The sequence below is a fragment of the Rhopilema esculentum genome, chromosome 4 (genome assembly GCF_057945365.1).
Source record: "Rhopilema esculentum isolate cy_ngs chromosome 4, ASM5794536v1, whole genome shotgun sequence".
Lineage (NCBI taxonomy): Eukaryota > Metazoa > Cnidaria > Scyphozoa > Rhizostomeae > Rhizostomatidae > Rhopilema > Rhopilema esculentum.
Window position 1 is genome coordinate 13,785,433 of NC_142818.1, and position 66,468 is coordinate 13,851,900.

General features: G+C 40.0%; 3 protein-coding genes across 5 annotated transcripts in view; 2 read left to right on the forward strand and 1 right to left on the reverse strand.

Annotated features, from left to right (window-relative positions):
- Nucleotides 1-1,080, forward strand: part of LOC135691099 (sodium- and chloride-dependent GABA transporter 1) — a 33,998-nt gene extending 32,918 nt beyond the window's left edge. For all 3 annotated transcript variants that reach the window (XM_065208855.2, XM_065208857.2, XM_065208856.2), the window contains exons 8-9: nt 49-305; nt 752-1,080. In XM_065208855.2, coding sequence (XP_065064927.2) covers nt 49-305; nt 752-953 — 459 coding nt within the window. In that variant the 3' untranslated portion in view covers nt 954-1,080. The remainder of the gene's footprint in view (nt 1-48; nt 306-751) is intronic.
- A 17,866-nt stretch (nt 1,081-18,946) lies between these two features.
- On the forward strand, nt 18,947-49,643 carry LOC135690686 (mitochondrial inner membrane m-AAA protease component paraplegin). The gene is made up of 22 exons (XM_065208312.2): nt 18,947-19,293; nt 23,145-23,202; nt 27,101-27,187; nt 27,536-27,696; nt 28,014-28,094; nt 28,600-28,742; nt 29,372-29,486; nt 29,654-29,712; nt 29,819-29,927; nt 30,060-30,180; nt 31,485-31,593; nt 31,904-31,968; nt 33,314-33,378; nt 33,759-33,921; nt 34,900-35,010; nt 35,156-35,271; nt 35,396-35,479; nt 35,813-35,885; nt 36,385-36,431; nt 44,150-44,263; nt 47,758-47,835; nt 49,251-49,643. The coding sequence occupies exons 1-22, from the start codon at nt 19,075-19,077 to the stop codon at nt 49,380-49,382; spliced, it is 2,310 nt and encodes a 769-aa protein (XP_065064384.1). The 5' UTR covers nt 18,947-19,074; the 3' UTR covers nt 49,383-49,643.
- A 3,319-nt stretch (nt 49,644-52,962) lies between these two features.
- LOC135690687 (uncharacterized) lies at nt 52,963-53,668 on the reverse strand. Its single transcript, XM_065208313.2, has 2 exons — nt 53,287-53,668; nt 52,963-53,096 (listed from the first exon to the last, which is right to left on the reverse strand). Exons 1-2 carry the CDS (start codon nt 53,666-53,668, stop codon nt 52,987-52,989), a joined length of 492 nt encoding a protein of 163 aa, XP_065064385.2. The 3' UTR covers nt 52,963-52,986.
- Between the last annotated feature and the right edge of the window lie 12,800 nt (nt 53,669-66,468).

Here is a 66,468-nt window from a genome sequence, read left to right on the forward strand (position 1 = left end):
CTTTTTGTGCTATCTAAACAGCTACACCAAAAAATTCGCTTTTTGCAGGGAGGAATGTTTGTGCTAAATTTGTTCAACTGGCAAGCAGGAGGTGTTTCTCTGCTCTTCGTTGCCCTATGTGAAGTTCTAACTCTGTCCTATGGCTATGGGGCTGGCAGATTTATTGACGACATGGAATTCATGCTCGGTAAAAGGCCCAGTGTTTGGTGGAAGTTTTGTTGGAAGTTTGCGTCTCCTCTTCTTATCGGAGGCCTACTTATATTCAGTCTGGCCACGTGGACAGGGATTAATTATGGAACATATAAGTATGTACCTTTCCAAAATAATGTTTTGTGAATTGCAAATGTATTAGATCATTAGTGTTAAGAGCAAGAATTTAATTAACATTATACATTTTTTATTTCTTTGGTTGGATTTTTTTTCATGTGGTTATATCGCTCTTTTCAGAAAAACGCCGGGAAATTAGCAAACGTTTAACCTTTCTTGTTGCCCTTAAGATTTTCCTTGTTATAAACAAACGTAATTTTAATATTTGATAAAACTTTATTCTGTAATGGAGATTCTATTTTATTCGATTCTGTCATGAAGACGTTTTTATGCAAACGAACGATGAAATTTTGTTGAATTTTCATGGAACATCTTTGATACTCCAACATTTTTTATACTAACATGAGATGAAGGTTTTTGATCATGTTAAGAACAGTTTTAGTGTTAACTCAAAGCAATTATGAAGTTGTGTTATTTTTAACAGATATCCTGACTGGGCCGAAGTCATTGGCTGGTGTCTGGCTGCCGCTTCGATTTTGTGGGTTCCTGGTGTGGCCATTTACCGTATTCTGACGACACCTGGCTCTCTTATTGAGAGAATACGTTATTTAATCAAACCAGACCAAAATATCCAAGACAGAGTCGATCGTGTCCACAACATCAAAAGATGTCAGGCGGTGTGCTAACTCAGTTGCCTAAATTATATGCTCGTTGTGTAAATAGTGTGCGCCTGGCTGCAATACTTTACTCTTCTTTAGCCAATCTTTAATTTCTTGTGTGTCTCAAATCTTAGAGTTTCTTCATCAAAAATAATTTCTATGGTTTGTTCTTTGAACTTATCTCTACAAGGTGTGCCATTGTGTAATTGAAGCACTTTCACTGTCTTGAATACCAGTTCAAATTGATCCCAAAACTAGTTCAATGTTGTGCTTTCAGATTGAAAACTCATTTTTACTGAAAGCTTGGGTGCAGAGAAGCATTGGGAGGCAATATAACAGAGTATTTAGTTGACAGAGTATTCTTACCATGGTCTTTTCGAACCAGTACGTGTCAGTAGTGTAGAGCTTGGAAAGACGGGCCAAAGATCTCGGTCGTGCATGACAGGGGTATCTCGGTCGTGCATGACAGGGGTATCTCGGTCGTGCATGACAGGGGTATCTCGGTCGTGCATGACAGGGGTATCTCGGTCGTGCATGACATGGGTATCTCGGTCGTGCATGACAGGGGTATCTCGGTTGTGCATGACAGGGGTATCTCGGTCGTGCATGACAGGGGTATCTCGGTCGTGCATGACAGGGGTATCTCGGTCGTGCATGACAGGGGTATCTCGGTCGTGCATGACATAGGTATCCCGGTCGTGCATGACAGGGGTATCCCGGTCGTGCATGACAGGGGTATCTCGGTCGTGCATGACAGGGGTATCTCGGTCGTGCATGACAGGGGTATCTCGGTCGTACATGGCAGGGGTATCTCGGTCATACATGACAGGGGTATCTCGGTCGTGCATGACAGGGGTATCTCGGTCGTGCATGACAGGGGTATCTCGGTCGTACATGACAGGGGTATCTCGGTCGTGCATGACATGGGTATCTTGGTCGTGCATGACAGGGGTATCTCGGTCGTGCATGACAGGGGTATCTCGGTCGTACATGACATGGGTATCTCGGTCGTGCATGACAGGGGTATCTCGGTTGTGCATGACAGGGGTATCTCGATCGTGCATGACAGGGGTATCTCGGTCGTGCATGACAGGGGTATCTTGGTCGTGCATGACATGGGTATCTCGGTCGTGCATGACAGGGGTATCTCGGTCGTGCATGACAGGGGTATCTCGGTCGTACATGACAGGGGTATCTCGGTCGTGCATGACATGGGTATCTTGGTCGTGCATGACAGGGGTATCTCGGTCGTGCATGACATGGGTATCCCGGTCGTGCATGACAGGGGTATCTCGGTCGTACATGACATGGGTATCCCGGTCGTGCATGACATGGGTATCCCGGTCGTAAATGACAGGGGTATCTCGGTCGTGCATGACAGGGGTATCTCGGTCGTGCATGACATGGGTATCCCGGTCGTGCATGACATGGGTATCCCGGTCGTACATGACAGGGGTATCTTGGTCGTGCATGACAGGGGTATCCCGGTCGTACATGACAGGGGTATCTCGGTCGTGCATGACATGGGTATCCCGGTCGTGCATGACAGGGGTATCTCGGTCGTACATGACATGGGTATCTCGGTCGTGCATGACAGGGGTATCTCGGTCGTGCATGACAGGGGTATCTCGGTCGTACATGACAGGGGTATCCCGGTCGTGCATGACAGGGGTATCTCGGTCGTGCATGACATGGGTATCTCGTCTCACTGATAAATTATCTCGGTCGTGCATGAAATGGATTACTCTGACTGTAAACCGTCTGATGTAGTCTAAAAGTCTGTCAACAAATGTTACAGTTTTTTCTTCAGTTAGTCTCCATGTTGTCACGTGGTCAGCAATTTGTACAACTCACCGTTCCTCAATAAAGATACTCTTCTATGTATTTGACAAGTGACTAACAGAAAAAATCATATTTCCTGGAAACAACTGCTCTAAAGAATATATTTATCTTGTTTTAAATTTTCTGATAATTTTTCCAAGTAAATTTATCATCAAAATTTTCATGTAAATTATTTTTTGACACGGGATCATCAAAAATTTGTTTTAACCATAAATCTCTGATCGTTGTTTCAATTTGATTTTTTTTAAATTGATCCACAGATTCTAATTTTCCTTGTCAACTAGATGTCTTATTTGATAAATATACTAAACTTAGATATTTTGATTGTATTTCAAATTTATTCTAGGCTTATTTTTTGGTAAAATGTGTAAATGTAGATTATTTAGATTGTGTAAATATCATAATTTTAGCCTGGAGATGTCATTTATGTTTGTCAGCAAAGGGAGGATTAAAATGGAGTAAACAAACAAAAATCAGAGTTTTTGAGTCCTTTTTCTAATTGTAACCCACCGCTTTTTCTAACTGCTTCTCTCTTCAAAAGAGAAAACACGAAGTTAAAAATACTAAGCAGTGGAATTTACAGTTGTTTATATCAAGTGCACCTGAAACATTTTATTTTCAAATATTCTTTAACTAAAATCACAAACCTCACTATGTCAAAGGTCACTATGTCTTTCATCACAAAGGTATTTGCAATTTGCCAGCCTGGTTTTATAAGAAATACACTTTCAAAAGCGACTAAAATCACCAAGAAGCAACTCACAACGAATAAACATTTTGAAATGTTGGTTAAAATTGCCAATAGCGCATATGGAAGGTCTAGCAGCATAAATGAACTTGACTTCAACAATTTCTATCTGTGATGAGAGGGGCATGTTTACGTCGTTTCCTTTCAATGTCGAACATGAGATTGGTTTCAAATCTCACAATAAGCTTTAGCACAAATTGTCTTGATGGCAATGGCAAGATAACTAACTTAAGGGCAAATTGACTGTGATAATAGCCTTAGAAACCTTGACTCGTAGAGTGCAGGTGACCATTTGAATTTTGCCCAACAACACTAAAAAAAGAAACGATCACATCCAAGAAGGAACTTATACACAGCTAATTAATTATCATAAAAATTCTAAACCAAAATTATTGTTGCTGGATTAGATAATTTGAATATCTCCTGTTATCGTCTGTCCAATGATATAGAAGTACTTCTCTATCACTGAGTCTGTCATTTATTCTCTGAAATGAGGTTAACCAAACTAAGATAAGACCGGTCGAATTCCATTTTGCCCTTATTCAACACGGTAGACCTAGCCGTTTAAAATTGTATTTAGGTTACCTATATGTTATCAAATATCATATACTTTCGAATGTTGTCTATGTTTTTGAAAAAACTCATTCTTGAAAAGGTAAGTAACGGTAAAGTGCCAAGTAACTAAAAGAAGTTTAGAATGGCAAAGAAGAATGTTTATTCTGAGAAAAGAAGAAGCGATTTGTCAATGTCTGCCAGAGAGCAGAGAAGAAAAACGGTTTTCGTAGAGAACACAAGTAGGAGTATTTCCTGATACCAAATGCTATTAACGTGTCACAATGTTCCCCAGTTGCATTGGAACACAAGCTAGTGTCTGCCAGGGAGCAGAGAACAAAAACGGTCTTCAGGGAGAACTCAAGTGGGAATATTTTCTGATACCAAATGCTATTAACGTGTCACCATGTTCCCCAGTTGCATTGGAACACAAGCTAGTGTCTGCCAGGGAGCAGAGAACAAAAACGGTCTTCAGGGAGAACTCAAGTGGGAGTATTTTCTGATACCAAATGCAATTAACGTGTCACCATGTTCCCCAGTTGCATTGGAACACAAGCTAGTGTCTGCCAGGGAGCAGAGAACAAAAACGGTCTTCAGGGAGAACTCAAGTGGGAGTATTTTCTGATACCAAATGCAATTAACGTGTCACCATGTTCCCCAGTTGCATTGGAACACAAGCTAGTGTCTGCCAGGGAGCAGAGAAGGACAACGGTCTTCAGGGAGAACTCAAGTGGGAATATTTTCTGATACCAAATGCAATTAACGTGTCACCATGTTCCCCAGTTGCATTGGAACACAAGCTAGTGTCTGCCAGGGAGCAGAGAACAAAAACGGTCTTCAGGGAGAACTCAAGTGGGAGTATTTTCTGATACCAAATGCAATTAACGTGTCACCATATTCCCCAGTTGCATTGGAACACAAGCTAGTGTCTGCCAGGGAGCAGAGAAGGACAACGGTCTTCAGGGAGAACTCAAGTGGGAATATTTTCTGATACCAAATGCAATTAACGTGTCACCATGTTCCCCAGTTGCATTGGAACACAAGCTAGTGTCTGCCAGGGAGCAGAGAACAAAAACGGTCTTCAGGGAGAACTCAAGTGGGAGTATTTTCTGATACCAAATGCAATTAACGTGTCACCATGTTCCCCAGTTGCATTGGAACACAAGCTAGTGTCTGCCAGGGAGCAGAGAAGGACAACGGTCTTCAGGGAGAACTCAAGTGGGAATATTTTCTGATACCAAATGCTATTAACGTGTCACCATGTTCCCCAGTTGCATTGGAACACAAGCTAGTGTCTGCCAGGGAGCAGAGAACAAAAATGGTCTTCAGGGAGAACTCAAGTGGGAATATTTTCTGATACCAAATGCAATTAACGTGTCACCATGTTCCCCAGTTGCATTGGAACACAAGCTAGTGTCTGCCAGGGAGCAGAGAACAAAAACGGTCTTCAGGGAGAACTCAAGTGGGAGTATTTTCTGATACCAAATGCAATTAACGTGTCACCATGTTCCCCAGTTGCATTGGAACACAAGCTAGTGTCTGCCAGGGAGCAGAGAAAGACAACGGTCTTCAGGGAGAACTCAAGTGGGAATATTTTCTGATACCAAATGCTATTAACGTGTCACCATGTTCCCCAGTTGCATTGGAACACAAGCTAGTGTCTGCCAGGGACCAGAGAACAAAACCGGTCTTCAGGGAGAACTCAAGTGGGAGTATTTTCTGATACCAAATGTTATTAACGTGTCACCATGTTCCCCAGTTGCATTGGAACACAAGCTAGTGTCTGCCAGGGAGCAGAGAAGGACAGCAGTCTTCAGGGAGAACTCAAGTGGGAATATTTTCCGATACCAAATGTTATTAACGTGTCACCATGTTCCCCAGTTGCATTGGAACACAAGCTAGTGCCTGCCAGGGAGCAGAGAAGGACAACAGTCTTCAGAGAGAACTCAAGTGGGAATATTTTCTGATACCAAATGTTATTAACGTGTCACCATGCTCTCCAGTTGCATTGGAACACAGGCTAGTGCCTGCCAGGGAGCAGAGAAGGACAACGGTCTTCAGGGAGAACTCAAGTGGGAGTATATTCTGATACCAAATGCTATTAACGTGTCACAATGTTCCCCAGTTGCATTGGAACACAAGCTAGTGTCTGCCAGGGAGCAGAGAAGGACAACGGTCTTCAGGGAGAACTCAAGTGGGAATATTTTCTGATACCAAATGCTATTAACGTGTCACAATGTTCCCCAGTTGCATTGGAACACAAGCTAGTGTCTGCCAGGGAGCAGAGAAGGACAACGGTCTTCAGGGAGAACTCAAGTGGGAATATTTTCTTATACCAAATGTTATTAACGTGTCACCATGCTCCCCAGTTGCATTGGAACACAGGCTAGTGCCTGCCAGGGAGCAGAGAACAAAAACGGTCTTCAGGGAGAACTCAAGTGGGAACATTTTCTGATACCAAATGCTATTAACGTGTCACCATGTTCCCCAGTTGCATTGGAACACAAGCTAGTGTCTGCCAGGGACCAGAGAACAAAACCGGTCTTCAGGGAGAACTCAAGTGGGAGTATTTTCTGATACCAAATGCTATTAACGTGTCACAATGTTCCCCAGTTGCGTTGGAACACAAGCTAGTGTCTGCCAGGGAGCAGAGAAGGACAACGGTCTTCAGGGAGAACTCAAGTGGGAATATTTTCTGATACCAAATGCTATTAACGTGTCACAATGTTCCCCAGTTGCATTGGAACACAAGCTAGTGTCTGCCAGGGAGCAGAGAAGGACAACGGTCTTCAGGGAGAACTCAAGTGGGAATATTTTCTTATACCAAACGCTATTAACGTGTCACAATGTTCCCCAGTTGCATTGGAACACAAGCTAGTGTCTGCCAGGGAGCAGAGAAGGACAACGGTCTTCAGGGAGAACTCAAGTGGGAATATTTTCTTAAACCAAACGCTATTAACGTGTCACAATGTTCCCCAGTTGCATTGGAACACAAGCTAGTGTCTGCCAGGGAGCAGAGAAGGACAACGGTCTTCAGGGAGAACTCAAGTGGGAATATTTTCTGATACCAAATGCTATTAACGTGTCGCCATGTTCCCCAGTTGCATTGGAACACAAGCTAGTGTCTGCCAGGGAGCAGAGAAGGACAACGGTCTTCAGGGAGAACTCAAGTGGGAGTATTTTCTGATACCAAATGCTATTAACGTGTCACAATGTTCCCCAGTTGCATTGGAACACAAGCTAGTGTCTGCCAGGGAGCAGAGAAGGACAACGGTCTTCAGGGAGAACTTAAGTGGGAGTATTTTCTGATACCAAATGCTATTAACGTGTCACAATGTTCCCCAGTTGCATTGGAACACAAGCTAGTGTCTGCCAGGGAGCAGAGAAGGACAACGGTCTTCAGGGAGAACTCAAGTGGGAATATTTTCTTATACCAAACGCTATTAACGTGTCACAATGTTCCCCAGTTGCATTGGAACACAAGCTAGTGTCTGCCAGGGAGCAGAGAAGGACAACGGTCTTCAGGGAGAACTTAAGTGGGAGTATTTTCTGATACCAAATGCTATTAACGTGTCACAATGTTCCCCAGTTGCATTGGAACACAAGCTAGTGTCTGCCAGGGAGCAGAGAAGGACAACGGTCTTCAGGGAGAACACAAGTGGGAATATTTTCTGATACCAAATGCTATTAACGTGTCACCATGTTCCCCAGTTGCATTGGAACACAAGCTAGTGTCTTCCAGGGAGCAGAGAAGGACAACGGTCTTCAGGGAGAACTTAAGTGGGAGTATTTTCTGATACCAAATGCTATTAACGTGTCACAATGTTCCCCAGTTGCATTGGAACACAAGCTAGTGTCTGCCAGGGAGCAGAGAAGGACAACGGTCTTCAGGGAGAACTCAAGTGGGAATATTTTCTTATACCAAACGCTATTAACGTGTCACAATGTTCCCCAGTTGCATTGGAACACAAGCTAGTGTCTGCCAGGGAGCAGAGAAGGACAACGGTCTTCAGGGAGAACTCAAGTGGGAATATTTTCTGATACCAAATGCTATTAACGTGTCACAATGTTCCCCAGTTGCATTGGAACACAAGCTAGTGTCTGCCAGGGAGCAGAGAAGGACAACGGTCTTCAGGGAGAACTCAAGTGGGAATATTTTCTGATACCAAATGCTATTAACGTGTCACAATGTTCCCCAGTTGCATTGGAACACAAGCTAGTGTCTGCCAGGGAGCAGAGAAGGACAACGGTCTTCAGGGAGAACTCAAGTGGGAATATTTTCTTATACCAAATGCAATTAACGTGTCACCATGCTCCCCAGTTGCATTGGAACACAGGCTAGTGCCTGCCAGGGAGCAGAGAACAAAAACGGTCTTCAGGGAGAACTCAAGTGGGAACATTTTCTGATACCAAATGCTATTAACGTGTCACCATGTTCCCCAGTTGCATTGGAACACAAGCTAGTGTCTGCCAGGGACCAGAGAACAAAACCGGTCTTCAGGGAGAACTCAAGTGGGAGTATTTTCTGATACCAAATGCTATTAACGTGTCACAATGTTCCCCAGTTGCGTTGGAACACAAGCTAGTGTCTGCCAGGGAGCAGAGAAGGACAACGGTCTTCAGGGAGAACTCAAGTGGGAATATTTTCTGATACCAAATGCTATTAACGTGTCACAATGTTCCCCAGTTGCATTGGAACACAAGCTAGTGTCTGCCAGGGAGCAGAGAAGGACAACGGTCTTCAGGGAGAACTCAAGTGGGAATATTTTCTGATACCAAATGCTATTAACGTGTCACAATGTTCCCCAGTTGCATTGGAACACAAGCTAGTGTCTGCCAGGGAGCAGAGAAGGACAACGGTCTTCAGGGAGAACTCAAGTGGGAATATTTTCTTATACCAAACGCTATTAACGTGTCACAATGTTCCCCAGTTGCATTGGAACACAAGCTAGTGTCTGCCAGGGAGCAGAGAAGGACAACGGTCTTCAGGGAGAACTCAAGTGGGAATATTTTCTTATACCAAACGCTATTAACGTGTCACAATGTTCCCCAGTTGCATTGGAACACAAGCTAGTGTCTGCCAGGGAGCAGAGAAGGACAACGGTCTTCAGGGAGAACTCAAGTGGGAATATTTTCTGATACCAAATGCTATTAACGTGTCGCCATGTTCCCCAGTTGCATTGGAACACAAGCTAGTGTCTGCCAGGGAGCAGAGAAGGACAACGGTCTTCAGGGAGAACTCAAGTGGGAGTATTTTCTGATACCAAATGCTATTAACGTGTCACAATGTTCCCCAGTTGCATTGGAACACAAGCTAGTGTCTGCCAGGGAGCAGAGAAGGACAACGGTCTTCAGGGAGAACTTAAGTGGGAGTATTTTCTGATACCAAATGCTATTAACGTGTCACAATGTTCCCCAGTTGCATTGGAACACAAGCTAGTGTCTGCCAGGGAGCAGAGAAGGACAACGGTCTTCAGGGAGAACTCAAGTGGGAATATTTTCTTATACCAAACGCTATTAACGTGTCACAATGTTCCCCAGTTGCATTGGAACACAAGCTAGTGTCTGCCAGGGAGCAGAGAAGGACAACGGTCTTCAGGGAGAACTTAAGTGGGAGTATTTTCTGATACCAAATGCTATTAACGTGTCACAATGTTCCCCAGTTGCATTGGAACACAAGCTAGTGTCTGCCAGGGAGCAGAGAAGGACAACGGTCTTCAGGGAGAACACAAGTGGGAATATTTTCTGATACCAAATGCTATTAACGTGTCACCATGTTCCCCAGTTGCATTGGAACACAAGCTAGTGTCTTCCAGGGAGCAGAGAAGGACAACGGTCTTCAGGGAGAACTTAAGTGGGAGTATTTTCTGATACCAAATGCTATTAACGTGTCACAATGTTCCCCAGTTGCATTGGAACACAAGCTAGTGTCTGCCAGGGAGCAGAGAAGGACAACGGTCTTCAGGGAGAACTCAAGTGGGAATATTTTCTTATACCAAACGCTATTAACGTGTCACAATGTTCCCCAGTTGCATTGGAACACAAGCTAGTGTCTGCCAGGGAGCAGAGAAGGACAACGGTCTTCAGGGAGAACTCAAGTGGGAATATTTTCTGATACCAAATGCTATTAACGTGTCGCCATGTTCCCCAGTTGCATTGGAACACAAGCTAGTGTCTGCCAGGGAGCAGAGAAGGACAACGGTCTTCAGGGAGAACTCAAGTGGGAGTATTTTCTGATACCAAATGCTATTAACGTGTCACAATGTTCCCCAGTTGCATTGGAACACAAGCTAGTGTCTGCCAGGGAGCAGAGAAGGACAACGGTCTTCAGGGAGAACTCAAGTGGGAATATTTTCTGATACCAAATGCTATTAACGTGTCGCCATGTTCCCCAGTTGCATTGGAACACAAGCTAGTTTCTGCCAGGGAGCAGAGAAGGACAACGGTCTTCAGGGAGAACTCAAGTGGGAATATTTTCTTATACCAAACGCTATTAACGTGTCACAATGTTCCCCAGTTGCATTGGAACACAAGCTAGTGTCTGCCAGGGAGCAGAGAAGGACAACGGTCTTCAGGGAGAACTCAAGTGGGAATATTTTCTTATACCAAATGTTATTAACGTGTCACCATGCTCCCCAGTTGCATTGGAACACAGGCTAGTGCCTGCCAGGGAGCAGAGAACAAAAACGGTCTTCAGGGAGAACTCAAGTGGGAACATTTTCTGATACCAAATGCTATTAACGTGTCACCATGTTCCCCAGTTGCATTGGAACACAAGCTAGTGTCTGCCAGGGACCAGAGAACAAAACCGGTCTTCAGGGAGAACTCAAGTGGGAGTATTTTCTGATACCAAATGCTATTAACGTGTCACAATGTTCCCCAGTTGCGTTGGAACACAAGCTAGTGTCTGCCAGGGAGCAGAGAAGGACAACGGTCTTCAGGGAGAACTCAAGTGGGAATATTTTCTGATACCAAATGCTATTAACGTGTCACAATGTTCCCCAGTTGCATTGGAACACAAGCTAGTGTCTGCCAGGGAGCAGAGAAGGACAACGGTCTTCAGGGAGAACTCAAGTGGGAATATTTTCTTATACCAAACGCTATTAACGTGTCACAATGTTCCCCAGTTGCATTGGAACACAAGCTAGTGTCTGCCAGGGAGCAGAGAAGGACAACGGTCTTCAGGGAGAACTCAAGTGGGAATATTTTCTTAAACCAAACGCTATTAACGTGTCACAATGTTCCCCAGTTGCATTGGAACACAAGCTAGTGTCTGCCAGGGAGCAGAGAAGGACAACGGTCTTCAGGGAGAACTCAAGTGGGAATATTTTCTGATACCAAATGCTATTAACGTGTCGCCATGTTCCCCAGTTGCATTGGAACACAAGCTAGTGTCTGCCAGGGAGCAGAGAAGGACAACGGTCTTCAGGGAGAACTCAAGTGGGAGTATTTTCTGATACCAAATGCTATTAACGTGTCACAATGTTCCCCAGTTGCATTGGAACACAAGCTAGTGTCTGCCAGGGAGCAGAGAAGGACAACGGTCTTCAGGGAGAACTTAAGTGGGAGTATTTTCTGATACCAAATGCTATTAACGTGTCACAATGTTCCCCAGTTGCATTGGAACACAAGCTAGTGTCTGCCAGGGAGCAGAGAAGGACAACGGTCTTCAGGGAGAACTCAAGTGGGAATATTTTCTTATACCAAACGCTATTAACGTGTCACAATGTTCCCCAGTTGCATTGGAACACAAGCTAGTGTCTGCCAGGGAGCAGAGAAGGACAACGGTCTTCAGGGAGAACTTAAGTGGGAGTATTTTCTGATACCAAATGCTATTAACGTGTCACAATGTTCCCCAGTTGCATTGGAACACAAGCTAGTGTCTGCCAGGGAGCAGAGAAGGACAACGGTCTTCAGGGAGAACACAAGTGGGAATATTTTCTGATACCAAATGCTATTAACGTGTCACCATGTTCCCCAGTTGCATTGGAACACAAGCTAGTGTCTTCCAGGGAGCAGAGAAGGACAACGGTCTTCAGGGAGAACTTAAGTGGGAGTATTTTCTGATACCAAATGCTATTAACGTGTCACAATGTTCCCCAGTTGCATTGGAACACAAGCTAGTGTCTGCCAGGGAGCAGAGAAGGACAACGGTCTTCAGGGAGAACTCAAGTGGGAATATTTTCTTATACCAAACGCTATTAACGTGTCACAATGTTCCCCAGTTGCATTGGAACACAAGCTAGTGTCTGCCAGGGAGCAGAGAAGGACAACGGTCTTCAGGGAGAACTCAAGTGGGAATATTTTCTGATACCAAATGCTATTAACGTGTCACAATGTTCCCCAGTTGCATTGGAACACAAGCTAGTGTCTGCCAGGGAGCAGAGAAGGACAACGGTCTTCAGGGAGAACTCAAGTGGGAATATTTTCTGATACCAAATGCTATTAACGTGTCACAATGTTCCCCAGTTGCATTGGAACACAAGCTAGTGTCTGCCAGGGAGCAGAGAAGGACAACGGTCTTCAGGGAGAACTCAAGTGGGAATATTTTCTTATACCAAATGCAATTAACGTGTCACCATGCTCCCCAGTTGCATTGGAACACAGGCTAGTGCCTGCCAGGGAGCAGAGAACAAAAACGGTCTTCAGGGAGAACTCAAGTGGGAACATTTTCTGATACCAAATGCTATTAACGTGTCACCATGTTCCCCAGTTGCATTGGAACACAAGCTAGTGTCTGCCAGGGACCAGAGAACAAAACCGGTCTTCAGGGAGAACTCAAGTGGGAGTATTTTCTGATACCAAATGCTATTAACGTGTCACAATGTTCCCCAGTTGCGTTGGAACACAAGCTAGTGTCTGCCAGGGAGCAGAGAAGGACAACGGTCTTCAGGGAGAACTCAAGTGGGAATATTTTCTGATACCAAATGCTATTAACGTGTCACAATGTTCCCCAGTTGCATTGGAACACAAGCTAGTGTCTGCCAGGGAGCAGAGAAGGACAACGGTCTTCAGGGAGAACTCAAGTGGGAATATTTTCTGATACCAAATGCTATTAACGTGTCACAATGTTCCCCAGTTGCATTGGAACACAAGCTAGTGTCTGCCAGGGAGCAGAGAAGGACAACGGTCTTCAGGGAGAACTCAAGTGGGAATATTTTCTTATACCAAACGCTATTAACGTGTCACAATGTTCCCCAGTTGCATTGGAACACAAGCTAGTGTCTGCCAGGGAGCAGAGAAGGACAACGGTCTTCAGGGAGAACTCAAGTGGGAATATTTTCTTATACCAAACGCTATTAACGTGTCACAATGTTCCCCAGTTGCATTGGAACACAAGCTAGTGTCTGCCAGGGAGCAGAGAAGGACAACGGTCTTCAGGGAGAACTCAAGTGGGAATATTTTCTGATACCAAATGCTATTAACGTGTCGCCATGTTCCCCAGTTGCATTGGAACACAAGCTAGTGTCTGCCAGGGAGCAGAGAAGGACAACGGTCTTCAGGGAGAACTCAAGTGGGAGTATTTTCTGATACCAAATGCTATTAACGTGTCACAATGTTCCCCAGTTGCATTGGAACACAAGCTAGTGTCTGCCAGGGAGCAGAGAAGGACAACGGTCTTCAGGGAGAACTTAAGTGGGAGTATTTTCTGATACCAAATGCTATTAACGTGTCACAATGTTCCCCAGTTGCATTGGAACACAAGCTAGTGTCTGCCAGGGAGCAGAGAAGGACAACGGTCTTCAGGGAGAACTCAAGTGGGAATATTTTCTTATACCAAACGCTATTAACGTGTCACAATGTTCCCCAGTTGCATTGGAACACAAGCTAGTGTCTGCCAGGGAGCAGAGAAGGACAACGGTCTTCAGGGAGAACTTAAGTGGGAGTATTTTCTGATACCAAATGCTATTAACGTGTCACAATGTTCCCCAGTTGCATTGGAACACAAGCTAGTGTCTGCCAGGGAGCAGAGAAGGACAACGGTCTTCAGGGAGAACACAAGTGGGAATATTTTCTGATACCAAATGCTATTAACGTGTCACCATGTTCCCCAGTTGCATTGGAACACAAGCTAGTGTCTTCCAGGGAGCAGAGAAGGACAACGGTCTTCAGGGAGAACTTAAGTGGGAGTATTTTCTGATACCAAATGCTATTAACGTGTCACAATGTTCCCCAGTTGCATTGGAACACAAGCTAGTGTCTGCCAGGGAGCAGAGAAGGACAACGGTCTTCAGGGAGAACTCAAGTGGGAATATTTTCTTATACCAAACGCTATTAACGTGTCACAATGTTCCCCAGTTGCATTGGAACACAAGCTAGTGTCTGCCAGGGAGCAGAGAAGGACAACGGTCTTCAGGGAGAACTCAAGTGGGAATATTTTCTGATACCAAATGCTATTAACGTGTCGCCATGTTCCCCAGTTGCATTGGAACACAAGCTAGTGTCTGCCAGGGAGCAGAGAAGGACAACGGTCTTCAGGGAGAACTCAAGTGGGAGTATTTTCTGATACCAAATGCTATTAACGTGTCACAATGTTCCCCAGTTGCATTGGAACACAAGCTAGTGTCTGCCAGGGAGCAGAGAAGGACAACGGTCTTCAGGGAGAACTCAAGTGGGAATATTTTCTGATACCAAATGCTATTAACGTGTCGCCATGTTCCCCAGTTGCATTGGAACACAAGCTAGTTTCTGCCAGGGAGCAGAGAAGGACAACGGTCTTCAGGGAGAACTCAAGTGGGAATATTTTCTTATACCAAACGCTATTAACGTGTCACAATGTTCCCCAGTTGCATTGGAACACAAGCTAGTGTCTGCCAGGGAGCAGAGAAGGACAACGGTCTTCAGGGAGAACTCAAGTGGGAATATTTTCTTATACCAAACGCTATTAACGTGTCACAATGTTCCCCAGTTGCATTGGAACACAAGCTAGTGTCTGCCAGGGAGCAGAGAAGGACAACGGTCTTCAGGGAGAACTCAAGTGGGAATATTTTCTGATACCAAATGCTATTAACGTGTCGCCATGTTCCCCAGTTGCATTGGAACACAAGCTAGTGTCTGCCAGGGAGCAGAGAAGGACAACGGTCTTCAGGGAGAACTCAAGTGGGAGTATTTTCTGATACCAAATGCTATTAACGTGTCACCATGTTCCCCAGTTGCATTGGAACACAAGCTAGTGTCTGCCAGGGAGCAGAGAACAAAAACGGTCTTCAGGGAGAACTCAAGTGGGAGTATTTTCTGATACCAAATGCTATTAGCGTGTCACCATGTTCCCCAGTTGCATTGGAACACAAGCTAATGTCTGCCAGAAAGCAGAGAAGGACAACAGTCTTCAGGGAGAACTCAAGTGGGAATATTTTCTGATACCAAATGCTATTAACGTGTCACCATGTTCCCCAGTTGCATTGGAACACAAGCTAGTGTCTGCCAGGGAGCAGAGAAGGACAACGGTCTTCAGGGAGAACTCAAGTGGGAATATTTTCTGATACCAAATGCTATTAACGTGTCACAATGTTCCCCAGTTGCATTGGAACACAAGCTAGTGTCTGCCAGGGAGCAGAGAAGGACAACGGTCTTCAGGGAGAACTCAAGTGGGAATATTTTCTTATACCAAACGCTATTAACGTGTCACAATGTTCCCCAGTTGCATTGGAACACAAGCTAGTGTCTGCCAGGGAGCAGAGAAGGACAACGGTCTTCAGGGAGAACTCAAGTGGGAATATTTTCTGATACCAAATGCTATTAACGTGTCGCCATGTTCCCCAGTTGCATTGGAACACAAGCTAGTGTCTGCCAGGGAGCAGAGAAGGACAACGGTCTTCAGGGAGAACTCAAGTGGGAATATTTTCTGATACCAAATGCTATTAACGTGTCGCCATGTTCCCCAGTTGCATTGGAACACAAGCTAGTGTCTGCCAGGGAGCAGAGAAGGACAACGGTCTTCAGGGAGAACTCAAGTGGGAATATTTTCTGATACCAAATGCTATTAACGTGTCACCATGTTCCCCAGTTGCATTGGAACACAAGCTAGTGTCTGCCAGGGAGCAGAGAAGTACAACGGTCTTCAGGAAGAACTTAAGTGGGAGTATTTTCTGATACCAAATGCTATTAACGTGTCACAATGTTCCCCAGTTGCATTGGAACACAAGCTAGTGTCTGCCAGGGAGCAGAGAAGGACAACGGTCTTCAGGGAGAACTCAAGTGGAAATATTTTCTTATACCAAACGCTATTAACGTGTCACAATGTTCCCCAGTTGCATTGGAACACAAGCTAGTGTCTGCCAGGGAGCAGAGAAGGACAACGGTCTTCAGGGAGAACTCAAGTGGGAAAATTTTCTGATACCAAATGCTATTAACGTGTCACCATGTTCCCCAGTTGCATTGGAACACAAGCTAGTGCCTGCCAGGGAGCAGAGAACAAAAACGGTCTTCAGGGAGAACTCAAGTGGGAATATTTTCTGATACCAAATGCTATTAACGTGTCACCATGTTCCCCAGTTGCATTGGAACACAAGCTAGTGTCTGCCAGGGAGCAGAGAAGGACAACGGTCTTCAGGGAGAACTCAAGTGGGAATATTTTCTGATACCAAATGCTATTAACGTGTCACCATGTTCCCCAGTTGCATTGGAACACAAGCTAGTGTCTGCCAGGGAGCAGAGAAGGACAACGGTCTTCAGGGAGAACTCAAGTGGGAATATTTTCTGATACCAAATGCTATTAACGTGTCGCCATGTTCCCCAGTTGCATTGGAACACAAGCTAGTGTCTGCCAGGGAGCAGAGAAGGACAACGGTCTTCAGGGAGAACTCAAGTGGGAATATTTTCTGATACCAAATGCTATTAACGTGTCACCATGTTCCCCAGTTGCATTGGAACACAAGCTAGTGTCTGCCAGGGAGCAGAGAACAAAAACAGTCTTCAGGGAGAACTCAAGTACACTACTAGGACGAAAGTATTGCAACACCCAAACGAAAACGGCATCCAAGAAATTGATTTTCTGTAAACTGATATATCTATTCTGAAATATTTCCCTTAAAAGAGATAATAATAATGCTTAACCAGCAGTCAAATTCTTTGAAATTTATAGAGGATTTCAAAATACTCAGAATTACAATATTAACCTAAAAAATCTCACAGTTATAAGAAAAAATATCTGCAATGGCGAAATCAAATTATCGAGAGGATAAGCAGCTAGTAGTTGTGATAAAATTTCGTGTAACTGGTCTTTTACTTCTAAAGATTGCGAACCTTGTTACAGAAAATGAAAGCAAAATAGTCAAAGATCAGGAAACAAGAAATTAAGTCAATATTCACGACTTCTTTAGCCCCGAAATTTTCCATTTCACCTTGAGTATTTCTTTGGGTACAGTTAGGCCCATATCAGGCCCGTCGGAACCGGGGGGGGGGGGGGGCTTGGGGGCTGGTGCCCCCCAATTATTGTCAAACTGTAGTATGTTTCCTTTATAACAGTGTACTGAATGAGAAGGAAAACAATGGGCAGCCCCCTCCAATATGAATTTTGTTCCGACGGCACTGCATATAAATCAGTAAATCATAAACTAGCGACGTGCGAGTTAATGCAGTGAAACATGTCAAACTAATGCAAAACAGTTTCTTTGGTGGAATCAAATCAATGCTATGAGAATGGGGAAGGCAGTTTTTATCATAAGAAGCAATACACCCCCCTTACAAGGCCGTTTTTACTCAAAATTTCCTGAAAATCTGCAAACTCTGTGTCCTTCCTCGGCCATCACAAAGACCTAACCTCAAAATAAGCTAATATTTCTTGTTCCCAATGAAAATGATCTGTTTTGAAATCCACAAGGTTCTGTAAAGTCCAAACAAAAACTGACTTAGAGACTTTAATGAGAATGAAACAGAATCCCAGTGCATTTCATCAACAAATTTTGTGCATCAGTTCCAAAGCAATTTCCGCACTTATCAGAGCCAGAAGCACCTCCACAAATTGTCTATTTGATTAAAAGTTACTTGAATTGCTGATTTTAAATTTTGAAAAATGAAAATTGAATATTCGAATTAGCGCATCATTGAATTTGCAATTTTATTTGCGCGCCATTGGCTGATTAAACAATAGCTTAATCAGACAACGACAAAAGTTATTGCATGATCTGCCATTAATCGCCTTCGCAGGTGTTGCAATACTTTTGTCCTGGTAGTGTAGGAGTATTTCTTGATACCAAATGCTATCAATGTGTCACCAAACATATCAATGTGTCACCAGAGGGCTTTGAGAAAAAGGAAACTGTTCATTCACGGAAAATCTAAAGAAATGATCAATAATAAATTGATCATGATAAATGGTTGCCAACACAGAATTCGTCCAACCAAGTATGTGCTTGCTTGTCCTGTGTGAGGCTCCTCAAAAGCCGTCCGAATTTTTAACAAGGTGTACAGGTTAATATTACAGTATTCCTGATAAGCCCCCATTCAAAAAACACCCGAAATAAAATTAGTCGAAAATACAAATATAATCGCCTTTCCATGAAGGATATCGGTGAAAATCACTTTATTTTGCTAGGGAGAGTCATGTTCTCCCAGCGCCGTAATATGGTGCAGTCGATGATTCGAGAATTTTCTCAAAAATCACATTATTAGAAATTAAGGACTTCATTTTCCCCACTGATCTACATACAATATAATCAGAGGTTAGTCACAACTTTATTTTCGGAATGTTATAGAACTACGAAAAAATTCAAAGTTTCAAAAAAAGTTTTTGATGTTGATATTAAAAGTATATTCTTTAAATTTAATTTATTTTGAAAATTTTATTTCGTGACATTGGATTCTCGTCGTCGTATTGCTTTGTTCCTGTATATCTTTCATAACAACACTCATTGCAAGATTCACAGAATCTGGCGGACAGCCTATCCTGCGGTTCTTCTTACTCTACGTTCATCAAAGCGAGGCGCATTAAACATGTCGTGCAATAAAGATGGTAGATAAATGTTATGAAATGCAGCTTACTGTTGATTGATCGAGAACATTAACATGAATTTACTGTTAAAGAAGCCGAGTAGTTTGGTTGTGCATTTGAAATGGATAAGTGATCCTTATCGCTATCACTTTTTAGCAAAAAATTGCTTGTATAACTTGCTACTTAGTCGATCATGTCGTCGGAAGACCCATGGATGGAAATTGGCTCAAAAATTTAACGACTTGTCAGAAAGTAGAAAACCGTTTCTCAACTGTGCCAGGACTTGCAGAATGGTAATTTTAACACGAAATATATTATCGTAGTGATATATTATTGTATTGTGATAGTAGCTCTTCAGACGAGAAACGGCAGACACCATTCCTTTTACTTATGTTGTGTATAATGAGAATCAGGGTTTTCTAAGCTTTCTACAATGATCCTGACAGTTCTTATATAATACAGCTATGTCAAGAGAGGTCCGTGGATTTTTAGGTACAGAGACTGTACTAAGTAAAGCACGATAAACTTTACATGTGATGTTTTTTATTGTACCATAAATGTCTTATCAGGAAGAGTGGTCTTTGATTGAATAATGAACACATAATTAACAAAGATACTTGGTCAAAGGTGGACAGAACATTAGTAAAATATGCTATGCAGATGACACGGTGTTTATAGCAGATTCAGAAAAAAAATCAAAGAATTATTAGGCAAGGTAGTTGAGGAAAGCAAATAGGGCTAACTATGAACTATCAATTGCAAAAAGACAGAATGCATGGTCGTGAGTAGAAAAGATAGCCCAAAGTGTGAATTCAAAATTGGTGACATCAAAATCAAGCAGGTATAAACGTTAAGCTATCTGGGAAGCATGTTGATTGAGAAGAGAAAATGTGACACAGAAATCCAGAGACACATTGGTATAGCAAAAGGTGTTTCCAAAAATTAAGTAAGGTAATGACAAATCGAAAGATGACAATTAAAACAAGGTAAAGAGTGCTGAACTGCTAAGTAATGACCAATCTTCTATATGCGAGTGAATGCTGGATATTTTCAGCACATAATCTAGTGTCTCTATTAGAAAGGGGGGGAGGTAATAGAAGGGGGTCGCTCATTCCCACCAATTTTCAAAAGAAGAGGAGGGAGGGGTGCTAATAGAAGGGGAGTGTTCATGTCTCAACTAGTTTTTAATAGAAGGGGGTGCTAATAGAAGGAGAGTGTTCATATCGGCAATCCTTCTTTGAAATAAAAGTACCTTTTGGAATATAGTGTCAAAATTTGGTTTCAGTTACTTGCATAGTTTTAGAAAAAATTGCAATCATACAAAGGTAAATCAAATTTACAGCTTTCAACTTCAAGGCAAAAATCATCGGTTTCCTTTGTACGGTTAAGATTTTACAAAAAACTATGAAAATCAACGAATAATGAGAATCAAATGAATTGATTTGTAAAATTTAATAGAGGGGGGATACTGATAAGCAATGGGGGAGGGCGTCTATTAGAGACACTAGAGTATGAGGAGCAAACTTGAAGCAGCGTAAATGTGGTTTTACCGGGGCATGTTAAAGATTCCATGGACAGACCATGTGACAAATGAAGAAGTTCTAAAGAAAATAGGAACTGAAAGAAAACTGCTGCCAATAGTTAATAAAGCCTGGCATTCTAACAATATTCTCACTGACTTTTTAGTGAAATTAACTGTTATCTCACTGGTGTGAGCACATGAATCTTTCTCACTGGAGCATTTTCAGTAAGATACTAAGTGAGAATAATATCAAAGAGTTTTGATATTTATCTCACTGACTTTCTCACTGAACAAAGAAGAATGCTAATCTCTGTGGCGCCAACACATTTTATGACGTCTGAATTATCATCGTTCACATTGCATCATTCTGGACAATGGAATTTTTCTCCTTGTTTTCAAACAATGTTACGTCACTTCCTATAAATTTCCAAGAGGGTTTAATCCTGAAGTAGTGAGATAGCAGCTATAGGAAAACAAATAAATGCGACATTTGTTCTCAAAGCACATTTTTTTCAGTAACTTATGGAACTGGCCATGCTGCTTTCGAACACTAAAAATATCCCAGACCCAAATCTTCCATTTTGTTTACGTAAAAGAGATCTTCAAGATCTTTGAACTAAAACAAGAGCAAAGGCCGCAACTTCAAAATCATCGACAAAATCAACAAGAGCATAAGCACATGGATTGCAGAACATGTACCTGAAGGACAGAGGGGGAGGGAAAGAACAAGAACTGTTAAGGGTATTATAACTCCTTAAGGCCCAATTTCCATTGCCGTTTTTGTATGTCTGTTTTATCATTCCATTTGGTGCATATTAGGTTCCATTTTTGTGCGTATTTAACAAACTCAAAATCTAAAGCAGATTCATTCCAATCTGTTCTCATATGAAAATGGAGTAATGGTGACAGGGCCTAAAAAACTTGTATCCTCTTGTAAGATTATTTTCTTTTCAAGAAACTTCTTCGAAAATTCTGTTAAAACTATTCGGTTTTATGAAAACCTTGTATGCTTTTTCAAACAGTAATAGACACCTTCTTATACATTTATGACTTTTAAAAGGCTATCAAGTGTTCATAAAAACTGCAAGGTTTTCATTTTATGGATCACACATTACCAGCATGATGACAAATTTCATATTACCAGGATTGCTTTGTCGGTTTAGAGAATGGCTTAAAAACAAAATTTTTAAAATGTTAAAATTCCAGGTGTTGTATATGATAAAATCTTTTAAACCGCAAGTAACATCCCTATAGAAATTGGCTAACCAAAAGCTACCTGCCTTATCCCGTATTGCAAACTATATTGCTCAAGTAAATATGAAACAAATGATTACGGCCTTCATTCCTTCCCAGTTCACTTTCTGTCCTTATGTATGGATGTTCTGCAAAAGAAACTTTGATATTTAGATAAATCATCAAGAAAGCATCGGGAATTGCTAATACAGGTGGCATTTCTGTTTTTTTGACACTGTTAGAAAACACAATGCTGTGAAAGTCCACATAAAAAACGTACAGCTGCTCATGACTGAGGTATATAAGACAAATAACAACCTTAATCAAACATTTATCATGGCCATATTTATTGCTACAAGACACCTATACAGTCTAAAAAATGGAAGCCAGATGCAGCTGCCATGAATCATTAGATCTTGTCCCATTTAAACCACATAAAGAAAAACGCAGGGGGGGTCAACATGCACCATGGAGCAGGGGGGTCAACTTTTTGCCAAAAATGCACAATATCAAGAGAAGAACCATCAGTGAAGCCTCTTTTTATTTGGTTTTAGACCCCCCCCACATTTTTAGACCCCCACTGATTGAATGAACATATGTTACACAGTTCTATTAGTTTTCCATTAACTGATAATTTTATACTTTAATTTTTAATTTTTATTCATTTCTTATAAAGTAGGTCTAAATCAGCTTTTGTATTTGGCTTTACCCCTTCAACCTACTGTAAAAAAATTGATTCTATTCTATATAATAGTATTATCGATATGTTATAAGAATATGTCATAAGAACATCTTCTCTATCAGCTCAATTTTTGATTGATGTTCTCCTGTAAACAAATATCTCCAAACCAAAATCATCCTCTGAATATAATTTTTAGTTATTTTGTTCTTTTTTGCCATTTTTTATTGTTTATATGTTTATATGTCCAAAATTCCGCTAACCAAGTCTGCAGAGAATGGGTGTTCACAACAAGGTCTTGTGTATGCCTGAGCATAATTGGTTTTGCTGGAGTGAATGCTGTGCTCGGATTGGGTTACAATGGATGTGTTTCCAGTCATTTGTTAACTGCTAGATTGGAAAGTTGGAAATTCACAGATTAATCACCAGCTAACTTTTTTCCATTAGTGGACTATTTTATAACCCCAATGCACTTTTCAGACCTTCCAATTTGGCTTCCAGTTTGTTCATAGCTCGTGAGCCAAATGCCCAGTAACCAATTAGCAAGAATTGAAAGTAATTTAAAATCAGCCCATTTGCCTTGATAAAAGCAGCTTTGATTTGATAAAAGTTTGTGGATATGGTTATACTGCCTGATTTAACACCCAAATAACTTGAACGAAATGAACACAAATGATTTTAGAAAATGATTAATTATAATTCTTTTGTAGGGTACAAATCTAGAGTTCAAAACCGTTAGAGGCAGATCAAAAAGATATCATAGAAATGGTATGTTTGGTAACCAATATGATTGATATGCATTTTGTTGTGATTTATCTAACCTTTTCTTTATTCCCTTTTCCATAAATACCAGTAAGTTTTCTTCAAAAGCAAGGTTTTGCTTCTTGTTTTGACTTTTGAAATATTGAGTTAGCTTGTTGAATGATAGGTTTGATTGTCATTTGTTCGTTCATTTGTCACAGTTCATAATACTAAACAAGCCTGTCATTTTGGAAAGCACTTTTTCTGTGGTATATAGAAGAGAAATGATGCTTAAAAATAATAATTTACAATTGATTATACAAGTGTTTCAGAAAAAAATGTCTTTTGTTAATGTGCTGCTTGACTTGGAGAGAGAAAAATATCAAAATTTGTAAATGTGCCTCAAATTTCAGCATGTCTATTTTTTCGTTTTTTAGAATGGCTTTGAAAACAGGAAACATTTTTGAACATACAAAAATTATCTGATTATCTGAAACATGTCGTCGCTATAAAGTTTTGCACAATCTGGGTTGTCTAAAAGGTGTCCTCCGATGGCAGAATCAGTAGTTTTTTCCTGTGTTTCTAGAACTACAGGATCGATGAGGCTGTTTATTTTGAGGGGCAGTTTTGTTTCTTATGTTGAAGAGGACATGTTGTTTTCTCCTATCCTCCAATCTTTTGGTTGTGCGTCCTACGTAGCAAGAATCACACGCAAGTTCATAAATAACTGAACTTTTTGGGATGGTAAGAACGCAATCTTTTTGAATGGATGGAAGGGCTCTCCTAGTGCTGTAAGCAATGTGAGAATTGATAACAAAGAAACAATTTTTGATAACTTGTTTAATCTGGCTTTCAAATCGCGAGGAAGAGTTACCAATCCCTGGTGGTTTAAGATGAACCTGGCACTTTGGTGGACCATACTTTAAGACAGCAAAAACTTGCGTTCCTTGTCCTAGTGTAAGAACAAATGACATCTTTTGGATAGACATTGTCCAAAAGAATCATTTTAAGTTGGTCCGATTCTGCGTTCTGTTTAGATTTCGAGCAGATCATGAGTGCCCTGAGTAACTAAAGTTTTGACGAGGTTGAATTTGCGTTGTTTAGGGCAAAAGGAATTCCAGCGTATGTACTGACCGATAAATGTTGGCTTGCGATATACACTGGTGACAATTCAAGTGTCAGAATTTTTCTTGTTGGTACATTTCATTGTAACTAAAATCAACTGAACGTATCACAGTTTCCATCAGTTCAATGAAAACTAACTCTGGAAAGGAAAGCATCTGCACATATTTTTAAGGTTTTGCTCAGAGGAAAATTTGTGAGTCGTACTACTGCTACTAAGACGTCACACGCAGTTAATACTGCACGACGCATCTCACAATGCCACACCAGTTCTTTCTATCCTGTGTCAGTTCAGAGAATCTATTCAATGTTTGTGCTTCTTTTGAGAGATCCAGTTTAATTCCGATGCTGGCCAGATCTTGCCTTACTGTCTGCATCCAGGTCGTCTTTGGTCTTCCTTGTGGCCGTTTTACCTTCCTGAGATATTCTTTGAGGGTTTTCCTTGCTGTTTTTCTGAGTGCAAACGCATGAGATGTCCTAGCCAGGTTAGTCTCCTTTCTCTTATTATTTCACTCCATGGTTCACATTTCGTTCTGGCATAGAGCTCGTTGTTGGTAGTATTTCTTTGCCAGTTAATTCGTAGGGTCTTTCTTAGGTGTCTACGTTGGAAGGTGTCGATGGTGTTTTCTAGCTTCTTCGTTAGTGTCCACAGTTCGTTATTATACAAAAATACACTTGTTACATAGGCATTCAAAGTTCTCAGTTGGATCTTGATGGAGTTTTTCTTGCTGCTGAAAATGCTGTTGAGCGTTTTGTAGGCATCGATTGCTAATATCTTTCTTCTGTTGATGTCTTTTTCTGTACCGAGTAGACTTCCAAGAACTTTGCATTCTTTCCATGCTTCATTTCTCTTTTGCTCGATGCTATTTTCTTCATTCGCAGGTTTCTTTCTTCAAGTTTACCAGGAATGGTCTCTTTAATATGATCTATTCGATGTTTCGCAGTAGATGCTCATGTGATGTCATCAGCATACTGAGGGTTTATTTCAAAGTAGTTGTTCTTTCTGGATGGGTCTGCTGCTGCGTTCTCGGTATTCCTGGATCTGGCAAGGTAGAAGATGAAAAGTACTGCACTTAGACAGTCACCCGGTGCAATCCCTATTTCTGTTTTGATGTTTTCACCTTTCTCTTTTCCAACTTTGACTCGCAAGTTTACATCCTTTACCAAAAGTAACATCATGTGTAGTTCGTCGGGTTGAAGTATTTCTTGCAGGTCTTTTAATAATCTTCCGCGGCGTACCGTGTCGAAGGCCTTACTCATGTCTAGCAGTAAAAGGTAGATGTTGTAGTTGCTGGATGTTTTAGCTTTCTCTGCTAGCATCTTGATTGCAAAAACCTGTTCAGTCGTGCTTCGCCCAGCTTGGTAGGCAGCTTGTCCGATTGGGATTTTAGTGCTGATGCGGACCCAACATCTTCTAATCATACAGATGGCAAGCAATTTTCTTAGTACAGATAACAGTATGATTTGTCGTAGATTTGAGGGCGGCCCTGGCTTTTTTCCTGGTTTTTGGAGAGGTTTTAGGATGCCCTGTTAGATCTGTTCTGGGTTATGTCCTGTGCTTGCCATGTTGTTTAGCAGTTTGGCCACGCCTCCATGTATTTCCGGTGGTCCGTACTTTACATATTCTGCATTTAGGTTATCATCTCCTACGCTTTTCCTGTTCTTTAAACTTTCTGCTGCATTTTGTATTTTTACGCCAGTAAAGGGTGTTTTCATTTCACAAGGCGGTATCGTTGGGAGTAATTCTTTCTTTCCGTGAAATGTTCCGTGATTAAAGTTATCTGTTTTTTCTCAGAGCCAGCAATGCTGCCATCTTCGTGAGTCGTAAGAACACATAAATGATGTTTCGCTTTGATGTTCAAGTTTTGAATGAACACGGCAAGCGTAAAATAATCCTTGCTGCAAGGTTTTTAATATTTTTGAAGAACAGGATCCAAAACTTCAGAAAGCCACTTAGCCATTTCATGTTGTGATGAGCCAATCATAGACAAAGAAGTTAAACATTAAGCTTGTGTCTTTTAGGGAAACCATCCTTTTATGTTCGTTTCAAAAAAATTCTGTGGTCAACACTTTTGAGTTGACTAGTTCCAACAGAGGTTTTTGGAGTTTCCGCTCTAGTTTAGCCGTTTTATTCCAAATTGTATAATTTTTCTTTGTGGTAGAGAATTTCTTTTCTATTTTTGATTTAGTCTATTTTGTTAAAAAAAACCACCCCGGGCCCTTTATCAGGTTGTTTAATAAAGATGTCATTATTAGCCCATAGAGATTTTAAAGCTTGAAAATGTTCTCTGTGCTATAAAAAATCAGAGTGGTCGATTGGAGGGCCGCTATAAGCAAATGCCAAATTGCCGGGCTCGTAAGTTTTGCACATTGAGCGTGTAAAATTTCAAATTCAGCAAAGATTTTTTCTCTGTTTGTTGTTTGGGGTGTAATAAGAAACACAAGACCATAACCTAAAACAAATGTTTCAGTAACAGAGAGGTGTTTCAGTATCAGAGAGGAAATAACCTCTCGACCCTTATTCTGACGTTTTATACTCTGAAGAGTGTCAGACAAAAAAACTTTTCGTATGTTGTAAAATGTTTGTTTTTTTAAAGCCATTTTCAAATTTTGCACCGCTGAAAAGTGTTAGTTTCGCTCTACCCTGGGTTCCAGAGCGTCAGTGTCGAAGAAAAAGGGCGTCGAGGAAATAGGGGGTTGCGGGAGAGTGCGGAGAAGGAGAGAAGAGAGTCAATTATTTCTGTGCTTCATCCCTGTGCCTAATTGTTTTATTTTCTTATTTTGCATATTGATTTGCATGCAGAGGTTAGATTTTCATCACAGATGGTATTAGCAAGTTCTCCAAAGGGAGAAGAGGAAGAACAATCTTCTCACAACAGTCAAAGCAAAGGTTTGCTTTTTGTCTAAACCATCTTTTTTTGGTGAAATGGTCATTTTTCATGTGTTTATCTTGCAAAATAAACAAGTCAGTTGCCTCTACTTTGCTTAAAAATTTGTAAGAATGGTTGGAAAAAGGGTTTGGAGGAAAAGGGTTGCATCAATACAACTACTTTTTGTTCCCCTTCTTCAAAAAACTTGGTTAGTAAGTTGGACGTTTTGCCCCTTCCAGAATTTTATTTCCACTATGTCTCTTTCTATTATCTGAATATTCAAACTATGAAAAATGTTGTTCGTCTTCTGCTGACGATTTCTTGACTCAGAGTGCTTCTTTTAAGGTTAATATTAGGTTTGTTTTTAGACCAGCAGCGCTCTCCAGATGAAGACCCCAGTCCATTCAATTGGGGACGACTGCTGATTTTAGGTGGAGTTGTGGCCCTTTACATATTTACAGCATCAATAGATCCAGTACCAGAAAGCTCTTGGTCAGTGTTTTATAGAGAAATGCTTTCAACTGGAGAGGTTCGTTGTTATTTGCAATTTGCACTGTTCACTTGACCCATCAGCATGATGAGTTTTCTAGGTTTTGCATCGTTACCTTGTTTCAGCTTTTTTATTCAATTTCATCTCTTGTTACCGCTCTATAGCAGTGATGATATTACAGCTTTGAAAACCCTATTCATCAACTCACTTGCATTTGACGAGCTCTCGAGTAATTTTATAAATAGCTATAGACTATAGACGCAGTTGTTCTTTTCTCAATGGAGATCCAGATCATTTCAGGTTTTCATGATTAAGCAACATATTTTTTTAGCGAATTATGTAAAAAACAATTTTAGGTCCAAAAACTTGAAGTTGCCTCATCTGGAGAGAAGGTGTTTGTTTACTTGCAAAATGGTGCCATTGTATCAGGGAGAGAGGCAAGTAGATCTTTGAACTATTTTATGCAATCATACCTCTCAACATTCTAAATAGAGTTTACATTATGTAATTGCTGCAAAACGACCAAAAATTCAGAACATAAAGCTGAATATGAAGTTTACACTGGTTTTTGGTAATTATTAAATCATTGGTTAACATTTTATCTAACTCTTGTTTTGGTAGCTTTGGTAGCTTGGTGTTTTGGTGCAGTAATCAAATGTGAACAAGAAAATTATGAGAAATGGCTGCCAGGTCGATTCAAGCCGATACGTCTCTGTATGGCTGATTAGTTTATGAGAATTAGCATGTAGTGAGGTTAATTTGAACGAGCTTTATTTCTTTCAATATTTCATTCATATATTTTACAAAAGCCTTTTTGAAATGTCAACTGTGAAGAGTCTTGAGTTATAATAAGATAAATTCCTTTTTTAATCTCACTGCATATTATCAAGCAACGTATTCAATACTCTATTTTTTAGCTATTATTTCTTATTCATTTTCTAGATATTTGGGCCGGGGCCGCATTATTCATTCAGCGTTTCTAGCACTGATAGTTTTGAAGAAAAATTTGAAGATGTACAGAAGGAGCTTGGAATTGATCCAAAAGATTACATTCCAGTTGTGTATCAGAGAGAAAACGAATTGTTGTTAGTCCATGTTTTTATTCTTTTGTACATGTTTGCTTGCCAAATTTTCTCTCGACTAATAATGATTTCACAGGCTTTCAGGGTTTGGAAACCACAATGAATCGGGTAAAACTGGATTTTCTTCTTGATAAGGCAAACGAATACAGCTCTTGTTTGTGCGAAAAGCCCTTTAAACCATCTGGTTTCTCGAACCCTTTGAACCGTTTGGCTTCTCAAACCCTTTAAACCGTTTTGCTTCTCAGACCCTTAAAACCGTTTGGCTTCTGGAACCCTTTAAACAGTTTGGCTTTTCAAACCCTTAAAACCATCTGGCTTCTCGAACCCTTTAAACGATCTGGCTTCTCGAACCCTTTGAACCGTTTGGCCTCTCAAACCCTTAAAACCATTTGGCTTTTCAAACCCTTTAAACCGTTTTGCTTGTCAGACCCTTAAACCGTTTGGCTTCTCAAACCCTTAAACCATCTGGCTTCTCGAACCCTTTAAACCGTTTGGCATCTCAAACCCTTAAAACCGTTTGGCTTCTCATACCCTTGAAACCATCTGGCTTCTCCAAACCCTTAAACAGCCATATGGCTGCTTAAGGACTCTATTCAAAATATGCGATGAACTTAATGTTGGTTTTCTTTCAGCAATACGGTGTTGGTTACTGCGGCAACTTTGGCAATTATGGGAGGGCTCCTCTATTTCCTTCTTGGAAGAGGATCAGCTTCAGCTGGAAGATCCGGTATCTCTGGCAACCCGTTTGTATGTATTCACTTATTTTTGAGTTTTTTGTCGACGTAACAATCGCAGCATCACCACGTTCAGTGAAGCTGCATCCATGAGAAGAATCGAAAGTATCGAGTTTGTGTCCTTTATTTTTTATAAAATTCCCTATTTGATAGAAATATTTCCTATCCATTATTTTCCAGGGATCTTATATAAAAGCAAAAGCAACTGTGATCGAGCCTGGAACAAAAAAGGATCTTGGGTAAAGTTTCTTTCCATTCAGATTGTGATGCATTTTCTTTTGATTATTTCCTCGATCATTTTTCATATTACTTGCTATAACATAAAGTTGAAATCTTTAATCTTAGATTCAAAGATGTAGCAGGAATGAATGAAGCGAAGGAAGAAATTATGGAGTTTGTCGACTACCTCAAAAATCCAAAAAGATTCACTGATCTAGGCGCGAAAATTCCTAAGGTAAAACTATTTATGCAAGAGACTGCATTTTTCTGAAGCATATACGTTATATGAAAACAAGCCTTTAGATTTTACCATGATTTTTTTAAAGATGAGCTTTTTATGTCTATTAAATGTGAATTATCTGTTTAGGGAGCTCTACTTGTTGGTCCGCCTGGAACGGGTAAAACTTTGCTTGCAAAGGCCGTTGCGACGGAAGCCGCCGTTCCATTTATTACAATGGCGGGGTCAGATTTTGTGGAGATGTTTGCAGGTATAGATTTTGTTTTCTCTCCTTGTCTTTTGCATCCAATCAAATAATGCAAAGATGTTGCTTTCATCTCATTCGGAAGAGACTGTTTGCAAATCTAGGGAGTTATTTGATGCAAGAAACAGATAAGACTTCTGAGCTTTTCATGCTCGGTCATTAGTGAACTAGTCCCTTATTTTGTCTTGGTTTATTCGAATATAAACCGCCCTTGTTTACAAGCCGCCCTCGATTTTACCCCGCGCCCACAAAACCATGCAGAGATTCTTGGTCTGAAATGACGGACACAACAACCAATAAAACCCTGATTGTGTACTTACCTATCTACTGTACTGTATCAAACTAAAAATAGACATTTAAGTTCAACCAACAACCGTATCGTCCAGCACGGGATCATTAATCAGTTATCAGTGGTGACAACATTCAAAGTCCAGATAAAGTGTAGCGAACAAAATTCACCATTAGCGCATTAAACAATATTTTTCTTTTCCTTTTTTCTTTGTCGCTTAGGATATTCGACCTTGACGAGACATTACACATGAAAAACAGTTCTTAGAATAAAAAGCTTACCGAAGCAGCGAAAGGTGCAATTAAAAGCCAGATGTTTGGTGCTGCAAAATATAATTTGTTGTTATTTTAAGCCAATCCGGTGGCTGTGGTAGCAAAAAACCTTTTCGAGGTGTAACCCCAGAACCAGTATCCTATCCCCTCTTTAAAATTTTCCCTATTCTCTCACATATCTCCGATATCCCTATTTGTTATTAGACCCCGAATTATCAAAGGTTTTGAACAACTAAATTCAAATTCCATTGATTAATTTTGGTCCCTCTATTTGCATATTTGCGATGTGTACTCTTCCATTGTTCACATAGTTTACCATCTGAAACTGCTTTTTTGCTCATTTATCATTCAATCTTTATTTACATTAAGTATTTCTTTCGCTGATTTCTTAATTTTTGCCTTGATTTTGGAAAGAATGTCATAATGCAGGGGTCCCCAAGCAGTGTATTCGTAAGGGCCTCGAAATGTTCCATTATACCACTGTCCGGACATGACTATCTACAGGAATTCCATTAAAAGTAAGATACAAAATAAGAAACACGTTAGGCTGAATTAATGCGAAAAAATAAGAAATGCCAGGCTGAAACTGGAGCAAAGCGTTCTTATATTAATAGCGTGTAGCAGATGCGGTAGAATAAGCAGTAGTGTGATTGACATTGTTGTGGCCACTTTTGATAAAAAAATCGTTTTCTGCCCCGAAATTGGTTGATGCAAAGTAATGAACATTGATGACACCAATACCTTTACAGGGGTAGGATCAGCGAGAGTCAGGGACCTGTTCGCCCAGGCGAGAAAACGACCAGCATGCATTGTATATATTGATGAAATTGATGCGATTGGCAAATCAAGAAGATCAACGTACGACTTATACCCTATTTGCCGCTCACAACACCGCTTGCCGCTTTCTTTCTTTCTTTCTTTCTTTCTTTCTTTCTTTCTTTCTTTCTTTCTTTCTTTCTTTCTTTCTTTCTTTCTTTCTTTCTTTCTTTCTTTCTTTCTTTCTTTCTTTCTTTCTTTCTTTCTTTCTTTCTTTCTTTCTTTCTTTCTATCTTTACGACGTATTAGAGTCTTTCTTGTTTTCCTTACCGTTTATCCATCAGCAAGCGTTTGGATCTCTAAGTGGTTACATTTCGTGCATGTTGTCATATGTTTCGCCTTTCTTTTTCAGGATCAATACCGGAGGCAACAGCGAACAAGAGAATACATTAAACCAGTTGCTTGTTGAAATGGATGGTAAATTAAAGCTTTCACATCCTAATATGAATTGTTTAATGCGATCAAAGAATTGTTTGAACTGTTGAATAAATTGTTGTTATAATCAGTCCTTTGTTTTAGGCAGTCATCACCAGGTGCCATATCCAACAAAAAGGAGTTTATAGACTCCCACCAATCTCTTTTTTTCACCAACAAGGTTACCCCTGTATCATTTACACCCCTTTCTCTAAATTCGTGTTGTTTACAGTACTAGGAGAGCCCTTCCATCCATTCAAAAGGATTTCACCCAAAATGAGTTCCATCGCTTTTGAATTTACATGACAGTGTGATTTTGGCAATGTAGGTTGCACAAAGCTTGGGGAATAGGGTATGATAATATGCAAACAATCTTTTGGTGGTACAAAACTTGAAAATGGCTTTGAAAAAGCAAACATTTGAGTAAACTAAAACTTTTTATATGACATTCTTCAGAATTTAAAACGTCAGAACATAGACCGAAAACTCTACGTTAGCAAATATATATACCCAGTTGTGGATCGAAAAAGGACAATCGGAAACGTGAGCACATGACTGTTAAGGTTGACCAATCAGACGAAAAGCTTTAGTTTACTCAAATGTTTGCTTTTTTTAAAGCGAATGTAAAATAATATATTCATTCCAACATTAGAAACAGAACTGCCCCTCCAAGAGAACAGCCTTCTCAATCTTGTTAGTATAAAACACTGTTAAAACAAGTGATTCTGCCATCGGTCAACATCTTTTAGGCAACCCAAATTTTGCAAAACTCTATAATGACGACATGTTTTAGATAGTTGACAGAGCCCAATCGTCTTTGCATCTAGCAGTTTTGGAATCGATCTACATACAAACGGCAAAGCCGCCTTTGTAGGCAGAAGGAGTTCGTTTGGATTCCAGTGGTAATTTTTCTTTAGGCACGCGGCACTGATTGGACGACTATAACGGCCATTTGCTTGTGTTTTTTCTGATTGGCCTATTTCGATCCAGAAATAAAGACACATTTTTACATTTTGTGCCTTCGGAACTTATTGTGACGTTCCATCCTCTAAGGAGTGTCAGACTCAAAAGCTTTTAGTACCTTATAAAAAGTTTGCTTTTTTAAAGCCATTTTCAAATTTTGTACCGCCAAAAAATTTTTCCAAGCATCCATTTAACCTCCAATCCATGGTTAAACTAGCCATGCTGTTTTTCCTTCAATTTTATCGGTCAATGCCAGGTCCTCCAAACCATTGTTCCCTACAACGTGGCCTAAAGCTCCTATTTGGCATCCATTCTGAGAAGGCTACCATTTAGTAAGGTCTGCTACCAGTCTTTGTCCTGTTAATGAGTTTTGTTTTCCTCTTAGGTATCAACACAACGGAGGGCGTTGTCATACTAGCTTCTACAAACCGACCTGATATCCTCGACCAGGTATTCTTTTACAATCTAATAACAATCTAATAACTGTTGATTCCACTTAGCTATAAATAATTCTAAGCAATTGCATGTATTATCGCATAAACTTTCCCGTCCTATGGCCTTTTGCAGCAATTTTATGTCCGGAAAAAGACAAAGTTCTTTGAAGAATGCATGTCTTATTCATACCGTGAAATAAGGTCTAGCCTGGCGAGCCTGGCACTTTGAAGCTTTTTGTTTCAGCTTTGTTTCAGCTTTGTTTCAGCTTTGTTTCAGCTTTGTTTCAGCTTTGTTTCAGCTTTGTTTCAGCTTTTGTTTCAGCTTAATGTCTCGCTGTGTAACCATTACGGTGTAACGATGTTTGCTTTCCTATTGAAGACTTGTGTGTGTTTTAGGCACTGCTTCGGCCGGGAAGATTTGATCGACTCATAAATATTGATTTACCAACATTGCCAGAAAGGAAAGACATTTTCAAATTATACTTAAAAAAGCTAAGATTGGAGAAGCCAACTTCATGTTATGCCAAACGCCTTGCCGAGCTCACGCCTGGCAAAAGTGGTAGGTCCACTTATAATTTCTGCCACCGATAAATTTTCTTTTCATCAGTCTTTATCCTCAAGTTAACTTGGCTGGAAGTCTGTAGATTTGCGTTGCCATCCAGGTCATTCTTTTTTTAGTGTTCTGATTGGATTCAATGATTTTTTTATGTGAAATAACACATTAAGTACCAACAAATCCGGTGCCAAAGATTTCAGTGGATTAATTTTTGGTGGAAAATTTTCCGGTCATATTTTTGAAGTTTCTGTGTAAATGTCTGTAAGAACTTGTAAAATTTTGATCGAAAAAAAAATTTCGATGAGTAATGAAATGAAGAACTTTCTGTAAGTTATGTCTTCCTTCAACATAAAATTATCTGGAACGCAATCGTAAAGGTTTTGAAATTGATTATTTTTAAACTGAAATTAAATTGAAAATGATGTTAGCCCAATAAATGGAACTGAAGAGTAGGCAAGAACGTCAACTCAAATTTCTTTAAATGTAGAGGGCAAAAGAGAATAAAGTGAAAATGGGCTGAATATTTTATTAGTTGATGACAAAGGAAAACCAGAAACCGAAAATTGATGTTTTCACGTAGGGTAATACTCGAAAAATAACATGGAATTTTTCTTGCTTTTTTAAAGGTGCATCGCTATAAAACGAGATTTTTCTAGCGTTTTCTATCGAGTTGTTGGTAAGACGAAATTTCGGTTTTAAAAAAATTCGGTGGGATTAATTTTCGGTTGCCCTGCTTCAACGAAAATAAAACCCAGCGAAATTTTGGTACTTAATTTTGTCCTATGTCATGTTGTTAAGTAAAAAGGGTATAAAAACATTGTTGCTGCTTCTCATTGCTATCCTATCCTTTCTTTGCAGTTCTCATTTCTTCACTGTTCTTGCCTTTTATCTAATTTATCTGTATATGTATCAATGTACAAATTTTGTTAGTGCATTTGCCAGTTGCTCTCCTCAAACTGCAAGCAACTTATCTGGTTTCAGGTGCAGACATTGCTAACATTTGCAACGAGGCTGCCCTTCACGCTGCGAGATTTAATAAGAAAAACATTTCACAAACAAACTTTGATTATGCAGTTGAGAGAATAATAGCAGGTATTATTTTAGAAATTTCCTTTTCTGGAAGTAAAGTTTAAGTGAAATATTTCAAGATATGATCTAATGCCTTGAAATTACTTGTTAGTGAATGATAGAAGAAAGGCTAAATGATAAGAAGTGGCATCACTCTCGTTGTTTTCAGGAATGGAAAAAAAGAGTAACCCAGTATCACCTGAAGAGAGGAAAATAATTGCGTATCATGAAGCAGGACACGCTGTTGTTGGCTGGATGCTGAAACACACAGAGCCAATTTTAAAGGTTTCTGCCAGCTTCAAATGTTTCTCTGTATTCTAATAAGTTCAACCTGAATCAATTCAGTCGTTTGAATTACGTTGAAATTCCGAGCCAATTGTAGTTAAGGTCGATCTTTCCTTTGTCTCAGGTATCAGTCGCTCCAAGGACTAACTCAGTGCTTGGATATACGCAGCACCTACCCCTTGACATCAAGCTATTCACAACTGAACAGGTAAATGTCTAATCTCTTTTTTGGCTCTGCCCCGCACGCCGGGGCGAGATATTAGCATTTATTGATTTACGTGTATTGCTGTTCATTCTGGTCGCATTGCGGTGTTTCTTATTTGCTACAAATGTCCCCGTTTACAAGTACCCGTTTACAAAAGAAAGAGAACGCTATCTCTGTGCGAGCCCCGGGATTTGTTGCATTTGTATAGGACTGGTAGGATTTTTGCGGCTCTTTTCTAATAATGCTTTAACCTGTAGTAAAGTGAAGATTTTAATCTTGATGAGAGCTGTAATTTTTCTCATTTTCTTCTCTGATAGCCTCGTTTTAATTTTGTAGCTTTTTGATCGCATGTGCATGGCTTTGGGAGGGCGCGTCGCTGAAGCATTGACCTTTCAAAGAATTACTACTGGTTAGTTTGATAAAAAGCTCAAACAAGCAATCTGAAATCATCATTTTCTGAAAGTTTGTTTGTGTGAAACAATATCAAGCGTTAAATAATTTGAGTATTGAAAATTGTATATATAGGACAATTTAGGACGATGAATTTCAACGGATACTTCTTAACATCTTATAGAGTTTAAGAAAAATTCTTGTTTGAAAAAAATATTTTCTTCTTTGTTTAATCTTTGTTTAATCTTTGTTTAATCTCTGATATGGGACGTTTGCAAAGATATCATACGTCAAATTTTATACTACCAGAAGCAAAATGTTTTTACCTTGCGGGAGGGAACAATGAAACATGTTTAATTGTGAGGTAGGGGCCAATGAACATATAATACCTCGTTGATTTTGTAGACTCTCTCTTGTTCCAGAAGGAGGCATTAGAAATGTATATACTCAATGTCTATTTTTGTTATTTTGTTGAGTCAATGATTTTTAGTACAGAGCTTAGAAATGCTTATTTTTAGGGGCCGAAGATGATTTACGAAAAGTCACTGAAATGGCTTATAAACAGGTCTGGTATTACTGTAAAATTCAAAACCATTTCACATTTCATGTCTAAGTTCGTTTGATCTTTCCTCTATACACAGACTTGTGTGTATCTTCGAGTATTTTGCACTAATTGTGTCTTTGCTGGTTCTATTTTGAGCAGGTTCTATTTTTTATTAAAGATTTCATTCTATGAAATGCTCTTTCATTATCATTGCACATTTCCATCTATACGTTTCCACTGTGTGTAGGTACAGAGTATTTTTAATCTATTGATCCATTTCTGTGCACTTTGAATGGTGCATTGAATGGTGCTTTATCTCGTCGTGTTTGATGTTAATCTTGTCGTGTTAAAGGTGCTGTCAGGCTCGATTCATTTCTGTGTACGTTCTTGCCTTGAATCGTGCATTGAATGGTGCTTTATCTCGTCGTGCTCGATTTTTATCTTGTCGTGTTGAAGTTGCTGTCAGGCTCGATTCATTTCTGTGTACGTTCTTGCATTGAATTGTGTATTGAATGGTGCTTTACCTCGTCGTGTTCGATGTTAATCTTGTCGTGTTGAAGTTGCTGTCAGGCTCGATCCATTTCTGTGTACGTTCTTGCATTGAATTGTGCATTGAATGGTGCTTTATCTCGTCGTGTTCGATGTTAATCTTGTCGTATTGAAGGTGCTGTCAGGCTCGATTCATTTCTGTGTACGTTCTTGCATTGAATTGTGCATTGAATGGTGCTTTATCTCGTCGTGTTTGATGTTAATCTTGTCGTGTTAAAGGTGCTGTCAGGCTGGATTCATTTCTGTGTACGTTCTTGCCTTGAATCGTGCATTGAATGGTGCTTTATCTCGTCGTGCTCGATTTTTATCTTGTCGTGTTGAAGTTGCTGTCAGGCTCGATTCATTTCTGTGTACGTTCTTGCATTGAATTGTGTATTGAATGGTGCTTTACCTCGTCGTGTTCGATGTTAATCTTGTCGTGTTGAAGTTGCTGTCAGGCTCGATCCATTTCTGTGTACGTTCTTGCATTGAATTGTGCATTGAATGGTGCTTTATCTCGTCGTGTTCGATGTTAATCTTGTCGTATTGAAGGTGCTGTCAGGTTCGATCCATTTCTGTGTACGTTCTCGCATTGAATGGTGCATTGAATGGTGCTTTATCTCGTCGTGCTCGATTTTTATCTTGTCGTGTTGAAGTTGCTGTCAGGCTCGATCCATTTCTGTGTACGTTCTTGCATTGAATTGTGCATTGAATGGTGCTTTATCTCGTCGTGTTCGATGTTAATCTTGTCGTATTGAAGTTGCTGTTAGGCTCGATTCATTTCTGTGTACGTTCTTGCATTGAATTGTGCATTGAATGGTGCTTTATCTCGTCGTGTTCGATGTTAATCTTGTCGTATTGAAGGTGCTGTCAGGCTCGATCCATTTCTGTGTACGTTCTTGCATTGAATTGTGCATTGAATGGTGCTTTATCTCGTCGTGTTCGATGTTAATCTTGTCGTATTGAAGGTGCTGTCAGGCTCGATCCATTTCTGTGTACGTTCTTGCATTGAATTGTGCATTGAATGGTGCTTTATCTCGTCGTGTTCGATGTTAATCTTGTCGTATTGAAGGTGCTGTCAGGCTCGATTCATTTCTGTGTACGTTCTTGCATTGAATTGTGCATTGAATGGTGCTTTATCTCGTCGTGTTCGATGTTAATCTTGTCGTATTGAAGGTGCTGTCAGGCTCGATCCATTTCTTTGTACGTTCTTGCATTGAATTGTGCATTGAATGGTGATTTATCTCGTCGTTCTCGATTTTAATCTTGTCGTGTTGAAGGTGCTGTCAGGCTCGATTCATTTCTTTGTACGTTCTTGCATTGAATTGTGCATTGAATGGTGCTTTATCTCGTCGTGTTCGATATTAATCTTGTCGTGTTGAAGGTGCTGTCAGGCTCGATTCATTTCTGTGTACGTTCTTGCATTGAATGGTGCATTGAATGGTGCTTTATCTCGTCGTGTTCGATGTTAATCTTGTCGTGTTGAAGTTGCTGTCAGGCTCGATTCATTTCTGTGTACGTTCTTGCATTGAATTGTGCATTGAATGGTGCTTTATCTCGTCGTGTTCGATGTTAATCTTGTCGTGTTGAAGTTGCTGTCAGGCTCGATCCATTTCTGTGTACGTTCTTGCATTGAATTGTGCATTGAATGGTGCTTTATCTCGTCGTGTTCGATGTTTATCTTGTCGTGTTGAAGTTGCTGTCAGGCTCGATTCATTTCTGTGTACGTTCTCGCATTGAATGGTGCATTGAATGGTGCTTTATCTCGTCGTGCTCGATTTTTATCTTGTCGTGTTGAAGTTGCTGTCAGGCTCGATCCATTTCTGTGTACGTTCTTGCATTGAATTGTGCATTGAATGGTGCTTTATCTCGTCGTGTTCGATGTTAATCTTGTCGTGTTGAAGTTGCTGTCAGGCTCGATTCATTTCTGTGTACGTTCTCGCATTGAATGGTGCATTGAATGGTGCTTTATCTCGTCGTGCTCGATTTTTATCTTGTCGTGTTGAAGTTGCTGTCAGGCTCGATTCATTTCTGTGTACGTTCTTGCATTGAATTGTGCATTGAATGGTGCTTTATCTCGTCGTGTTCGATGTTAATCTTGTCGTGTTGAAGTTGCTGTCAGGCTCGATTCATTTCTGTGTACGTTCTTGCATTGAATTGTGCATTGAATGGTGCTTTATCTCGTCGTGTTCGATGTTAATCTTGTCGTGTTGAAGTTGCTGTCAGGCTCGATTCATTTCTGTGTACGTTCTTGCATTGAATTGTGCATTGAATGGTGCTTTATCTCGTCGTGTTCGATGTTAATCTTGTCGTGTTGAGGTTGCTGTCAGGCTCGATTCATTTCTGTGTACGTTCTTGCATTGAATTGTGCATTGAATGGTGCTTTATCTCGTCGTGTTCGATGTTTATCTTGTCGTGTTGAAGTTGCTGTCAGGCTCGATTCATTTCTGTGTACGTTCTCGCATTGAATGGTGCATTGAATGGTGCTTTATCTCGTCGTGCTCGATTTTTATCTTGTCGTGTTGAAGTTGCTGTCAGGCTCGATTCATTTCTGTGTACGTTCTCGCATTGAATGGTGCATTGAATGGTGCTTTATCTCGTCGTGTTCGATATTAATCTTGTCGTGTTGAAGGTGCTGTCAGGCTCGATTCATTTCTGTGTACGTTCTTGCATTGAATGGTGCATTGAATGGTGCTTTATCTCGTCGTGTTCGATGTTAATCTTGTCGTGTTGAAGTTGCTGTCAGGCTCGATTCATTTCTGTGTACGTTCTTGCATTGAATTGTGCATTGAATGGTGCTTTATCTCGTCGTGTTCGATGTTAATCTTGTCGTGTTGAAGTTGCTGTCAGGCTCGATCCATTTCTGTGTACGTTCTTGCATTGAATTGTGCATTGAATGGTGCTTTATCTCGTCGTGTTCGATGTTTATCTTGTCGTGTTGAAGATGCTGTCAGGCTCGATTCATTTCTGTGTACGTTCTCGCATTGAATGGTGCATTGAATGGTGCTTTATCTCGTCGTGCTCGATTTTTATCTTGTCGTGTTGAAGTTGCTGTCAGGCTCGATCCATTTCTGTGTACGTTCTTGCATTGAATGGTGCATTGAATGGTGCTTTATCTCGTCGTGTTCGATGTTAATCTTGTCGTGTTGAAGTTGCTGTCAGGCTCGATCCATTTCTGTGTACGTTCTTGCATTGAATGGTGCATTGAATGGTGCTTTATCTCGTCGTGTTCGATGTTAATCTTGTCGTGTTGAAGTTGCTGTTAGGCTCGATCCATTTCTGTGTACGTTCTTGCATTGAATGGTGCATTGAATGGTGCTTTATCTCGTCGTGTTCGATGTTAATCTTGTCGTGTTGAAGTTGCTGTTAGGCTCGATCCATTTCTGTGTACGTTCTTGCATTGAATTGTGCATTGAATGGTGCTTTATCTCGTCGTGTTCGATGTTAATCTTGTCGTATTGAAGGTGCTGTCAGGCTCGATTCATTTCTGTGTACGTTCTTGCATTGAATTGTGCATTGAATGGTGCTTTATCTCGTCGTGTTCGATGTTAATCTTGTCGTATTGAAGGTGCTGTCAGGCTCGATCCATTTCTTTGTACGTTCTTGCATTGAATTGTGCATTGAATGGTGCTTTATCTCGTCGTGTTCGATGTTAATCTTGTCGTATTGAAGGTGCTGTCAGGCTCGATTCATTTCTGTGTACGTTCTTGCATTGAATTGTGCATTGAATGGTGCTTTATCTCGTCGTGTTCGATGTTAATCTTGTCGTATTGAAGGTGCTGTCAGGCTCGATCCATTTCTTTGTACGTTCTTGCATTCAATTGTGCATTGAATGGTGCTTTATCTCGTCGTGTTCGATGTTAATCTTGTCGTATTGAAGGTGCTGTCAGGCTCGATCCATTTCTGTGTACGTTCTTGCATTGAATGGTGCATTGAATGGTGCTTTATCTCGTCGTGTTCGATGTTAATCTTGTCGTATTGAAGGTGCTGTCAGGCTCGATTCATTTCTGTGTACGTTCTTGCATTGAATTGTGCATTGAATGGTGCTTTATCTCGTCGTGTTCGATGTTAATCTTGTCGTATTGAAGGTGCTGTCAGGCTCGATCCATTTCTTTGTACGTTCTTGCATTGAATTGTGCATTGAATGGTGATTTATCTCGTCGTTCTCGATTTTAATCTTGTCGTGTTGAAGGTGCTGTCAGGCTCGATTCATTTCTTTGTACGTTCTTGCATTGAATTGTGCATTGAATGGTGCTTTATCTCGTCGTGTTCGATATTAATCTTGTCGTGTTGAAGGTGCTGTCAGGCTCGATTCATTTCTGTGTACGTTCTTGCATTGAATGGTGCATTGAATGGTGCTTTATCTCGTCGTGTTCGATGTTAATCTTGTCGTGTTGAAGTTGCTGTCAGGCTCGATTCATTTCTGTGTACGTTCTTGCATTGAATTGTGCATTGAATGGTGCTTTATCTCGTCGTGTTCGATGTTAATCTTGTCGTGTTGAAGTTGCTGTCAGGCTCGATTCATTTCTGTGTACGTTCTTGCATTGAATTGTGCATTGAATGGTGCTTTATCTCGTCGTGTTCGATGTTAATCTTGTCGTGTTGAAGTTGCTGTCAGGCTCGATCCATTTCTGTGTACGTTCTTGCATTGAATTGTGCATTGAATGGTGCTTTATCTCGTCGTGTTCGATGTTTATCTTGTCGTGTTGAAGTTGCTGTCAGGCTCGATTCATTTCTGTGTACGTTCTCGCATTGAATGGTGCATTGAATGGTGCTTTATCTCGTCGTGCTCGATTTTTATCTTGTCGTGTTGAAGTTGCTGTCAGGCTCGATCCATTTCTGTGTACGTTCTTGCATTGAATGGTGCATTGAATGGTGCTTTATCTCGTCGTGTTCGATGTTAATCTTGTCGTGTTGAAGTTGCTGTCAGGCTCGATCCATTTCTGTGTACGTTCTTGCATTGAATGGTGCATTGAATGGTGCTTTATCTCGTCGTGTTCGATGTTAATCTTGTCGTGTTGAAGTTGCTGTTAGGCTCGATCCATTTCTTTGTACGTTCTTGCATTGAATTGTGCATTGAATGGTGATTTATCTCGTCGTTCTCGATTTTAATCTTGTCGTGTTGAAGGTGCTGTCAGGCTCGATTCATTTCTTTGTACGTTCTTGCATTGAATTGTTCATTGAATGGTGCTTTATCTCGTCGTGTTCGATGTTAATCTTGTCGTGTTGAAGTTGCTGTCAGGCTCGAGCCATTTCTGTGTACGTTCTCGCATTGAATGGTGCATTGAATGGTGCTTTATCTCGTCGTTCTCGATTTTAATCTTGTCGTGTTGAAGGTGCTGTTAGGCTCGATCCATTTCTTTGTACGTTCTTGCATTGAATTGTGCATTGAATGGTGCTTTATCTCGTCGTGTTCGATGTTAATCTTGTCGTGTTGAAGGTGCTGTCAGGCTCGATCCATTTCTGTGTACGTTCTCGCATTGAATGGTGCATTGAATGGTGCTTTATCTCGTCGTGTTCGATGTTAACCTTGTCGTGTTGAAGTTGCTGTCAGGCTCGATCCATTTCTGTGTACGTTCTTGCATTGAATGGTGCATTGAATGGTGCTTTATCGCGTCGTGTTCGATGTTAATCTTGTCGTGTTGAAGTTGCTGTCAGGCTCGATTCATTTCTGTGTACGTTCTTGCATTGAATTGTGCATTGAATGGTGCTTTATCTCGTCGTGCTCGATTTTTATCTTGTCGTGTTGAAGTTGCTGTCAGGCTCGATCCATTTCTGTGTACGTTCTTGCATTGAATTGTGCATTGAATGGTGCTTTATCTCGTCTTGTTCGATGTTAATCTTGTCGTATTGAAGGTGCTGTCAGGCTCGATCCATTTCTGTGTACGTTCTTGCATTGAATGGTGCATTGAATGGTGCTTTATCTCGTTTTGTTCGATGTTAATCTTGTCGTGTTGAAGGTGCTGTCAGGCTCGATTCATTTCTGTGCACGTTCTCGGATTGAATGGTCCATTGAATGGTGCTTTATCTCGTCGTGTTCGTTGTTTATCTTGTCGTGTTGAAGTTGCTGTGAGGCTCGATTCATTTCTGTGTACGTTCTTGCTTTGAATGGTGCATTGAATGGTGCTTTATCTCGTCGTGCTCGATTTTTATCTTGTCGTGTTGAAGTTGCTGTCAGGCTCGATCCATTTCTGTGTACGTTCTTGCATTGAATTGTGCATTGAATGGTGCTTTATCTCGTTTTGTTCGATGTTAATCTTGTCGTGTTGAAGGTGCTGTCAGGCTCGATTCATTTCTGTGCACGTTCTCGGATTGAATGGTCCATTGAATGGTGCTTTATCTCGTCGTGTTCGTTGTTTATCTTGTCGTGTTGAAGTTGCTGTGAGGCTCGATTCATTTCTGTGTACGTTCTTGCTTTGAATGGTGCATTGAATGGTGCTTTATCTCGTTTTGTTCGATGTTAATCTTGTCGTATTGAAGGTGCTGTCAGGCTCGATCCATTTCTGTGTACGTTCTTGCATTGAATTGTGCATTGAATGGTGCTTTATCTCGTTTTGTTCGATGTTAATCTTGTCGTATTGAAGGTGCTGTCAGGCTCGATCCATTTCTGTGTACGTTCTTGCATTGAATTGTGCATTGAATGGTGCTTTATCTCGTTTTGTTCGATGTTAATCTTGTCGTATTGAAGGTGCTGTCAGGCTCGATCCATTTCTGTGTACGTTCTTGCATTGAATTGTGCATTGAATGATGCTTTATCTCGTCGTGTTCGATGTTAATCTTGTCGTGTTGAAGTTGCTATCAGGCTCGTCAACATATGGTTGCCACATAGTAATGATTCTGGATGTGTTTGTAATAGGTGTGTTAGACCTTTTAAAGAATTACAAGATTGGTTTTTCTTCCTTGAGCCATTTTTCAATGGAAGGAGAATTTAAGAGAAGACATTTTATCTACGGTGCATGATACTTTGCTGCCATGATGATCTCCAATCGATACAGCTCTGATTTCAATATTAACACAGTGGCCGTGTAGAAGAAGGAGAAAGTCAGAGAAGCCATGCTGGTTTTCGTGTTAATTATTTTGTTATCGTTGGTTGGCTGGCTATCAATATGGTTGATAACACTATTTTGGAAGGTGCAGTCGTTGTTTTGTAGTTATATGTGTTTTTCTTTCTTTGTAAATTTTTATTTTTAGAAAAGTATCTTCATTTTCAGATTGTCACCTTTGGCATGAATTCTCGCATTGGTCCTATATCTTTTCCATTGAAGAAGAATACAGATTACGGAAAAAAGCCATACAGCGATAAGTTGGCCAGAATGATAGACGAGGTGACAGCTTCTCATCTTGTTATAAATCTACGTTCTTTGTTGCCACTCCGCTTAATGCGATCATCAGGCATTTTTATAAACCCATTTATTTAATAAGCAACAAGAATGTAGTGCTCCAGTTTCTTAATCCAAAGGCGAATATGAAGTACTCGTGGTTTTCTTGAGAGCTACTTAATATTACTAAGCTAATTTCTAACCACTGATCGCCGTAGTTTCCCATAACAGAATAACTTTGCCCAGCGGCAGCTAAGAGAGACTTCAGAACATTGGGAAGAACAAGATCCTTACTTGAATCAGCAATCAGAACAGCTAGATGTTATGAAGATCAGAATTTTATGCTTGAGCTGAAGGATGGAATGCTCTAAGCCGAAGGATCAGAATGTATCCCCAAAATTTGCGGGGTGTCCATAATCAGGCCCACAATATGAAAAATGTTCAGGTAGACGCAGGCCAGATAAATCCATTTTTTATAAGAAACAAGGATCAACAATGTGTATTCAAGTTTCATTTTGCTGAGGTGAATTGCAATACTCGTTTACGATCACAGTTGTGGTCCTATAGAGAATTTTCAATGATGTGAAAAAGATTTTTCCTATATTGAAACCATTGTCGAAGATAAGAGACTCTTGAAGGTGGTTGTGAAGATTTTTGACCATTTGTCGCTGTTTGTATTTTGTTTGTATTGTATGTTTTATGCCACCAAGTCAAACGCATGGATTTTATAAATAGATGGCTGTAGTTACAAAACAATTAGTTAGTTCAATTGATAGACATATAATATTCTATGGAACAGTGAGCGGGTTATTTAATCATTAGACATGTTTTCCATTACAAATTCTTTAAAAACAGCATTCTCTTTTGATAGAGATTTGAATTCATCAAATATTGAATCATCTTTTTCAAAACTTCGTAATTTGTTATTGCATGGAAGCTAAGCCATGTATGGGGTAAAGCTTCCATGAAGCAGACATCTTCCTGAATGTTGTATTCGAATTTATTGTCTAGGTAAAAACCATTCAACCATTTATATAAACAAAAACGTCAAAATCTAGATTTTTGAAAAACCCAAATCACATATTTAAGGAAAGCGTATTATAACCAGACAAGTTTGTCTATATTTCTGTATAATGAAGGAGACCCGAAAATATGTAAACAGAAATTGAGTCTGTTCCTATTGAATTTTTAATCTTCGTGAAGTTAACATTATTTGTTAAAGTGTCTATGCAGCGAAATTTTATGTCCTGCTTTTTTTTAAGAGTTATATTTTCCTATCTTTTCTGATACGTTTGACACCAAAATTTTCATTATTTGACCAGCAAAAGTGTGTGTAATCAGAGTTTGAAATTAGGTAGTGCTTGCGAAAATCAAGGCCAGTTTGTGACGTCACACTGATGAGTCGGGCCACAGCAATCAGGAAACTGCGGTTGTACAGAATAATTTCTAATGACGGAGATATGAAGAAGAATTGTGCAAATGGTGGTACAAGCATCAAAATTTCAGAAAACACCAAGTTTGATACGCTGAAAAAGATATGATATAGACCCAAATCATATCTTGCCCATAAGATCTATTTTTAGACTGGGGTACTCCGGTCAAGACCCCTAATTGTACCTTTGGTCATAAACGGGGAACGCCAGGCCATAGAAAGTTGAAGTTCACAATAAAAAGACAGTTTAACTAGAAAAAAAAGATGTGATGTAGACCCGATTCATAATTTCCCCTAAATTCTATTTTTAGACTAGGGTACTCTGGTCCAGACCCCTAATTGTACAATTTGCCATAAACAGAGAATCCTAGTTCATAGAAAGTTGAAATTCACAATACAAAGGCAGTTTAACGAGCCGAAAAAAATATAAAATAAACCCAAATCATATGATGCCCCCTAAATTCTATTTTTAGACTGGGGTACTCTGTTCCAGACCCTTAGTTGTACAATTGGCCGTAAACAGAGAATTCCAGTTCATGGAAAGTTGAAATTCACAATATAAAGGCAGTTAAACGAGCCGAAAAAGATGTAAAATAAACCCAATTCATTTAATGCCCCTAAATTCTATTTCTAGACTGGGGTACTCTGATCCAGACCCCTGGCCACAAACGGAGAACGCCAGGTCATAGAAACTTGGAATTCTCGATATAAAGGCAGTTTGACATGCAGAAAAAGATTGGATATCGAACCAAATCATATCTTGCCCCTAAGTTCTATTTTTAGACTGGGGTACTCTGATTCAGACCCCTAATTCTACCACTGGCTATAAACGGAGAACGGAAATTCTCAATATAAAGGCAGTTTGATACGCTGAGAAAGATGTGATATAGTTCTTAATTATTCATAACTTGCACTCTAAAAATAGAACAAGGGGAGCAATTTTCATGGAGAGGGTCCATATCCTATCTTTTTAAGCGTATTAAATTGCCCCTTATTGCAAAGTTTCATGCTATTCCACCAAAGTGAGACAGAGATACGATAATACCGTCAATAAAGGTCTAGGGCAAAGTACCCCAGTCTAAAAATAGAAAAGGGGGCAAATTCAAGTTGGGGTCTTGCTCCTTTCATTTTTAGCGTATCAGATTGTCACTTGTTACAAAGTTTCATGTTATTGTACTCACTTACAGCAGAGATATCGTAATATCGCCGCTAGAGTCTTGGGGCAAAGTACCCCAGCTAAAAATAGCTGAAAGGGGCAATTTTCATTTCGGTTCCCTATCCTATCTTTTTCAGCGTATCAAACTGTCCATTATTGCAAAGTTTCATGCTAGTATCACAATTTGCACAATTCGACCCAATAAGTGATTTAACAGACCTGACTAAATGGTTTTGCCTCGACTCATCACTGTGACGTCACAGCGGGAAATAAAATTTCGCAACGCAACTGCAAAATATGCATACTTTGACACTCAATAATAAAAGAACCATTTAACTTATCGGAATTCTGTTTTTTGTATAAGAACAAGGGCGAAGGATTCTATAGATTTCTTTTAAAATATTGGAACGGTAAATTTCGCTGCATAGGCACTTTAAAAGGCTCTAATTGGTCAAAACACTGTCGGTGAGGCTAGCCTTATTCTCTATTGGCTTATTTCTTTTTGTCTTTGCATCAAACTTTGTCAGCAATCAGTTATCTTCGAACATTTCAGAGTTTGATGCTATCACAAAACGAGATTCAGAAGGCCAGAAGCCTTACAAGTCCCTATGCTGTATATTTATCTAAACGTCATATATAGCTCAAGATTGAACCACAAATGTTATTCCCGAAATCTTTCTTTTTTTGTCACGTGCCATTAAGAGAATATCTAGAAATAACTTTCAATGAATTGTTCATTGAAATTTATAGTATGATTACGATATAAAAGCGATTTAACCATCTCTTTGCTTGTCCATAAATTGTCTTTTAGGCCAGATAATCATCAACTCGCTTCACCGCGTCATAAACATCCTTTTATTATGTTGCATAAAACATCAATATTTGAGCGCACTGATGGGCTTTTTCTTTTAGGAGGCCAGTTCGTTGGTCAAAGTAGCCTACGAGAAGACAGAAGAAATAATCAAGAGAAACGAAGAGATGCTTGAAGAGGTTATCTTACTCTTAACAAGCTTCGCTGTTCTTGATAAAATCTAGTTTAAGCTATGTCTACGTCGTAGGTGAAATCGGAAAGTCCTTCACTTGTAGGGCTATTCATACCTGTTTGCATCACAAGAACACTTAAATTGTCTGATGCCTTCACATGTGGCTATCAAAGTTACGATTGGTCAAAGTTAAAAACGTAACATGTTGTATAACTGTATAAAAAGACATTACAATGAAATCCCTGTTCATTGTGACAGTATATGTCAATCAAATCCCTAGTCGTTGTTACAGTACATGTCAATCAAACGCCCTGACAGTACATGTCAATCAAATCCCTAGTCGTTGTTACAGTACATGTCAATCAATGAAAGAGTCATCATCATCATCATCATCATCATCATCAATTAAATTAACTAAAGTACAATTTAATACTTAAATAAGCTCTTTACGTCTAAATGACAAATTAGAGCTTTTTACGAAAAAAAAGAAAATTAATTAATTAATTAACAGTAACAACAAGTAACAGTACGAACATGATTAAGCGACAACTATTAAATTTTATGTAAAGAAAAACAAACAAGGAAAGAGAAGCAACAACACGTCAATCAAACCCCTGTTCATTGACAGTATATGTCAATCAAAACCCATAATCTTTGTTATAGTACATGTAAATGAAATCTCTGTTCTTTGTTACAGTACATGTCAATCAAACCCCTGTTCATTGTGACACTACATGTCAATCAAATCCATAATATTTGTTATAGTACATGTAAATGAAGTCTCTGTTCTTTGTTACAGTACATTTCAATCAAACCCCTGTTCATTGTGACAGTACATGTCAATCAAATCCATAATCTTTATTATAGTACATGTAAATGAAGTCTCTGTTCTTTGTTACAGTACATGTCAATCAAACCCCTGTTCATTGTGACAGTACATGTCAATCAAATCCATAATCTTTATTATAGTACATGTAAATGAAGTCTCTGTTCTTTGTTACAGTACATGTCAATCAAACCCCTGTTCATTGTGACAGTACATGTCAATCAAATCCATAATCTTTGCTATAGTACATGTAAATGAAGTCTCTGTTCTTTGTTACAGTACATGTCAATCAAACCCCTGTTCATTGTGACAGTACATGTCAATCAAATCCATAATCTTTGTTATATTTCATGTAAATCAAGTCTCTGTTCGTTGCGACAGCACTTGTCGATCAAACCCCTGTTCATTGTGAAGCGATGTGTCAATCAAATCCCAGTTGTAACAGTGCATCACACCTTAATAATATATTTAGTCAACTCAAACTAAGAATGTTATTCGACGAGCTAGTTTTTTTTGCAAGTACCAACGGTTTTTTACATTTCTGCCCGGAATGACACCCCATGCATGTTTTGTTTTTCATTTCATCTTTTTTGTAGCTTGCTGCAAAACTCCTGAGCAAGGAAATCCTCAACTATGACGATTTAGTAGCCATACTTGGGGAATCACCTCATGGTGATAAAAGAGAGACATTTGCGAACAAACTCAGCCAGGATGATGCAAAGAACTGAAATAACAACTTTATACTAAAAATTGTAGTTTAATGGAGACTATGTAGGGCCCGCGCCACCAGTTCTAAATCTGAGAGCAAGCAATGTTATGAAATTGTCCTCTTAACCTCTTTAGTCCCCGTTGTAGTAAAATTTTTGCTGACACTGTTTACGTGTGGATTTTGATGAACATTTGCGCTGATTTAAATCTTTCATTCAAATCTTAAATGTTGCATTTGCACTCCTTGCCCCAACCGAGTGACGCGGGTTCTGCTTTGGCGAGGCTGCTGCGTGATTCTTTATGTGCTTCTTTAAGTAAGTTGGTAGTACCATCTGATGTACCATGTCTAGCATTCCAACAAGACAGGTCAGGTCCTCGAAATCATTAGTATACCATGCATACCATGAATCTTAGTATGCAGCTTGTTTTTCAGATTGTACATTTTTCAATTTCGCATTTCATTGCAATTAGCTTTAATTATAATAGTGACAGAAGAAACGCTATTTTCTAGTTTCCGTAGCAACAAACGTCTATGAAATGATTTGAAAATGAAAGTTATGATTTGTTATCAAAATGTTTCCAAATGTTTTCAAAAGTCATTGGCAACTTTTCAGTTACTGGTGTCATTGGAAAACAAGCAGGGGTATCTAAATACTAACCTGTTGTAGTTTTTCTTTGGAAAGCGATAAGCAGTATCTTCACCTAAAGGTGATATTTCACCTAAGTCATTTTTTTTCAAACCGGTTTCTCGTGGCGAGTGAAAATATTTTGCAATAGTTTTTGCAAATCTGGCTTGCTTGCAGTGAAGAAACTTCTTATTGATCTTCATGGATTGTTTTATTTTCCAATCTTTGACACAAATATTTTGTGTCGTAGGCGGTTACCGTGGTCTCAATTTACGCTCTTGTCAGAGATCTGGAGATGCGAAATACCATGTAAAGGTCTTTAAGACGGTAACTCTTTGGGACAAAACTCGTTTTCTACGGGTTCTCTATTTCGCTTATTTACAGTAGAATTACGTTTGCAGAAGAAACATTTAAACCTTTTTGCAATTTGAACTTTCAAATGTGTTAAGGGAGAAGGGGGGCGGTGGGGGAAGGGGGACGGTGGGCTTTCTTCAGATAATTTACAGACGTTTAACCTGTCGATCCAAGATACGTATATCTAGTTTTGATAACCAATTTGTGCAGTGATAAACGGTATAAGCGTGCAATGTTAAAGCTAACTTTATCGTCAAAGCTAGAAAATTTTCCATATTTTTCACAAACGCAGGGTAAACATATATGCAGGGTCTCAAAGAGCAGGGAAAGGGATGATTAAATGCCCTACGGCCACCAGATGAAAGAAACCTCATAAAGTAAAGAAGTCAATATAAAGAATTGAATTTAACTTAACACAAGTATGGCTGAAAAAATACTAAATTATTTTTAATGAAAGACGATGACTGCAAGAAATCATTCGGAAATCATTCGATTCATTTGATATCGGATTGGCCTTCTGTTAACACGAGAACGAATGAATCCGATATGCTTCATACCGTTTTTGCGTTTTCAAATGAAAACGATCTGAACGCGTTTTCAAATGAATCCGATATGCTTCATACCGTTTTTGCGTTTTCAAATGATACCGATATGCCTCTGTTCTCGTGTAAACAGCCGAATCCGATATGAAATGAAAACGATGCCTCATTATCAGAAACAATCTCGTGTTCATTTGCACATTTGGCGCCTTTTTTAAAAACAAAATATTCAAAGATGGACGCCTACAACTCGACAATCAGCTCTCTCATGACTATAATCACAAGTATCGCGAATGCTATGGCCTTGAATGTCCAGATGCTTAACAATTTATACATGTGCTATATTGCCAGAAGAAAAAGTTTATGGAGAATGACTTCACTGTCGTCTAGGCCTGCAGTTAGTAAAGTTAGAAAAAAAGAGCAAATAGAAGGTTTTGGGAGAATCCAGGAAGGGCGAATGTTTGGTGGCTAAACCTGTTGAATGGGATATCCATGGATAATCGATGGAAGAAAAATTTAAGAATTTCACGAACGAACTTTTTTAAACTTTGTTCAGAACTTCGTCCATTCATCACATTGCAAACAACCAACATGAGGATTCCTATGTCACCTGAAAAACAGTTAGCTCTGACGCTTTATTATTTGTCTGATGGAGGTCGGATGCGAAAAACTGCCAATGCATTTGGCTGTGCAGTTCCAACAGTTTCTAGAACTGTCAGCAGAGTGACTACAGCAATTTCAACACACCTTGTGAAAAAATACATAAGTATTCCAAAAACAGAAGAACAAGTCCAGGAGATGGCTTCATGTTTTTACAATGCTTTTGGCTTTCCCCAGTGCATTGGGGCTGTTGATGGAACCCATATTCTAATCAAAAAACCCCCAGATAATCCTATCGACTTTATAAACCATAAAGGTTTCTACAGTTTGAATGCTCAGGCTTGTGTTGATTATAGATATTGTTTCTTTGATGTTGACATTAGATGGCCTGGAAGTGTACATGATGCAGGAGTATTCAGCAATTCTAAGATCAATGAAATGATGAGAGATGGAATGATACCAAAATGTCCAAGAGCAATTGTGCAAGGTGAAGATTCTGTTCCTGTGTGCTTGCTGGGGGATCCTGCTTACCCTTTGCTTCCATATGTAATGAAAGAATTCCCTAAAGGTGGCAATACCCAGGAAGAGCAATTTTTCGGGTACAAATTATCATCTGCAAGGATGAATGGATGGTTGAAATCAAGATTCAGTATTTTGAGAAAGCCAATTGATATTAATGTTGCATCTGTCCCAAAAACTGTACTTGCATGTTTTATCCTCCATAATTTTTGCGAGATGAATAATTAGTGTATTGCAGATATGAGTCAAATAGTAGCAGAAAACTATGACAATGCATTCCAGCCTCAGTTTGCAAATAGTGATAGTAATGAGTCAGATGGAAAGAAAAACAGAAAAATCTTTATGAAATATTTTGAATGAAAAGGGAAAAAGATATTCAACTGTTAAACACTAACCAACTTAATATGCAACAAAATCAGAAAAATATACTTTTTGAATCTTTCTTTCAGAAACACGTTTTTTTCTGTTAAGATAAATATAACAATGTTCACTAGCTATTTAATAAATTCAAGAATGACTCTACATTTTCATTTCTTGTTGATCTGCTTGAAGATTGAGCAACATTACGTTGTAGACCTTGCTGTTGAAAACTGAATTTAGGGCTTGATGAAGGGGACAAGATGTAATTCATGGCATTTTGATTCCCTAACAACATGTTTTGTTGGTGCATCTGCATTGTGCACATTCTTTGCATAAATTCCATGCACCCTGTCATTGCCTCTATCATGCGCTCCATTGAAGTTGTCATTTTCTTTGCATGTTGCAAAAATTCTTTGTCCATTGGTTCAGCCTGTTCAGCAAATTTTCACTTCAGAGAAACATCTTCTCTCATCAAACTCAACTGCTGGCTTTCAAAAGATTTTTTGGACATCATATTTTTTTCTTTTCGATCTTTCAAAAATTTAGATATTTTTTCTCGCCTGTCCACTCTTTGTGGCTCATTTGAACTATCACTAACTTCCTGTCTATCTTCTGCATTACCCCTGTTATTCCAATGATTTCTTCAGCATTCTCATCCTGGAAAGCACTGTCTTCTTCAATGGATATATCCCCAGATTCGACTTACTGTCCTCTGGTGAACTAGTATCAATACCTCCTATAAATATAAAGTTTCTTGATTATATTTTTACCAGGAATAATCTTTTACCACTGAAAGCATAATAGAATGACATAACAAAATTTGCATAATTATTGTATGCATGGGCAGGTGAAAAGTTACATTATTGGAACAATTTTTAATGGCTTATCATAAGAAACTATTCAACACACATCTATACAATACTTGCCTTGAATGCTGTTTGTGGATGGTGAACCGGACCATATATCCATGCATAGGTCGTAGTAGGTCATTATGATACGTTCTCCATCACTTCTCTTACCAAAGTCGACAGCCTTCTTGTACTTGACACGCAACTGCTTCACTTTTGCGGCCACTCTTTCTTTAGTTATACTGTCAAGAACAGACAACTTTGGGAATTCTTCCTCTGATTCTTTTGGGTACCTTTCGATAAACAATTCTTTTATCTTGTCATATTTTGATTTGATGCTTTCCCAATCCTTTCCTTCGTATGAGCATTGCGAAGAATAAGCCTTTACGGTTTCCAGTAACAGTTCGATTTCCTGATCAGTCCATGTAAAAATATCTTCTTTGGTTTTCTCTTTCCCCATACTGAGTTAGTTTAGTTATAATTTCGCAAAGTTCTTGTTCCCTGAAAGCTTCGGATTTGGCGCCTAGATGGCTTCCTTGGCAAAATAACAAAATGCTACTGCGCTGAGAATGTAGAACAAAGGCGAAATTCCCGCAGCGCCCACCCAAAACGTATTCGTGTAGACAGAGCCCCAATCCGATATGTAATGTGTTTACTTTTAGCGCTGATGCAATGCTTTTATGCAGGCTTGCTGTAATTAGATATTTTTAGGATTGACTGGACTGTTGACAATAGACGCTGTGGCCACAGCAACAAAACGAGATAACGCTGCTTGATTTTACGTAATTCCTTTGAAATATCTTGTAATCGTCACGGTTGTTAAGAAAACTGTTTATCGTATCTAAGCATTCTATTTTGGACATGTAAACCTTAACTTGTATAAAAGGGGATAGCTGAAGATGCAGAGACAGATGTGAGCGGGGAGCTCTGAGGCCGGTCAGCAGGGTATTTTCTGAGAACGTTGGCTTGAGTCCCGTTACCTTATTTACATTAGTATTTAATATTATACTTTCACATTGATAACTTCAGTATTTTATCTTCTCTATATTTTGTGTTACATTCCTGAAACTATTGGGCGTGGTTGGGTGTGACATAACTGATGACAGGGGTGGGATCCAAAATCTCTAGTTTAGATGTCGCAGCGCAGGAATTCCATAGACGCTGGTTACGCAGCATCTGAAGAAGCACGGGAAATCAACGAACCGTTCGGGAGACGTCGCAGTGACATAACAGTGATGCTTTCCTCTCCATGCAGACAGGAAGCTCAGCAAGGGAGTCCAAGGTCACCTTCGATTGTGGACATCCAATACTTTGCGGGACGTCGAAGTGATGATGTAAATGATTGGTTGGAGCACTGGGAACTTGCGGCCAGAGTAAACGATTGGGATGCAGAAGATGAGCTGCGGAGACTTCCACTCTACTTAAAGGACAATGCTCGAAGGTGGTTCGCAAGACAGAGTGAAGAGTTAAAAGGAAACTTAGATCAGTTAAAAAACAGGTTAGAAGACTATTTCAACAATGAAGACATGCGCCTGTTAGCAAGAGGAGCTTTGGCGGAAAGAAAGCAGAGACCACGAGAAAGCGTGAATGAATATGCTGAGGCTGTCGAAACATTGGCCAGGAAAAGTTTCCCAGCAGACTGATTCAACGAAGCGGCGTGTGAAGCCTTCATCAATGGCCTAAAGCCTGAAATAAAGTAATTGTTATGGGGAAGAAGATTGAAGGAGTTTGAGGACGCTGTCCTCGAAGCACAAACGCGGGAGATGTTTTTGGATTCAGAGTCTATGCCAAGGAAAACAAGAATTCTGGCAGCCTTAGAAGAAATGCTTCACGAAGACTCCGAGGGTGAAGACTACAGAATTTCAGCTCACAAGCAAAGAAAGCAAACAATGGCTCCCGTGGAAAAACAACAAACTCAGGGCAATGATTTGAATTCTTTATGGAAGGCTATTGGTCAACTGACGGAAGATGTTAGAAGATTGGCTGCTAAAAATTCAAATTCCGTCGCAGCACAGTATGCAACAAAGCCAAGAATTGCCAAATGTTGGATATGTGGGAAGCCGGGCCATGTGAAAAGAAGTTGTCCCGAAGCGAAAAGGCAGAACAGGGAGAATGGGGGAGACTGACTAGCCGTTGGATCAGCTGGTGAGAAAAAGAGGGAACTCTCATCAGATCAAACCTTGGCCTCCTGTAACTACAAACAAATACAATTATTTGCATTGGACAATGATGCCATACATGAGCAACGTTTGGTGAGAGAAGGTGCATGGGTATCTGGAAAAATAAATGGTTTTCCTGTGGACTTCATGCTGGATACTGGAGCAGCGGTGACGGTGGAGAGCAAAGAAGTTTTTGACCAGGCTTTTCCCGAGGCCAATCTACAAGAATCAAATGTACAACTCGTTTCAGCTAGTGGTGACCCTTTGAAAGTGATTGGAAAGACGGAAATGATACTGGACCTTGGCCATCTTCAAGTGACATTTCCTGTAAGGGTCATAGACAATTTCAGATTTCAGTGTCTCCTTGGCAACGATTTCATGGCAAAGCATACGTATTCAGTATGATACGAAGACTGTTGTGTTTAGCGATGGAAAATGTGTACCTTCCTTCCAACTGGCTGGGAAAAGATACGCATTCTTGTGTACAGATATGCTAGTGCCCCCTGAGCGAGCTATGGTGATACAAGCCAAAATAAATGGGGATGAAGAAGGACTGCTTCTGTTTGCTGAGAGACAACCAGGAAAATCAACAACAAAGATCCACGTGGCAAGTGTGCTGACCAAATGTAGAAAAAACGGAAGAGTAGCACTTGAGATTATGAATGCAACGAAGAGTCCAGTTCAACTGAAGCAAGGAGATGAAATGGCAGAGTTGGAACTTTTCCAGGAGATCAAAGCAGAACAAGTCAAGGACAAAACAATGACAGTGATAAGACCTTCTGATCTAAACATTGGGCATCTCTCCACAGAAGAAAAACAACATTTGTGCCATGTTTTAAACGAAAGTGCAGTTGCTGCAGAAAAAACTTGGACGAACCACGGTGATGGAACACAGTATTGACACTGGTTCTGCTTCTCCAATAAAGCAAAGACCATATCAGGTACCAGAAACGAAGCGAAAGATCATAGAAGAAGAAGTACGAAAGATGCTAGTTGCAGACATCATTAAGCCTTCAAAAAGTCCATGGTCCTCTCCAGTTGTTTTGGTCACAAAACCTGATGGAACAGCGAGATTTTGTGTGGATAACAGAAAATTGAATGCAGTCACAAAGAAGGATGCATACCCTATTCCAAGGATTGATGACACCCTTGATGCACTTGGCAAAGCAAAGTTTTTTACCACATTGGATCTGGAAAGCGGATACTGGCAAATCCCAATAAAAGATGAAGATAAGGAAAGGACTGCATTTTCGACTTCACAGGGGCATTGGGAATTTCAGACCATGCCATTTGGTGTCGTCAATGGACCAGCTTGTTTCCAGAGACTGATGAACTACGTTCTAACAGGACTTCACTGGACACACTACACTGTCTGGTGTATTTAGATGATATCATCATCTTCTCAAGAACATTTGAAGAGCACATGGATCGACAGTAAACTGTTCTTAGCAGACTCAGGAAGGCAGGCTTAACGTTGAAACCCCGCAAGTGTCAGTGGGTACAAAGAAGCGTCAAATATCTTGGACACATCATTTCAGAGGATGGAATACGACCTGATTCAGCAAAGATCAAGGCAGTAGAAGACTTTCCAGCTCCTACAAGCAGGACATTAGTAAAGAAGTTCCTTGGTATGACTTCCTACTACAGACATTTTGTGCCCAATTAAGCAAGCATCGTGAAGCCACTTACACAACTGACAAAAACATGTGGACAGCCCAAGATATTCCAGTGGAATGAAGAGGCGCAAAGAGCATTTGAGCATCTGAAAATGTCCTTGCTTACCGAACCTGTCTTTGGATTACCAGATTTTGATCGAAATTTTGTGGTTCATATTGATACAAGTGACTATGGCCTGGGAGCAGTGTTGGCGCAAAACTTTGTCGATGGCGAAGCAGTGGTAGCATATGCAAGCAGACAGCTGTCAAGTAATGAAAGGAATTATTCAACGATTCAGAAAGAATGCTTGGCGATCGTATGGGCGTTACAGTATTTCCACCATTATCTGTTCGGAAGAACATTTGTTATTGTGACGGACCACCGACCCCTCAAATGGTTGCAAACAATGAAACCAAAGAGTGCTCAGATGGAAAGATGGATGTGTGACCTGCAAGCCTATTCTTTTGAGGTGAAATACAGACCTGGAAAATGCAATGGTAACGCTGACTTCTTATCGAGATGTCCTGTTAAAGAAACGAAGATGGAAGTTGCAGTCATTTCAGCAGAAGATGTCATGAGCAGCCAACAAGCAGACGAAGAGTGTGCAGACTGATGTATCGTTTACGTGATGGCAATAATCACCCACAAGAAGACAGGAGTGAGCCAGAAGGACACAAGAATCAATATGTCATTGAAGACGGCGTACTGTACCATTTGTGGACTCCTGTTCGGAAGGGGAAACAGCTACGAGTGAGAAAACAGCTGGTTGTGCCAAAATCGGAAAAAGGGAAGATTCTTGTCCAGAACCACGAGGAAGCTGCACATCCAAGATTTCAGAGAATGTTTGCAAGAATAAGGCAGGCCTACTTCTGGAAAAGTATGAAGAGGGACATCAGTAGACATTGACAGAATTGCTCACTCTGTGCACAAAGAAAAGAGCCAAAGAACAGAGCACATGCACCACTGAAACCAATTAGAGTATTTGGACCACTGGAACTTGTTGGAATCGATTATGTTGGACCGCTACCTGTAACAACAAGTGGTAACAAGTATGTCCTAACTATGCAAGGCCAATTCTCAAGATGGCCAGCTACTTATGCCGTTCCATAAATAAGTGCTGAGACGACAGCAAAATGCATCGAAAGGTTTGCGGGGGACTATGGCTACCCATGTACAATTTTATCTGATCGTCAAATTTCATGTCATCTACATTTAAAAGAGCTTGTAAGAAGATGGGAGTTCGGTTGAAAAACACCTCCCCATATCGGCCATAATGTAATGGCATGACAGAGAGGTTCAATGGGACCCTGAAAACTGCATTGGCAATGTATACAAACAGCAAGAAAGATGACTGGGACGAGCATTTAAGAGACATTGTGTTGGCTTATAGGACAACCCCTTATACTAAAGAAACACCTGCGTTCCTAATGACCGGCAGGGATTTCAACGTGGCGCCAGGAGCATTGAAACCTCCAACTTGGATGTACTCCACCGATTTTGTAAATGAACGAGAAAATGCACTGAGAGAAGCATATACTCTGGTCAGAGAGCTGAATCATAAAGAAAAAGAGGGACAGAAAACTGTTGATGATAAAAGAGTCACAGCTGAAGATCACCAGTATTCAGTTGGCGATATGGTGTATTTAAAGAACTATGATAAAAGCCAAAGTACGGGTTTAAATCTGCAACATTGGCTTGGACCATATAAAATACAACGTGTCATATCAAGCGAGAATGTTGAGTTAGATTTGAAGGATTCCAGAAGAAACAGGATTGTTCACGTGGATCAACTGAAAAGGTGCACAATGGAGCAGATGGACAAGGTCAAAGACAGAGTCAGAACGGTCTTGGACAAGATGAGACAGAGAAACCAAAAGGGAAGATTGGAAACAAAGTTTTTCGTTGAGCTAGATGATGGTGAGACCTTATGGGTACCTTCAGAAAGTGTAGCAGACCGATTGATCGAGGAAATTGAACAGTCTTTGAATGTGAAGAAATAGTGACAAACACATTTGTCTTATATTTTTAGATTAAAACCATGTACTATGTTGTTTAATCTAAGGGGGGCGTGTGTAATGTGTTTACTTTTAGCGCTGATGCAGTGCTTTTATGCAGGCTTGCTGTAATTAGATATTTTTAGGATTGACTGGACTGTTGACAATAGACGCTGTGGCCACAGCAACAAAACGAGATAACGCTGCTTGATTTTACGTAATTCCTTTGAAATATCTTGTAATCGTCACGGTTGTTAAGAAAACTGTTTATCGTATGTAAGCATTCTATTTTGGACATGTAAACCTTAACTTGTATAAAAGGGGGTAGCTGAAGATGCAGAGACAGATGTGAGCGGGGAGCTCTGAGGCCGGTCAGAAGGGTATTTTCTGAGAACGTTGGCTTGAGTCCCGTTACCTTATTTTGTGTTACATTCCTGAAACTACTGGGCGTGGTTGGGTGTGACAGATATGATATGAAAACGGTATCGTGTAAACAGGGAGAAATTGCATATCGGATTGGGAAACCGAATCCGATATCAAATCCCTTTTTCCAGGAGTTCTTCCGCCCGAAGCCGTTGACCCCTGGAGTCGTAGCTCATCCGCCCTCCTTGCCGGTCTCCCGCCGAGTTAGCCGTTGGCCATCGCTTGTAGCCCTGAGCTAGGGAACCCTGCCAGGTGGTACCAGTCAGGTCAGGCTAGACCTGTAAGCTAGTGGAGAGAGAGGACGCTTTAATTCCCCATTCATGTCCTGTCGGAGCATGCCACTGCCCTGATGCAATATTATAGGCAGGGCATTCCTCTCAACCATCGACCGCATTGCCTAACCTTTGTTTTCTCGGCTGATTATGGAACAATATGGTATAACAAATAATTTAAGCCCTTACAACATTTTCAAAAATTCATCAAAGTCACGTTACCGATGACGTCAAAAAGCTCTGTTTCCTAGACTGAAAATCATTGTAACTTCTTAAGTATACGTCTGACTTTAATAAAAATGCTAGATTCGGGCTCGCCTGAACGAAAGCTTTCTAATGATATATACACATCACTATTTTAACGATGTCAGCAATTTTCAATGATGACGTCATCACTTTCAAAATGGCCGTCGACCAGCGAGCTGACTCTGATTTTGCTAGGCACAATTTGGCATTATCGCAATTTGACATCATGCATGGTTTTGCTTGACACTTTCTTATAACCGAGAAAAAGCTGCTCCTTCCCTATCCACAGTTTTTCATTATTATTCCTTTAATTTTATTAATTAAATCTAAAATAATTGTTTCCGAAGACCGGACCTGAAGCCGTCGGTACGAAACCGAGCTTTGCACAAAGGCCACGGGCTTATATTATTGGCATTGCCAGGAGACAGGAGGAAACAGTTATTATATGATTTATTACTTTAAAGCCTTTATTTAATACCCCTGACAGGGCTAGATACCTTGCCAATCACTCATAAGGTGCCTGTCTATCCAGTATGCAAGGAATATACCTTGATTCTTTCTTAGATATGATCTTGACATATTTCATGTTTTTGTTCATGCGGATGAAATGGGGAAGGCAAAGATGAACCAAATTATGTGAACGAATGCTGACTTGTATAGTCAGATCAAGGTGCTGATGGGTTGCTTTCATCAACTCATGGGTTCGCCAACGTCTTTTCCAAAAAAACACATACAGTCAATGCCCATAAGCAATGGCAGATTGATGCAAAAACTGTTGATTCTTGAAAATCGTCAAAAAACTGAAAAGTCGCTTGAAATCACTAAGCTGGAGGATTTGTCTGCTTTGTTGAGCATGGTAGCAGCTTTGCAGAAAAGCAACATTAAGCTACTTTTGCAAGCAGTGCGTAATATGATTCTGCTTACATTTGCATTGAATCACATCAACTATGCCCGCTACTGGACATACCAACACATCTGCTTCTCCATTTCACTTCAATCATTACAGGGTGAGGGTGAACAAACTACAGCATTCCAAGATTGGAACAAATAAGAATTTAGAGGAAATTTATTGCGATTCAAAAAGCTAAAGGGACTGCAGGTCCATACTGGTCTGGCTTCAGCAAACGTTAATGCGGTTAACACTTGGATTGCTACGTCCCACATTCATAGCAAGTTTAGAGAGGCTCTAAAAAAATACTTTTTCGTAAAGTCATCATCAATTCACAAGTACAGCATTCCAGGTAGGACAAAGCTCCTTCAGAAGCATAATGGTAGCCTTAGAGAACTCTTCGAAGCTATGGCACCAATCGGTTTTCTGTTACACCTGCGAAATCGACTTTAACTGGTGAAGAACTAGAACAATAAAGTTCTACTGACCTCCTTGCAGCGTCGATCATAGGAGAAGGGAATATGCATCGCTTCACAAATGATCGCCTGATTATTGGCAGCGTTTAATTCTTCACGCCGATCAAAAAAACCAAAGCTGAAGGCAGATCTGGAAAAGATCAAGGGGACACCTACCGTGGCCAAAGAACACAAAAATAGGCCTTTAACTACTCATTTTGAAGACAGGAAGTCTGCAAGAGGCATTCACTCATCCCATGACAAGCGTTCCTCTTTCAATTGCTATCGCTACAGCTGGTTTAACTTTGTGTCAGTCAGACAAAGTAACTTTGCAACGACTCTTGCTCGAAGAGTGGCAATGGATCAAAGACATGCCTCCGAAGTCTGCCGTTTGGATAGTAGACGGAGTGGTAGCAGTTCGCTCCATCAAGCCGATGCCAACGTACCGAGCGCGGACGCGCAACCTTATCAAATTTGTTGCTCCTGAAGCTGGGTATAAGTTGGTGAACCAGGGCCAAGAGGTCATTTAGAAGTGTACTACCAAAACATGTTGCAAGGATATAAATGCCACGAGCTCTGATATCAAAATTAGAAGCAAATTTATATCATAAGACTGATTTCTGAAGGAAGACACATTGGGCTTTTGCTTTTCTCCATGTAAAACGCAAATGGTTCCCATTTCGGAAGAGATGTTTGCCTTAATCTACAGGCTTTACATGCTTTATCTAGGTGTTATTCTAAATCCTATTTCCGCAACGTAGGAAAGGTAAGGTTGCTGAGGACAGTCATCAAGAGCCCGCGATACCTTGAACTGCTTGACAGCCTTGGAGAAGGAAAAGTGGTTAGTGATAGCGATATAGAAGATTTTCAGAAGTTTGTTCACATGGTAATGTATTCTGACAAGGTCAAGAGAAGCTATGTGGAAACAAAACTAAAAATGTATAACAAAATGAAAGTAACATTTAACTCCCTTCTGATTCACATTCCTAGAAGATAGCCTACTGCTGATTGCGTTGCGTAGAACCATCCGTCAAGACTTTCTTTCAAAAGTTGTGGCTGGAAGGGTCTTCTGAAGAGTCTTCCTTAAAATCTTGCTGCCTCCTTCTTTGAAGTCAAGACGGAAAAACAAGAGCCGACTTTCAGAAAACGTTGGGGCAGATGTCGGAAGTGGCAGTAAAATCTCCCTGCTCCAAAGAAATACAAGAGATGTACTGAGGTACCGAAATAGGCCCGTAGTGTCGACGAAATCGGTGCTAGTAACGAATACAAGGAAACAACAGACCAGGTAGACTCTGACCTAAGTAGCACTGAACTTTCTGATTAAATAGAGAGTGAACGGGAAGTTTATGACTTCAGTTCGTCGGAGGATTCTGGCGGTAAATGGATTTGAGGCAAATATATAACGTAAATCCTCGAATAAGCCCCTGGGGCATATTCGTGGGGGGGGGGGCTGATACGAGGGGGGTTATAAAATTATTGTAGACATTAAGAAGACATTAGTAAAAGACGTCATTTATTTTAATAGGAATTTCTTTATGAGCATTTAATTAATTACTACCAAACGTATGAATTGTTGTGGTAATTCAATAAAACGCCGTAGGCAACAGATCAGATGACAAAAATCATCAAATTGAGGGGTCCCATTCGAGAATTTATGGTAGCAGTGGGGGCTTATTCGAGGGGGGCTTATTGACATTTTGTAGTGCTAGGGTGGGGGCTTTTTCGAGGGGGAGGGGGCAATTCGAGGATTTAAACGTTAAATTGAGTGATGCAGAATAATTACCTGACAAAACATTGCCACAAAACGATCCAGAAATGCAGTTGATTAGATCAGAGCTTTTGTCTAAAAATGAACTGTACGACGGCCATTTTGAGAGTGATGACGTCATCATTGAAAATTGCTGACATCGTTAAAATACTGATGTGTATATATCATTGGAAAGCTTTCCTTCAGGCGAGCCCGAATCTAGCATTTATATTGAAGTCAGACGTATACTTTAGAAGTTACAATGGTTTTGAGTCTAGGAAACATAACTTTGTTGACGTCATCGGTAACGTGACTTTGATGAATTTTTGAAAATATTGTAAGGGCTTAAATAATTCGTTATACGATATTGTTCCATAATCAGCCGAGAAAACAAAGGTTAGGCAATGCGGTCGATGGTTCAGAGGAATGCCCTGCCTATTAGCCAGTACTGATATAATCAAACAAACAATATATGGCAAAAATCAAAACTGCTTGCGAATTGTGTATCTTATTTCAATTTTGTAAAGATTAGCCGAACTTCCTTTTCCCATCGAAGAAAACAAGATAAAATGCAGAAAATGAACGTAACAATTACAATTTTATTGTTATCATGAACGTCTTGTAAATAGTGTTATCGGTTGACCTCTTGTATCATCATTTCCCTTAGATGAGATATCAAGCGCGATATCAAAGATAGATCTTTGGTGATATCAAAATTATTAATGGATTGTTTTTCAAGTTATTTAGTTGAAGAATTTTTAAGGGCCCCGCCAAAAGTTCACCTATTTTCATCAGAATGTGGAGTGATAAATTTTCCTTAAAATTATGCATGGTCCAAGAAGTTATTTTGTCGGAAAAAGCTAAACATGTTCGAAGGTACGGGGACGTGCCATTATTTAGGGGTACCTTTTTACTGAAAAGTGCGGAATTATCGGTATCAGTTTTTGAAATCTGTGCGGAACTATGGGTACCTTTTGAAGAAACATGTTGAATTATCAGTACCAAGTTGGGAAAATATTGCAAAATCATGAGGGGGGGGGGGGATTTAGCATTAACAAAATGAATGTCCAGTTAGAAATAAAAGTATGAAGCATCTGTATTATTGAGATTTCAGGGCAAAGGACATGCAAAATTTGTTTGATGAATTTTTATTTGCTTTGCGTAATTATGGGTATAGTTTTCATCATGTTTGCGTAATTATGGGTCACACTTCTTCAGACATTTGCAGAGTTATGGGTCCAAATTCTTAACTAAAATGGCACGCCCCCGTCCAAAATTAGGCTTAGTTTACCCCCGGGATTTCCGCCATTGTACAGTTGGCAAAAACAGGGCAACCCGCCTCGAGGTTTATTTGGCCACGAAATTTGTTGGTCCACAGCTGTGGACAAAAACAACAGCAGCAACTAAAGAACAACAGTAAATATGTCTTGTTCAACATACTTATGTCCCTTTGACTGTTGAGGCTCCGAAAAGTCTATGCTTTCTTGCATAGCAGTATTCAGCACTGTTCTCACTTCTTCGGAACTTTCAAATGGTTTAGCTAGATGTTGATTTCCTGTTTGAAATTAGTTGTTGATACAGATTTTAAGTTTATGATTTTCTGTTTGCTCTTGCTACACAATTTCCATTTTTGCACATTCCTATTTTTGCATTACACTTGAGAAAGAAACAGTTAAGGGAAAATCACCAATTGCTTGGTCAGAAATTCACATCACAGGTCTGAAGTATGGCAAGGGCAATGTAAAAGTACACTTTTCCCGAAGGATTTACAATCAAAAGCAAAAGACTTTATTGCTAAGAAAATTGCTCGTCAGTAACAAAAAACGAGAAATAATCACTAAGATTGTAACTATTCCATGAAATTGAACTTTCAAGATACCCAAGAGGGACAAAACCTACCCACAAATTTGATTTCATTTCTTTTTTTGTAGATAAGAAGTACTGGAAATATTTTCAAGCTTCTTCTTAGCCGGAGAACCTTTTGAGTAAAAATGTAATTGGAAAAATTTGATGTTGTTCATCACAAATATCACTAATCAAAACTTGACACTATCTGTATTCTTTTTTAATTGAACATTGTCTTGAACAAGTCAGGGAAGTTAAGAAACAACATGTATCTTTGTAATATGATTTAATCAATTAAATAACCTGCTCTCCAAATACATTAAACAAAATTAAGCATCTAAAAACTACATGTTGTTACATATTAATTACTATAATATAACAAACGTGACAAACATAATTAGCAATAACTATATTGACAAACTAATAAATCAGAAAATTATTTTATAAATAAAGTCCACAATTCCTCAAATCAATTTTTTGCTACAAAGACATTGCCTAATCTCTTTTTGGGAGTGCTTTGTTTATTGACATCTATCAGGATTTGCATTTCATTACCTTTAAAACTCTGAGACTGAGTGAAACAAATAGTGTCTGTGATTCCAGACAGAAGAGATGCTAAAAGATTAGATAACAGTACCCAGGGGCAAAAGCTTAAGGGTGAGAGGCCATAGGCTACTTTTTGGGACAGAGACAATGTTTTAAAAACACCGTTTATAAACAATTTTAGTATTATGGGCTTGCTCTTACTATTGTGACGTTGTTGCAAAAAGTAGATAGAACGAATGGAGGGCAAGTACAAGTCAGGCAAGCCGGAGCAAGGGGAGGGGGCTGGGTGTCGCACCCCACTTTTTCGTATGTATAGCTAACATGCCCCCCCCTTTTTTGCGAAGCAAGTAGTTTTAAAGCTGCAGTTAAAGGGGAAAAGCCTTGCTCCCCTACTTTTGCTAGCCTTGCCCCCCCACTTTCAAACTCAAGGCGTAGGCCCTGGCTAAGTATGATATCAAGGCTGTGGCATCAAAGATAATGGTGGGAGACAGAAGGCAGCAAAGGGACCTTACGAGCAAACTATTTTGAGGTAACTTAAACTGGAAACTTCTTTCAAATTTCACCAAACGCAAATACTTCATGGTTTTCTAAGTTTTTAATTTTACGACTGTAAGTCTCAAAATTGGAGCGCTTTCTTCCTGTTGATACCTTTACCACTTTCTTTTTTCTCCTTCCGCTTGGAATTGGCGATAATTCTTCGCATGCATCATTCTCTGTCGAAGAATCAGAGTTTGAGCTCATTTCTGCTTCTTTTATCGCTGTAACTTTAACCCTCAAATGACCTATGACCACAGCACCACAGAGTGTCTGACATCAACGTCACCACTATTATTTATATCGAAAACGAGGTTGATGAACCAGTTGTCCACAGCTATTGACCAACGAAACCCGGTGTGTTATATACAGGGGCGAAACTTCACTATTTTCATTAGGGGGGTATTAAGCTTGGATGCCCGACGAAAGGGCGTGGCATGCTTGATGAAAGGGCGTGTCATACATGAACTTCATTTTTAGAGCACATCGCCTCA

Excerpts from the sequence above, each read along its gene's own strand:
- LOC135690686 (XM_065208312.2), top strand. The coding sequence starts at position 19,075 with ATGAATTTACTGTTAAAGAAGCCGAGTAGTTTGGTTGTGCATTTGAAA. Across the intron at positions 35,011-35,155 it reads AGTTGAGAGAATAATAGCAG|GAATGGAAAAAAAGAGTAAC; the intron begins GTATTATTTTAG and ends CGTTGTTTTCAG. Across the intron at positions 35,480-35,812 it reads AGCTATTCACAACTGAACAG|CTTTTTGATCGCATGTGCAT; the intron begins GTAAATGTCTAA and ends TTAATTTTGTAG.
- LOC135690687 (XM_065208313.2), bottom strand. The coding sequence starts at position 53,668 with ATGGGGAAAGAGAAAACCAAAGAAGATATTTTTACATGGACTGATCAG. Across the intron at positions 53,097-53,286 it reads ATCCACAAACAGCATTCAAG|GAGGTATTGATACTAGTTCA; the intron begins GCAAGTATTGTA and ends TTATATTTATAG.